The 60948-nt window shown below is 43.7% G+C and overlaps 9 non-coding genes and 2 pseudogenes across 9 annotated transcripts; all 11 read left to right on the plus strand.

The window, feature by feature from the left end:
* Positions 1 to 26099: 26099 nt before the first annotated feature.
* LOC141180257 (U2 spliceosomal RNA) lies at positions 26100 to 26290 on the plus strand. Its single transcript, XR_012256020.1, has one exon. It is a non-coding gene; the product is annotated as a U2 spliceosomal RNA (small nuclear RNA).
* A 1115-nt stretch (positions 26291 to 27405) lies between these two features.
* On the plus strand, positions 27406 to 27483 carry LOC141180000 (U2 spliceosomal RNA; annotated as a pseudogene).
* Positions 27484 to 33047: 5564 nt separating this feature from the next.
* On the plus strand, positions 33048 to 33240 carry LOC141179707 (U2 spliceosomal RNA). Its single transcript, XR_012255695.1, has one exon. It is a non-coding gene; the product is annotated as a U2 spliceosomal RNA (small nuclear RNA).
* A 1115-nt stretch (positions 33241 to 34355) lies between these two features.
* On the plus strand, positions 34356 to 34546 carry LOC141180269 (U2 spliceosomal RNA). The gene has a single exon (XR_012256031.1). It is a non-coding gene; the product is annotated as a U2 spliceosomal RNA (small nuclear RNA).
* A 6382-nt stretch (positions 34547 to 40928) lies between these two features.
* On the plus strand, positions 40929 to 41119 carry LOC141179807 (U2 spliceosomal RNA). The gene has a single exon (XR_012255772.1). It is a non-coding gene; the product is annotated as a U2 spliceosomal RNA (small nuclear RNA).
* A 1112-nt stretch (positions 41120 to 42231) lies between these two features.
* LOC141180281 (U2 spliceosomal RNA) lies at positions 42232 to 42422 on the plus strand. Its single transcript, XR_012256042.1, has one exon. It is a non-coding gene; the product is annotated as a U2 spliceosomal RNA (small nuclear RNA).
* Positions 42423 to 43537: 1115 nt separating this feature from the next.
* On the plus strand, positions 43538 to 43728 carry LOC141180293 (U2 spliceosomal RNA). Its single transcript, XR_012256053.1, has one exon. It is a non-coding gene; the product is annotated as a U2 spliceosomal RNA (small nuclear RNA).
* Positions 43729 to 44843: 1115 nt separating this feature from the next.
* LOC141179529 (U2 spliceosomal RNA) lies at positions 44844 to 45034 on the plus strand. The gene has a single exon (XR_012255536.1). It is a non-coding gene; the product is annotated as a U2 spliceosomal RNA (small nuclear RNA).
* A 1118-nt stretch (positions 45035 to 46152) lies between these two features.
* On the plus strand, positions 46153 to 46343 carry LOC141179230 (U2 spliceosomal RNA). The gene has a single exon (XR_012255265.1). It is a non-coding gene; the product is annotated as a U2 spliceosomal RNA (small nuclear RNA).
* A 6144-nt stretch (positions 46344 to 52487) lies between these two features.
* On the plus strand, positions 52488 to 52687 carry LOC141179820 (U2 spliceosomal RNA). Its single transcript, XR_012255778.1, has one exon. It is a non-coding gene; the product is annotated as a U2 spliceosomal RNA (small nuclear RNA).
* Positions 52688 to 58785: 6098 nt separating this feature from the next.
* Positions 58786 to 58993, plus strand: LOC141179903 (U2 spliceosomal RNA; annotated as a pseudogene).
* The last annotated feature ends 1955 nt before the right edge of the window (positions 58994 to 60948 follow it).

Consider the following 60948-nt stretch of genomic DNA (forward strand, 5'->3'; position numbering starts at 1 on the left):
ATGAACAGTGACAGTGCACTCCCTTGCTGGCTCTAAAGAGAAGTGATGAGCCAGCAAGAGAGTGCGCTGTCAGTGGAAATTGTAAGGACACCACGCAGCAAGCAGGGACTAACCCAGACTCCGAAACAGAGGTCACTGATGGTGCTTCGTTTAAATGTGAGGAAAGCAGCATCAGTGATCGCATCCTTTTCCCCTTGATGACGTCCCATGTGAGTATCCCAAAATGCACTGGAATTCTCAACAAAACATCATTGGATGAGAAAAAACAAACAAGAAGTTAGAGTAGAGAGGAAACGGTAGGGAATTTTTAATTGAACTGTACTAGATAAGTGATTGGATTGAATTAAATAGACATTTAGTATGAAATTTACCTTCTGTTTTAGGCCGCCCCTTTAATTCTGCTCAATATTAATTTTATCGCTTTATAAAAAGAAGGTGATTATATGATTACGTTTACACGAGCGATGTCATGATTGTCATCCAGAAAGGCAGACTATTTTTATCATCTGTATTGTGATCCATTTTTATATATCAGAAGTGAATAAAATGTACAAAAACAAATACAGTTTCGTATGATTGTAATCGAAATGTATCTGTAAAAATCAGATGCCATACAGATGATTAGTATGTAATTCAATTTTTTTTTTGCAAACTCTGACTTCAATAAGTGAGTGTTATCCGATACACAGAAGAAACTGGTGTGTGCTGTGATCTTTTTCACACGGATATTTGGTCTGTGTTAGGCCACGGCCCCACTATCAGTATTCAGTCAGTATTTTTTCTCAGGAGTGGGTGATAAATGCAGAACTGGTGACTTGTTTCTATTATATCTTCTATTATTCTCTGATTGTTCCTCACCTGGTTTTGGCTCCCACTCCTGAGAAAAAAATTCTGCCAAATACTGATAGTGGGGCCGTGGACTTAAACTGTAATCTGAATAGCTCAATTGCAAAGCATTGCTACTAGTCCTGTCCGTGTGAAGTCAGGTTTATTTTATTTTTTTCACGAAAAGCACTAGGACCGAAAATACCGTTGTGTGAACACACCCTGATAATACTTGCTACAATAAAGTTTATCATAGCAAGCATTGGCAATTGATCAATCAATACATAAATTGGGAGCATGTGGAAAAAAAAAGTTGTTTGCCCACCCCTGTTCCACATGCATAGATCCACATCACATGTGGGGCAGGAGGTAACAGGCAGGTGGGGGGGATCTTTATTAAAGTCTATGGCTGTGATAAGTCACAGATCACAGCAGGGAGCATTGTGAGGAGCTTAACACTTACCTCACCTGCACAGGACATAGAACACAGCGCAATAACTCAAAAACTCAGTGTAAAGGGTGAGGTAAGGGTTAACCCTCACTCAAAGGTGGAGAGGCAGCAGAGTATGTGGGGTGCAGTTTGGGGAGCACATAGAATATCCCAGGTGAGGAGGGGCACTTCACTGTTGGAGTCATTCACTAGGAATGCAAATGTTCTGTCCGATCAGTCTGAGCTGCCAGGGGAAGACTCAATAAGCTGCAGATAATTAGCTGCTCTCACTGAGTGTAAACTGCGGTCTGAGAAAGGAGGCAGTGCTGTGCTGTGAACTGATCAGCACAGTAGACACAATGGCAGCTCCTAGCTGTTATTTTACACCATGGGGCTCAACTTAGATGTCACTTGCCCACTATGTGCAGCAGATGGGTGTAGTAGTCCAAGTTTCCCTCTTCTTGAACACTCCTGACCTGAAGACATTACAGTAGCTCTGCTCTGCAAGCAAGGAACTGAGCATCCCCACATCCACCAATGAGAAGATGGCATCCACAGGGGGGCGGAGCTACAATCAGAATGCTGAGTCTGAGTAAGATAATAGCTCAGGCTTTCTCCTGCGTCTGGCTGACTGTGTCAGCGGGCCACACAGAAGCGGTCAAAGGGCCGGATGTGGCCCGCGGGCCGCAGTTTGCCCAGGTCTGCCATACACCAAAGACAACTGCTTAACAGACAATGCCATACACCAAAGACAACTGCTTAACAGGCAATGCCATACACAAAAGACAACTGCTTAACAGACAACGCCATACACCAAAGACAACTGCTTAACAGGCAATGCCATACACCAAAGACAACTGCATAACAGGCAATGCCATACACCAAAGACAACTGCATAACAGGCAATGCCATAAACCAAAGACAACTGCTTAACAGACACAGCCATACACCAAAGACAACTGCTTAACAGACAATGCCATACACCAAAGACAACTGCATAACAGGCAATGCCATACACCAAAGACAACTGCTTAACAGACAACGCCATACACCAAAGACAACTGCTTAACAGACAATGCTATACACCAAAGACAACTGCTTAACAGACAATGCCATACACCAAAGACAACTGCTTAACAGACAATGCCATACACCAAAGACAACTGCTTAACAGACAATGCCATACACCAAAGACAACTGCATAACAGACAATGCCATACTCTAAAGACAACTGCTTAACAGACAACGCCATACACCAAAGAAAACTGCTTAACCGACAATGCCATACACCAAAGACAACTGCTTAATAGACAATGCCATACAGCAAAGACAACTGCTTAACAGGCAATGCCATACACCAAAGACAACTGCTTAACAGGCAATGACATACACCAAAGACAACTGCTTAACAGACAATGCCATACACCAAAGACAACTGCTTAACAGACACTGCCATACACCAAAGACAACTGCTTAACAGGCAATGCCATACACCAAAGACAACTGCTTAACAGGCAATGCCATAAACCAAAGACAACTGCTTAACAGACACAGCCATACACCAAAGACAACTGCTTAACAGACAATGCCATACACCAAAGACAACTGCATAACAGGCAATGCCATACACCAAAGACAACTGCTTAACAGACAACGCCATACACCAAAGACAACTGCTTAACAGACAATGCTATACACCAAAGACAACTGCTTAACAGACAATGCCATACACCAAAGACAACTGCTTAACAGACAATGCCATACACCAAAGACAACTGCTTAACAGACAATGCCATACACCAAAGACAACTGCATAACAGACAATGCCATACTCTAAAGACAACTGCTTAACAGACAACGCCATACACCAAAGAAAACTGCTTAACCGACAATGCCATACACCAAAGACAACTGCTTAATAGACAATGCCATACAGCAAAGACAACTGCTTAACAGGCAATGCCATACACCAAAGACAACTGCTTAACAGGCAATGACATACACCAAAGACAACTGCTTAACAGACAATGCCATACACCAAAGACAACTGCTTAACAGACACTGCCATACACCAAAGACAACTGCTTAACAGGCAATGCCATACACCAAAGACAACTGCTTAACAGGCAAAGGCATACACCAAAGACAACTGCTTAACAGGCAATGCCATACACCAAAGACAACTGCTTAACAGACAATGCCATACACCAGAGAAAAATGCTTAACAGACAATGCCATACACCAAAGAAAACTGCTTAACAGACAATGTAATACACCAAAGACAACTGCTTAACAGACAAAGCCATACACCAAAGACAACTGCTTAACAGACAATGCCATACACCAAAGACAACTGCTTAACAGGCAATGCCATACACCAAAGACAACTTCTTAACAGGCAATGCCTTACACCAAAGATAACTGCTTAACAGGCAATGCCATACACCAAAGACAACTGCTTAACAGACAACGCCATACACCAAAGACAACTGCTTAACAGACAATGCTATACACCAAAGACAACTGCTTAACAGACAATGCCATACACCAAAGACAACTGCTTAACAGACAACGCCATACACCAAAGACAACTGCTTAACAGACAATGCTATACACCAAAGACAACTGCTTAACAGACAATGCCATACACCAAAGACAACTGCTTAACAGACAATGCCATACACCAAAGACAACTGCTTAACAGACAATGCCATACACCAAAGACAACTGCATAACAGACAATGCCATACTCTAAAGACAACTGCTTAACAGACAACGCCATACACCAAAGAAAACTGCTTAACCGACAATGCCATACACCAAAGACAACTGCTTAATAGACAATGCCATACAGCAAAGACAACTGCTTAACAGGCAATGCCATACACCAAAGACAACTGCTTAACAGGCAATGACATACACCAAAGACAACTGCTTAACAGACAATGCCATACACCAAAGACAACTGCTTAACAGACAATGCCATACACCAAAGACAACTGCTTAACAGACAATGCAATACACCAAAGACAACTGCTTAACAGACAAAGCCATACACCAAAGACAACTGCTTAACAGACAATGCCATACACCAAAGACAACTGCTTAACAGGCAATGCCATACACCAAAGACAACTTCTTAACAGGCAATGCCTTACACCAAAGATAACTGCTTAACAGGCAATGCCATACACCAAAGACAACTGCTTAACAGACAATGCCATACACCAAAGACAACTGCTTAACAGACAACGCCTTACACCAAAGACAACTGCTTATCAGACAATGCCATACACCAAAGACAACTGCTTAACAGGCAATGCTATACACCGAAGACAACTGCTTAACAGGCAATGCCATACACCAAAGACAACTGCTTAACAGACAATGCCATACAAGAAAGACAACTGCTTAACAGACAATGCCATACACCACAGACAACTGCTTAACAGACAATGCCATACACCAAAGACAACTGCTTAACAGGCAATTCCTTACACCAAAGAGAACTGCTTAACAGACAATGCCATACACCAAAGACAACTGCTTAACAGGCAATGCCATACACCGAAGACAACTGCTTAACAGGCAATGCCATACACCAAAGACAACTGCTTAACAGACAATGCCATACAAGAAAGACAACTGCTTAACAGACAATGCCATACACCACAGACAACTGCTTAACAGACAATGCCATACACCAAAGACAACTGCTTAACAGGCAATTCCTTACACCAAAGAGAACTGCTTAACAGACAATGCCATACACCAAAGACAACTGCTTAACAGGCAATGCCATACACCAAAGACAACTGCTTAACAGGCAATGCCATACACCAAAGACAACTGCTTAACAGACAATGCCATACACCAAAGACAACAGCTTAACAGACAAAGCCATACACCAAAGACAACTGCTTAACAGGCAATGCCATACACCAAAGAAAACTGCTTAACAGACAACGCCATACACCAAAGACAACTGCTTAACAGACAATGCCATACACCAAAGACAACTGCTTAACAGACAACTCCATACACCAAAGACAACTGCTTAACAGGCAACACCATACACCAAAGACAGCTGCTTAACAGACAATGCCATACACCAAAGACAACTGCTTAACAGGCAATGCCATACACTAAAGACAATTGCATAACAGACAATGCCATACACCAAACACAACTGCCTAATAGACACTGCCATACACCAAAGACAACTGCTTAAAAGGCAATGCCATACACCAAAGACAGCTGCTTAACAGACAATGCCATACACCAAAGAAAACTGCTTAAAAGACAATGCCATACACCAAAGACAACTGCTTATCAGACAATGAAATACACCGAAGACAACTGCTTAACAATGCCATACACCAAAGACAACTGCTTAACAGGCAATGCCATACACCAAAGACAACTGCTTAACAAGCAATTCCATACACCAAAGACAACTGCTTAACAGACACTGCCATACACCAAAGACAACTGCTTAACGGGCAATGCCATACACCAAAGACAACTGCTTAACAGACAATGCCATACACCAAAGACAACTGCTTAACAGACAGTGCCATACAAAAAGACAACTGCTTAACAGACAATGCCATACACCAAAGACAACTGCTTAACAGACAATGCCATACACCAAAGACAACTGCTTAACAGGCAATGCCATACACCAAAGACAACTGCTTAACAGACAACGCCATACACCAAAGACAACTGCTTAACAGGCAATGCCATACACCAAAGACAACTGCTTAACAGACAATGCCATACACCAAAGACAACTGCTTAACAGACAATGCTATACACCACAGACAACTGCTTAACAAACTATGCCATACACCAGGGGTGGGCAATTAATTTTCCCAAGGGGCCACATGAGAAACTGGCACTGCTTTTGAGGGCCGAACCAGTCGGCTGAACTTAAAGGGGTGGTCCGAAACCAAAGGTGAATTTCATACTAAACATTTATCTAAATAATGTAATTTTCTAATCTCCTTTTTTTATATACTTCAATTGAAAATTCCCTAATATACCCTCTCCAGTCTTACTTCCAGTCTTTTTTTTTTAACCTCCAATGGCATTTTGTTTGGAATACTCACACAGGACGTCATAAGGTGGTAGAAGCTGTGGTCACTTCCGCAGCTTCTGCCCCCTCCATGAAATGAAGTGGCATCAATTATGTCTGTTTCAGAGGTTGGGCTAGTCCCTGCTCTACTGATAATGCATCGGTTATAAATTATGACCTATGGACAGTATGAGCTCCCGGCACTATATTCCTTTGAATGAACAGTGACAGTGCACTCCCTTGCTGGCTCTAAAGAGAAGTGATGAGCCAGCAAGAGAGTGCGCTGTCAGTGGAAATTGTAAGGACACCACGCAGCAAGCAGGGACTAACCCAGACTCCGAAACAGAGGTCACTGATGGTGCTTCGTTTAAATGTGAGGAAAGCAGCATCAGTGATCGCATCCTTTTCCCCTTGATGACGTCCCATGTGAGTATCCCAAAATGCACTGGAATTCTCAACAAAACATCATTGGATGAGAAAAAACAAACAAGAAGTTAGAGTAGAGAGGAAACGGTAGGGAATTTTTAATTGAACTGTACTAGATAAGTGATTGGATTGAATTAAATAGACATTTAGTATGAAATTTACCTTCTGTTTTAGGCCGCCCCTTTAATTCTGCTCAATATTAATTTTATCGCTTTATAAAAAGAAGGTGATTATATGATTACGTTTACACGAGCGATGTCATGATTGTCATCCAGAAAGGCAGACTATTTTTATCATCTGTATTGTGATCCATTTTTATATATCAGAAGTGAATAAAATGTACAAAAACAAATACAGTTTCGTATGATTGTAATCGAAATGTATCTGTAAAAATCAGATGCCATACAGATGATTAATATGTAATTCAATTTTTTTTTTGCAAACTCTGACTTCAATAAGTGAGTGTTACCCGATACACAGAAGAAACTGGTGTGTGCTGTGATCTTTTTCACACGGATATTTGGTCTGTGTTAGGCCACGGCCCCACTATCAGTATTCAGTCAGTATTTTTTCTCAGGAGTGGGTGATAAATGCAGAACTGGTGACTTGTTTCTATTATATCTTCTATTATTCTCTGATTGTTACTGACCTGGTTTTGGCTCCCACTCCTGAGAAAAAAATTCTGCCAAATACTGATAGTGGGGCCGTGGACTTAAACTGTAATCTGAATAGCTCAATTGCAAAGCATTGCTACTAGTCCTGTCCGTGTGAAGTCAGGTTTATTTTATTTTTTTCACGAAAAGCACTAGGACCGAAAATACCGTTGTGTGAACACACCCTGATAATACTTGCTACAATAAAGTTTATCATAGCAAGCATTGGCAATTGATCAATCAATACATAAATTGGGAGCATGTGGAAAAAAAAAGTTGTTTGCCCACCCCTGTTCCACATGCATAGATCCACATCACATGTGGGGCAGGAGGTAACAGGCAGGTGGGGGGGATCTTTATTAAAGTCTATGGCTGTGATAAGTCACAGATCACAGCAGGGAGCATTGTGAGGAGCTTAACACTTACCTCACCTGCACAGGACATAGAACACAGCGCAATAACTCAAAAACTCAGTGTAAAGGGTGAGGTAAGGGTTAACCCTCACTCAAAGGTGGAGAGGCAGCAGAGTATGTGGGGTGCAGTTTGGGGAGCACATAGAATATCCCAGGTGAGGAGGGGCACTTCACTGTTGGAGTCATTCACTAGGAATGCAAATGTTCTGTCCGATCAGTCTGAGCTGCCAGGGGAAGACTCAATAAGCTGCAGATAATTAGCTGCTCTCACTGAGTGTAAACTGCGGTCTGAGAAAGGAGGCAGTGCTGTGCTGTGAACTCATCAGCACAGTAGACACAATGGCAGCTCCTAGCTGTTATTTTACACCATGGGGCTCAACTTAGATGTCACTTGCCCACTATGTGCAGCAGATGGGTGTAGTAGTCCAAGTTTCCCTCTTCTTGAACACTCCTGACCTGAAGACATTACAGTAGCTCTGCTCTGCAAGCAAGGAACTGAGCATCCCCACATCCACCAATGAGAAGATGGCATCCACAGGGGGGCGGAGCTACAATCAGAATGCTGAGTCTGAGTAAGATAATAGCTCAGGCTTTCTCCTGCGTCTGGCTGACTGTGTCAGCGGGCCACACAGAAGCGGTCAAAGGGCCGGATGTGGCCCGCGGGCCGCAGTTTGCCCAGGTCTGCCATACACCAAAGACAACTGCTTAACAGACAATGCCATACACCAAAGACAACTGCTTAACAGACAATGCCATACACCAAAGACAACTGCTTAACAGACAATGCCATACACAAAACACAACTGCTTAACAGACAACGCCGTACACCAAAGACAACTGCTTAACAGGCAATGCCATACACAAAAGACAACTGCTTAACAGACAATGCCATACACCAAAGACAACTGCTTAACAGACAACGCCTTACACCAAAGAGAACTGCTTAACAGACAATGCCATACACCAAAGACAACTGCTTAACAGGCAATTCCATACACCAAAGAAAACTGCTTAACAGACAATGCCATACACCAAAGACAACTGCTTAACAGACAACGCCTTACACCAAAGAGAACTGCTTAACAGACAATGCCATACACCAAAGACAACTGCTTAACAGGCAATGCCATACACCAAAGACAACTGCTTAACAGACAATGCCATACACCAAAGACAACTGCTTAACAGACAATGCCATACACCAAAGACAACTGCTTAACAGACAATGCCATACACCAAAGACAACTGCTTAACAGACAATGCCATACACCAAAGACAACTGCTTAACAGACAACGCCGTACACCAAAGACAACTGCTTAACAGGCTATGCCATACACCAAAGACAACTGCTTAACAGACAATGCCTTACACCAAAGACAACTGCTTAACAGACACTGCCATACACCAAAGACAACTGCTTAACAGACAACGCCATGCACCAAAGACAACTGCTTAACAGGCAATGCCATACACAAAAGACAACTGCTTAACAGACAATGCCATACACAAAAGACAACTGCTTAACAGACAACGCCGTACACCAAAGACAACTGCTTAACAGGCAATGCCATACACCAAAGACAACTGCTTAACAGGCAATGCCATACACAAAAGACAACTGCTTAACAGACAATGCCATACACCAAAGACAACTGCTTAACAGACAACGCCTTACACCAAAGAGAACTGCTTAACAGACAATGCCATACACCAAAGACAACTGCTTAACAGGCAATGCCATACACCAAAGAAAACTGCTTAACAGACAATGCCATACACCAAAGACAACTGCTTAACAGACAACGCCTTACACCAAAGAGAACTGCTTAACAGACAATGCCATACACCAAAGACAACTGCTTAACAGGCAATGCCATACACCAAAGACAACTGCTTAACAGACAACGCCATGCACCAAAGACAACTGCTTAACAGGCAATGCCATACACAAAAGACAACTGCTTAACAGACAATGCCATACACAAAAGACAACTGCTTAACAGACAACGCCGTACACCAAAGACAACTGCTTAACAGGCAATGCCATACACCAAAGACAACTGCTTAACAGGCAATGCCATACACAAAAGACAACTGCTTAACAGACAATGCAATACACCAAAGACAACTGCTTAACAGACAACGCCTTACACCAAAGAGAACTGCTTAACAAACAATGCCATACACCAAAGACAACTGCTTAACAGGCAATGCCATACACCAAAGAAAACTGCTTAACAGACAATGCCATACACCAAAGACAACTGCTTAACAGACAACGCCTTACACCAAAGAGAACTGCTTAACAGACAATGCCATACACCAAAGACAACTGCTTAACAGGCAATGCCATACACCAAAGACAACTGCTTAACAGACAAAGCCACACAACAAAGACAACTGCTTAACAGGCAATGCCATACACCAAAGAAAACTGCTTAACAGACAACGCCATACACAAAAGACAACTGCTTAACAGACAATGCCATACACCAAATACAACTGCTTAACAGACAACGCCACACACCTAAGACAACTGCTTAACAGGCAACGCCTTACACCAAAGACAACTGCTTAACAGGCAATGCCATACACCAAAGACAACTGCTTAACAGGCAATGCCATACACCAAAGACAACTGCATAATAGACACTGCCATACACCAAAGACAACTGCTTAAAAGGCAATGCCATACACCAAAGACAACTGCTTAACAGACAATGCCATACACCAAAGACAACTGCTTAACAGACAATGCCATACACCAAAGACAACTGCTTAACAGACAATGCCATACACCAAAGACAACTGCTTAACAGGCAATGCCATACACCAAAGACAACTGCTTAACAGACACTGCCATACTCCAAAGACAACTGCTTAACAGGCAATGCCATACACCAAAGACAACTGCTTAACAGACAATGCCATACACCAAAGACAACTGCTTAACAGACAATGCCATACACCAAAGACAACTGCTTAAAAGGCAATGCCATACACCAAAGACAACTGCTTAACAGACACTGCCATACACCAAAGACAACTGCTTAACAGACAATGCCATACACCAAAGACAACTGCTTAACAGGCAATGCCATACACCAAAGACAACTGCTTAACAGACAACGCCATACACCAAAGACAACTGCTTAACTGGCAATGCCATACACCAAAGACAACTGCTTAACAGACAACCCCATACACCAAAGACAACTGCTTAACAGGCAACGCCATACACCAAAGACAACTGCTTAACAGACAATGCCGTACACCAAAGACTACTGCTTAACAGGCAATGCCATACACTAAAGACAACTGCTTAACAGACAATGCCACACACCAAAGAAAACTGCATAACAGACAATGCCATACACCAAAGACAACTGCTTAACAGACAATGCCATACACCAAAGACAACTGCTTAACAGGCAATGCCATACACCAAAGACAACTGATTAACAGGCAATGCCATACACCAAAGACAACTGATTAACAGACACTGCCATACACCAAAGACAACTGCTTAACAGACAATGCCATACACCAAAGACAACTGCTTAACAGACAATGCCATACACCAAAGACAACTGCTTAACAGGCAATGCCATACACCAAAGACAACTGATTAACAGACACTGCCATACACCAAAGACAACTGCTTAACAGACAATGCCATACACCAAAGACAACTGCTTAACAGGCAATGCCATACACCAAAGACAACTGCTTAACAGACAACGCCATACACCAAAGACAACTGCTTAACTGGCAATGCCATACACCAAAGACAACTGCTTAACAGACAACCCCATACACCAAAGACAACTGCTTAACAGGCAACGCCATACACCAAAGACAACTGCTTAACAGGCAATGCCATACACCAAAGACTACTGCTTAACAGGCAATGCCATACACTAAAGACAACTGCTTAACAGGCAATGCCATACACCAAAGAAAACTGCCTAATAGACACTGCCATACACCAAAGACAACTGCTTAAAAGGCAATGCCATACACCAAAGACAACTGCTTAACAGACAATGCCATACACCAAAGAAAACTGCTTAACAGACAATGCCATACACCAAAGACAACTTCTTAACAGACACTGCCATACACCAAAGACTACTACTTAACAGACACTGCCATACACCAAAGACAACTGCTTAACAGAGAATGCCATACACCAAAGACAACTGCTTAACAGGCAATGCCATACACCAAAGACAACTGCTTAACAGACACTGCCATACACCAAAGACAACTGCTTAACAGGCAATGCCATACACCAAAGACAGCTGCTTAACAGACAACGCCATACACCAAAGACAACTGCTTAACAGAAAATGCCAAACACCAAAGACAACTGCTTAACAGACACTGCCATACACCAAAGACAACTGCTTAACAGGCAATACCATACACCAAAGACAACTGCTTAACAGACAACGCCATACACCAAAGACAACTGCTTAACAGGCAACGCCATACACCAAAGACAACTGCTTAACAGGCAATGTCATACACCAAAGACAACTGCTTAACAGGCAATGCCATGCACCAAAGACAACTGCTTAACAGGCAATGTCATACACCAAAGACAACTGCTTAACAGGCAATGCCATACACCAAAGACAACTGCTTAACAGACACTACCTGACACCAAAGACTACTGCTTAACAGGCAATGCCATACACCAAAGACAACTGCTTAACAGGCAATGCGATACAACAAACACAACTGCTTAACAAAAAAAGCCATTTACCAAAGACAACTGCTTAACAGGCAATGCCATACACCAAAGACTACTGCTTAACAGACAACACCATACACCAAAGACAAATGCATAACAGGCAATGCCATACACCAAAGACAACTGCTTAACAGGCAATGCCATACACTAAAGACAACTGCTTAACAGACAGTGCCATACACCAAAGACAACTGCTTAACAGACAATGCCATACACCAAAGACAACTGCTTAACAGGCAATGCCATACACCAAAGACAACTGCTTAACAGACAATGCCATACACCAAAGACAACTGCTTAACAGACAATGCCATACACCAAAGACAACTGCTTAACAGACAATGCCATACACCAAAGACAACTGCTTAACAGACAATGCCATACACCAAAGACAACTGCTTAACAGGCAATGCCATACACCAAAGACAACTGTTTAACAGACAATGCCATACACCAAAGGCAACTGCTTAACATGCAATGCCATACACCAAAGACAACTCCTTAACATGCAATGCCATGCACCAAAGACAACTGCTTAACAGACAATGCCATACACCAAAGACAACTGATTAACAGACAATGCCATACACCAAAGACAACTGCTTAACAGACAATGCCATACACCAAAGACAACTGCTTAACAGACAATGCCATACACCAAAGACAACTGCTTAACAGGCAATGCCATACACCAAAGACAATTGCTTAACAGACAAAGCCATACACCAAAGACAACTGCTTAACAGACAATGCCATACACCAAAGACAACTGCTTAACAGGCAATGCCATACACCAAAGAAACTGCTTAACAGGCAACACCATACACCAAAGACAACTGCTAAACAGGCAATGCCATACACCAAAGACAACTGCTTAACAGACAATGCCATACACCAAAGACAACTGCTTAACAGGTAATGCCACACACCAAAGACAACTGCTTAGCAGGCAATGCCATACACCAAAGACAACTGCTTAACAGACAATGCCATACACCAAGGACAACTGCTTAACAGACAATGCCATACACCAAAGACAACTGCTTAAAAGACAATGCCATACACCAAAGACAACTCCTTAAAAGACAATGCCATACACCAAAGACAACTGCTTAACAGACAATGCCATACACCAAAGACAACTGCTTAACAGGCAATGCCATACACCAAAGACAACTGCTTAACAGGCAATGCCATACAACAAAGACAACTGCTTAACAGACAATGCTATACACCACAGACAACTGCTTAACAGACTATGCCATACACCAAAGACAACTGCTTAACAGAAAATGCCATACCCCAAAGACAACTGCTTAACAGACAATGCCATACACCAAAGACAACTGCTTAACAGACAATGCCATACACCAAAGACAACTGCGTAATAGACACTGCCAAACACCGAAGACAACTGCTTAAAAGGCAATGCCATACACCAAAGTCAACTGCTTATCAGACACTGAAATACACCAAAGACAACTGCTTAACAGACAATGCCATACACCAAAGACAACTGCTTAACAGACAGTGCCATACACCAAAGACAACTGCTTAACAGGCAATGCCATACACCAAAGACAACTGCTTAACAGATAATGCCATACACTAAGGACAACTGCTTAACAAGCAATGCCATACACCAAAGACAGCTGCTTAACAGACAGTGCCATACACCAAAGACAACTGCTTAACAGACAATGCAATACACCAAAGACAACTGCTTAACAGGCAATGCCATACACCAAAGACAACTGCTTAACAGATAATGCCATACACTAAGGACAACTGCTTAACAAGCAATGCCATACACCAAAGACAGCTGCTTAACAGACAGTGCCATACACCAAAGACAACTGCTTAACAGACAATGCAATACACCAAAGACAACTGCTTAACAGACAAAGCCATACACCAAAGACTACTACTTAACAGGTAATGCCATACACCAAAGGCAACTGCTTTACAGGCAATGCCATACACCAAATACAACTGCTTAACAGGCAGTTCCATACACTAAAGACAACTTCTTGACAGGCAATGCCATACACCAAAGACAACTGCTTAACAGACAATGCCATACACCAAAGAAAACTGCTTAACAGGCAACACCATAAACCAAAGACAACTGCTTAACAGACACTGCCATACACCAAAGACAACTGCTTAACAGGCAACGCCATACACCAAAGACAACTGCTTAGCAGACAATGCCATACACCAAAGACAACTGCTTAACAGACAATGCCATACACCAAAGACAACTGCTTAACAGGCAATGCCATACACCAAAGACAAATGCTTAACAGGCAATGCCATACACTAAAGACAACTGCTTAACAGATAATGCCATACACCAAAGACAACTGTGTAACAGACTTTGCCATACACTAAAGACAACTGCTTAACAGACAATGCCATACACCAACGACAACTTCTTAACAGGCAATGCCATACACCAAAGACAACTGCTTAACAGTCAATGCCATACACCAAAGACAACTGCTTAACAGGCAATGCCATACACCAAAGACAACTGCTTGACAGGCAATGCCATACACCAAAGACAACTGCTTAACAGACAATGCCATACACCAAAGAAAACTGCTTAACAGGCAACACCATACACCAAAGATAACTGCTTAACAGGCAATGCTATACACCAAAGACAACTGCTTAACAGACAATGCCAAACACCAAAGACAACTGCTTAACAGACACAGCCTTACACCAAAGACAACTGTTTAACAGGCAATATCATACACCAAAGACAACTGCTTAACAGAAAAAGCCATATACCAAAGACAACTGCTTAACAGGCAATGCCATACACCAAAGACAACTGTTTAACAGACAACGCCATACACCAAAGACAACTGCTTAACAGACACTGCCATACACCAAAGACAACTGCTTAACAGACACTGCCATACACCAAAGACAACTGCTTAACAGGCAGTGCCATACACTAAAGACAGCTGCTTAACAGACAATGCCATACACCAAAGATAACTGCTTAACAGACAACGCCTTACACCAAAGACAACTGCTTAACAGGCAATGTCATACAGCAAAGCCAACTGCTTAAGAGGCAATGCCATACACCAAAGACAACTGCTTAACAGACAATGCCATACACCAAAGACAACTGCTTAACAGGCAATGCAATACACCAAAGACAACTGCTTAACAGGCAATGCTATACACCAAAGACAACTGCTTAACAGACACTACCAGACACCAAAGACTACTACTTAACAGGCAATGCCATACACCAAAGACAACTGCTTAACAGGCAATGTCATACACCAAAGACAACTGCTTAACAGACAATGCCAAACACCAAAGACAACTGCTTAACAGACAATGCCATACACCAAAGACAACTGCTTAACAGACAATGCCAAACACCAAAGACAACTGCTTAGCAGACAATGCCATACACCAAAGACAACTGCTTAACAGACAATGCCATACACCAAAGACAACTGCTTAACAGGCAATGCCATACACCAAAGACAAATGCTTAACAGGCAATGCCATACACTAAAGACAACTGCTTAACAGATAATGCCATACACCAAAGACAACTGTGTAACAGACTTTGCCATACACTAAAGACAACTGCTTAACAGACAATGCCATACACCAACGACAACTTCTTAACAGGCAATGCCATACACCAAAGACAACTGCTTAACAGTCAATGCCATACACCAAAGACAACTGCTTAACAGGCAATGCCATACACCAAAGACAACTGCTTGACAGGCAATGCCATACACCAAAGACAACTGCTTAACAGACAATGCCATACACCAAAGAAAACTGCTTAACAGGCAACACCATACACCAAAGATAACTGCTTAACAGGCAATGCTATACAACAAAGACAACTGCTTAACAGACAATGCCAAACACCAAAGACAACTGCTTAACAGACACAGCCTTACACCAAAGACAACTGTTTAACAGGCAATATCATACACCAAAGACAACTGCTTAACAGAAAAAGCCATATACCAAAGACAACTGCTTAACAGGCAATGCCATACACCAAAGACAACTGCTTAACAGACAACGCCATACACCAAAGACAACTGCTTAACAGACACTGCCATACACCAAAGACAACTGCTTAACAGACACTGCCATACACCAAAGACAACTGCTTAACAGGCAGTGCCATACACTAAAGACAGCTGCTTAACAGACAATGCCATACACCAAAGATAACTGCTTAACAGACAACGCCTTACACCAAAGACAACTGCTTAACAGGCAATGTCATACAGCAAAGCCAACTGCTTAAGAGGCAATGCCATACACCAAAGACAACTGCTTAACAGACAATGCCATACACCAAAGACAACTGCTTAACAGGCAATGCAATACACCAAAGACAACTGCTTAACAGGCAATGCTATACACCAAAGACAACTGCTTAACAGACACTACCAGACACCAAAGACTACTACTTAACAGGCAATGCCATACACCAAAGACAACTGCTTAACAGGCAATGTCATACACCAAAGACAACTGCTTAACAGACAATGCCAAACACCAAAGACAACTGCTTAACAGACAATGCCATACACCAAAGACAACTGCTTAACAGACAACGCCTTACACCAAAGACAACTGTTTAACAGGCATTGTCATACACCGAAGACATCTGCTTAACAGGCAATGCAATACACCAAAGACAACTGCTTAACAGAAAAAGCCATATACCAAAGACAACTGCTTAACAGACACTACCAGACACCAAAGACTACTACTTAACAGGCAATGCCATACACCAAAGGCAACTGCTTTACAGGCAATGCCATACACCAAATACAACTGCTTAACAGGCAGTGCCATACACTAAAGACAACTTCTTGACAGGCTATGCCATACACCAAAGACAACTGCTTAACCGACAATGCCATACACCAAAGAAAACTGCTTAACAGGCAACACCATAAACCAAAGACAACTGCTTAACAGACACTGCCATACACCAAAGACAACTGCTTAACAGGCAACGCCATACACCAAAGACAACTGCTTAGCAGACAATGCCATACACCAAAGACAACTGCTTAACAGACAATGCCATACACCAAAGACAACTGCTTAACAGTGTTAGGATCATTCAGCCATGGAGGGTCCTTGTTGGAGTCGGGGTATCCCCGTAACAAGAAATACACAGACACGTAGTGTATAATCAAGTACTGGGAAGCCCCTGAGCGCGTCTCCCTCTATGGGTGCTGTCCCTTTATTTATAATAATAATCATTTTTTTTTTTTTTTTTTTTTTTTGTCAGACATGCGCAGTAAAATGCCTTTGTTTCACAGGCAGCGAAATGATGATTCATAACAGTGGAATGTTGATAAGAAAGTTTCATAAACAAAAAGTGATAATTAGTAGAAGGTTGCTGAGACAGCTAAAACAAGTTACAATCTAGTTTCTGGGCGTCAGTCCAAATGTCCAGATAAGGGAAGAATAACTTCATCTGTGTCTTACATCGTAGTCTTGCGTGAAGTACAACTCCCATCATCCTCTCAGTCCCCCCTTTGATTCTTCCTTATGGACTTTTGGTAGAAGACCTCGTCCGGGAGTTCTTTTCTTTCATATTCTTGAGTCCGTGTTACAAAGCTTATTTATGCATATTAAAATAATTTTTAATCCTATTTTAAACACTACATATATGACTACTATAATTAGCACAATCTGTAATATACCTTGCAGAATTCCAGCCACCCAACCTCCAATACCCTTAAACCAGTTCTTTGGGTTGAGAAAGGAGAAGGTGTCTGACCACCAGCTATCTTTATTTTGGTCATTGTGTCTGTCATATTCGTCCCACATCTGCATCAACATTGGATACACAAAGAAAGTGCTGAATATTTTATTAGGAATTCCCATTTGGACCACATGTGGCCTACCTGAAGGTCTAGGCGAGTTGTCGGCTGCTCTTTTGTATAGTGTGTGTTTAGGTACTGCTTGCATATCTACCTGCTGATTCTGAACTATAAATGTGGCCGGTGTTAAGCGTCCTAGAGTACATGTACCTTTTATTCCTACTGGGAGCCATTTGTATGCTCCATTTCCACAAATCCAGAAGGTTCCTTCAGGCAGATCCCATATTGCAGAGTGTTGGAGCACCAACCTATGTACCAAATCTAAAAATTTAGATACATTCTGAAGTATACACCAAGGGGGTTTTTGACCTAATGGACTACAGTATCCTGCATCTGGATTTTCACAAGTCGGTGTACCTGGGTCATATGCACTTGACTCATTACATAATATATTACCTGGTATCTTTGAACATGTATCATTGTTTCCATCGGGGAATAATTGTGAATATTTCCAACCATTATTGTGTATGTATTTTTCTACTATATCAGGTTTAAAAGGTTGAGAAGAAGATACTGTGCTACTAAAACTGAGTTGTATATTTTCTGTAGGAATTAACCCTAAGTCTGTTAGTCCCGTCTTATTTCTAGGAACCCATACACCTCCTTTAAACGCTAAATATTGTAAGTTGTTTATTTTTCCAGTCATATTACCTTGCCACCAGGGAAATCCCACCCACCCCACAACTGGGATGGCAACAGTGGTGTTCCATAATCTAGAATTAACGGTTTGGTTATTTGCTAATTTGTCTGAGCAATTAGTCCATGTAAACACTTCCTCAGGGGTCATGGGTACGGCCAGGAAGGGTATGCTCGTGGCTGATATTGGAGAATGCGTACAAATCCAACAGTCTGCTATTTTCTGTCCGCCATCGAGCAACCCGTTTACCAATGTCTCATGATGTTTTATAAATTTATTATCTGTAGGTTTTGGGGAACTTAGTTTATCCCACAGGTCTCCCTGATCTATCGTTATAGCTAACACAAGTACAATCACCACTATTTCTTTTTGCAATGGCTTGCATGTACCCATGCTGATTTTCCTTCCAATTTTACTGCAGTTGGAGTTGTCAATAACACCTGATATGGACCCTCAAATCTGGGTTCTAGCGTTCTTCTGTTATGTCTTTTTACGTAGACTTCGTCTCCTGGTTGCAGCTTGTGCGTTCCCTCAATGGAATCTGGATCTGGAATGGAAGAGAACACTAAAGAGTGTATTTTAGACACATGCTTACATAAATTTTGTACATAAGCAGTTAAGCTTTCAGTTTCTAACATTAAAGTCTGTGGGAAATACAATCCTGTATTGGCAACTCTACCAAACAATATTTCATGGGGGGTGAGTTTGCTCTTTCCCTGGGGGGTGTTTCTGACTGAATACAATGCTATTGGGAGACACTCAGTCCATGGTTTCTGTGTTTCTGCCATGGCTTTCTGTATTTTTAACTTAAGTGTTCCATTCATTCTCTCAACCTTACCAGAACTCTGTGGGTGGTAAGGGGTGTGTAGTTCACTTTTTATACACAACATTTTCATTACATTCTGAAAGATCTCTCCAGTAAAATGTGTACCTCTATCCGACTCGATCACTTCTGGGATACCATAACGGGGTACCAGTTCATGTGCTATTTTTACTGCAGTGACTTTAGCCGTGGCTGTATGAACTGGATAAGCCTCTGGCCACCCCGAAAACATGTCCACACATACCAGTACATACTCATAATGTCCATGCTTAGGCATCTGGATGTAATCGATCTGAAGTCTCTGGAACGGATATAGTGGTCTTACATGGTGCTTCTGGGGGGTCTTAACAGTCTGTCCTGGATTGTGGGCTAAACAGATTTCACAAGAACCACATTTTGCTCGAGCTACCTGGCCGAACCCTGGGGCTAACCACTTCTGTCTGACCCTCTGTATCATACCGTTTGCAGACACATGTGTAGGTCCGTGGGCTTCACTGACCACAACAGGGTACCACGCTCGGGGGAGACAAAGCTCATCTCCTTTTCTCCATAGTCCTTCTTTTTCTTCTGCCCCCTGTTTCTGCCACTCTTCTTTTTCTTCTCTACTCACCTGTTGGTGGGCTTCTTTGAGCCGTGTAATTAAGTCAAATTCTGATACTGCACTAATAGTGTGGTCAGTTGTCAGAGGTTTTACTGCAGCTCGCTTAGCAGCCTTGTCGGCTCGGTCATTACCCCTAGCTATCTCGGTGTCGAGTCTTACATGTGCAGGTACTTTTATTACTGCTACTTGTTTGGTTGAGGCAGCTGATTCTAGGATTTGTCTAATCATTTGTCCATGTTTTACTGGTTGACCTGAAGCTGTCATGTAACCTCTAGCTCTCCATATACATCCAAAATCATGTACAATACCATATGCATATCAGTAAAAATATTAGCGGTTTTTTCTTTTGCTAACTGTAATGCTCGTATTAGAGCTAATAGTTCAGCTTCCTGGGCTGAACAGCTGGCCTGCATTGGCTCAGCTTCAATAACATCATGATCTGATACAATGGCATAACCTGTGTGAAAGTTACCAGTTTCATCTGCATACCTACTACCATCTATATACATATGTAGGTCTGGATTGTCAAGAGGGGTGTCCTGTACATTAGGTAGCCCTTGTGTTTCTTGTTCTATACACTGTAAGCAATCATGTATTATATTGTCTTGTTCGTGGTATTGTAAAAAATTTTCATCTTCGTCTTCCTGACCTCCTTCCACTCCCCCCTTTGTCTCTAGTGGTAACAGAGTGGCTAAATTTAGAGACAATATGCGGCGAAAAGTGAGGTTTGGTGGCATTAGTAAGGAGCATTGTAATCTAAGATGTCTAGCCATTGAAATGTGTTTTGGCAATACCTGATTCAGTATGCCATGTACATCATGTGTAGTTTGTACTATTAAGGCATGGTCTAGTACTATTTCTGAGGCTTTTTCTACCAAAAGAGAGACAGCTGCTACTACTCTGACACATGATGGTGCAGCTTTGGTAACATTATCTAATTGAGCAGAATAGTATGCGACAGGTCTTTGTTTATTTTCATGTTTCTGTGTTAGTACTCCTGTAGCATGATTAGACATTTCCGCAGCCATTAATTGGAATGGTTTGGCGTAGTCTGGGATTCCCAAGGCCGGGGCTGACATGAGACCTTTCTTGAGGTCTTGAAAGGCTATGAGCGCTGATTCAGTTAACTGAAAAGGCTCGATTTTTAAACAATCATATAGAGGTTGCATAAGCTGACTAGCATGTATAACCCATTGTCTGCAGTGTGATACTATTCCCAAAAATGCTCTTAATGTTTTGTAGTTCTTGGGAGGAACAAGATCTCTAATGATTTTTAGTCTGTCGGCGGTGAGGTGCCGAATACCTTGTGAAATGCAGTGTCCTAGAAATACTACCGTAGTCATACAAAGTTGTACTTTTTTCTTGTTAACTTTACAGCCCATGTCTGCTAGAAATATTAACAATCTTATTGTGTTGCTGTTTGCGGACTCTTGAGCAGGGGCACATAACAATAGGTCATCAACATATTGAAGAATTACAACCTCATCCGTAGGTTTGAAATTTTGAAGAACTGATCTCATAGCTTCTGAGTACAAGGTAGGTGAATGTATCATACCCTGTGGTAATCTTGTCCATGCTAATTGTCTATTCTTAAATGTAAATGCAAACAGTTTGTAACAGTCTGGGTGTAATGGTACTGAAAAAAATGCATTTGATAAGTCTATGACAGAAAATACTCGTGCTGTTGCTGGGATCTGTGATAGCAACGTGTGTGGATTTGGCACAACAGGAGTAATAGGTTCCAAAATTTTATTTATCTCTCTTAAATCATGTACCATCCGGTACCTAGCAGCTGACCCCTCAGTAGATTTCTTTTTTACGGGGTACAACGGTGTATTGGCTGGTGACTTTACTTCTATCAGTACTCCAGTTTTTAGATAATCTTTTATCTGTTCTCCTATGGCGTGTTCTTGTTGGGCACTAATAGGATACTGTCTCAATTGGGGTAGTGTCACACCTGGAACAGGAGTGACTTTTACTGGAGCTATTGGCATTAGTCCTACATCGGTGTCATGTTGTGCCCATAATTTTTCTGGTACCTCAGAAAGATCTAAAATAATTTGGGTAGGGGCAGGATCTTTCTCATCCTCTAAGGCTTGGACTTTTACAATGTTTTCTAGAGACTCTTGGTCATCAGGCACCAAAATTTGGACTCTACCATCCTCCAAAAATTGGATATTCATTTCTGTCTGCTTTAATAGGTCTGTACCTAGAAGACAAGTAGGTGCCCCTTTGACAAAAAGAAATTTAGATAAAAATATTTTAGATCCTATCTTTGTTTCAAGGGGAATACTATATGGGAGTGGCCTGATTCCTCCATCATACCCTTCGGTATAGGTTACATCATCTGATAAACAATCAGCATTTGGTAAGGCGTCTTCATTGAGGACGGAGGAAGTTGCTCCGGTATCTATTAGAAAAGGGCATTGTTTTCCTGCTACTTTTACCTGAATTATTGGGCGCCTTCCAGTCAAAGTGGTTTGCATCACGTCTAGTCACTCGCTTGCTGCAGGAGCAGAAGCCTGTACTGTCTTTTCTTGTGATTCTCTTGGGACATAGGTACCATCTTCTATATCCCTGGCTTTTTTCCTGCATTCTCTAATCCAATGTCCTGGTTTCTTACAGTAGTGACATGGATTAGTTTTCTTATCCAAATTCCCTTTGTCATAGGTCTGATTTGATCTGTTGTTTTTATTGACCAGACTATTATTTGCTGCTACTCTGATGGGTTTGGATGCTGCCTCACGCATATCCATTTCTATCCCTAATAGTTTTTGTCTGACTATCTGGGGATCATCTAGGGTTCTCCAATCAGGAGTTGCAGCCTTGAACTTTTCCCTAAGTTTTGGGTTAAGATTCTCTATAAAAGTTTTTGTCATCAGTCGAATGACTCCTTCATTGGTAAGGTCCATTCCCTCGTCTCTGTAACTGTTTTCTACCGCTAAGTAGTATTCATCTACAGGCTGTCCTGACTTCTGGGAGACAGTTCCTGAAGTCCCTCTCATTCGTTGTTTAGTTCTCATAAACTCCATAAGTCTGATCATAAAATTCTGTCCTGACAGTGCGGTATTTGGATCCTCACCATCTACTGGTTGAGGTCTATGAGGTTCTATAACTGTCATCAATTCCTGATACAACCCTGGTGTCATTTTCATTCTACATAATTCTGTTCCATCTGACCATGTTCCATTATGGGTGTGTATTATCTGCTGTATGTACGTAGCAAATCTTAGTGGGCATTGTATTGGATCTGGTGCATTCTGAAGTAGGGACATTCCCTCAGCGGGGGTCCATGGAAAATATTGTCTAGTCTGATGGTATCTAGTTACTCTACGCGGTGGATTGCCACCATCTTCTTCTCTGTATGGTCGACTGAGGATACGCACTGGTGCCAACATATCATGTGGTCGTGGTGCTCCACATCCTGCACATGTGTCTCTCCAGTCTGGATTCTGGAGTCCACAGTTTGTACATGTCCATCCACCCGGACCCCGAAGATCAGGATACGGTGTGGGTTCTGACCTGGGCTGATATGGTGATGCCAATGGGTTCATTTGTTTACTGTTTTCTGTTTGTACAATGGGACCCTGTCTGACTGGAGTTCTCCATAATCCATTGTCTTTATTAAAAGTCCAATGGTCTGTCTCTGCTGTTTTTGATAGTTCGACCATGGCCTCTACTTGTTCCTGCCATCCTTTGTCTCTTATCACTCCTGCTTTTCTAACCCGAATGTCCTCCCATAGTTTCCTGTTAAACCTGTCATGCCTTGCTACCTGAAAAGTTTTGCAAACTTTCCCTAAATTCTTAGTTGCTTCTACACCACACCTTTCTTTCGCGATCGTATAGACATCTTGTTCATCATTTGTGGTCTTAGTCTGTTTGTTGCCCATTTTTCCTGACTATTCATACCTTAGGAGGCTTTTTGGGTTAGATAAAATATATTCTATATTTTACCTTTCCTCGTTACCTATTCTGTCCTAAGGAGCCAGTATCTGAAACGGTTTCTCTGGACCGTTTTGTCTGAAGTGTAGAGTAATTCTAACACACATATATATGGCAACAAGGGCAAGACCAACAATACATAAAATGAACCATACAGTCTCCATTATATATCGTGTCCCTGGAGTATTATCATTACTTCCATGGGCTCATTCTGTCAATCTCTTATCCGTCAAAAAGGAGGACAAAGGTTCGGGAGTTAAGCGTGAGCGAAGGTTTCCCCGAAAGGACACAACCTTATGACTCAGTTAGGCAATCTCCGTAATACTTATGTCATCTACCTTAGTGCGGCTTATGAGGCTATTCCCGACATCCACATCTCTTTCATACCATCCGTTTCATAACCTTCTCTGACCTCTCCTTCGGCAGATCCTACAGTATATACATGAATGACCCGAGCTATAGGTATCCTTCTCTACTAGTTCCTCAATCCCAACACAAGATATGCATGAAATTTACGGACTATCGCAGAGCAGATGTAAGAGAACTAACAGTGTCTCTTACCTGGCCAGGTTTGTCATCTGCTGTTCCGATGTCCCAATCTCAGCGGTTACTCGTGCCGGTCGATGAACTTGAAGGAATACGCAGACCTCGGGTCCCTGTTTCGGGCGCCAGGAATTGTTAGGATCATTCAGCCATGGAGGGTCCTTGTTGGAGTCGGGGTATCCCCGTAACAAGAAATACACAGACACGTAGTGTATAATCAAGTACTGGGAAGCCCCTGAGCGCGTCTCCCTCTATGGGTGCTGTCCCTTTATTTATAATAATAATCATTTTTTTTTTTTTTTTGTCAGACATGCGCAGTAAAATGCCTTTGTTTCACAAGCAGTGAAGTGATGATTCATAACAGTGGAATGTTGATAAGAAAGTTTCATAAACAGAAAAGTGATAATTAGTAGAAGGTTGCTGAGACAGCTAAAACAAGTTACAATCTAGTTTCTGGGCGTCAGTCCAAATGTCCAGATAGGGGAAGAATAACTTCATCTGTGTCTTACATCGTAGTCTTGGGTGTAGAATAACTCCTATCATCCTCTCAGCGGTCTCTGTGAGCTTCTCAGCGACATTCAGCCAGCCAGGTATCCTGCCTGCAGTAGATGGAATGTGGCAATGGAACGCTGGCTGCGCGTGTCATAATAGGCTCTGAGCCTTTATATACCTGTGCACAGCAGCAGCCACCTTCAGTCTGCTGCTGGACAGCCAGCAGCAGCAGCAGCAGGAGAGGTATGTAATCAGGAGCCCTCCTGCTAAGGGTAGACAGCTGCTCGTTCCACCCCACCCCTCGCCTTAATTGGTTCTCCTCCCTTCCAACGGTGTTGAGGCGGGTGGGAACAGCAGGGGGTGAAGGTGCTGTGTTTAAAGAGGTGGAGTTATGCAGATCTAAAACGCGTGGATTGCAGCAGCAGCAAGCCGAAAAGTGCAGGCATGTAAGGGATCTAGAGGTTGACAACATGTCTTCTTAACGGGAGTCCAGGAGCTCATCTCCACAAATGGACTTTTCAGGATCCTTGGGTGGCTCCGTAGTTTGAAACCAATTCTGGTTATCGCTTCTCGGCCTTTTGGCTAAGATCAAGTGTAGTATCTGTTCTTATCAGTTTAATATCTGATACGTCCCCTATCTGGGGACCATATATTAAATGGATTTTTAGAACAGGGAGATGGAAAAAGAGCTTGCTCTGTCCACTCCACGCATTGACCTGGTATTGCAGTATCTCCAGGACCGGTGCACCCCTTCTTTAATGCAGTTTCTAAAATCAGAAAGAATTGAATTCAATGTTTTTTGTTCATTTTGCTTGTTTGTCGGATTTTGGGATGGACTCTTTGGCTTTGCTTTTCTTCTCCTCATTGGATTTTTCATGTTCAAAGTTGCAGAAGCCAGATTACAAGCTCATTTTGGTTCAACTTCAGCAACTGTGCATTGCATTGCCATGTAATGTGATGCAATGCTATATTTCTAGCTCTCCCTTTTTACTTCCTTTTGGATAAACAGACATATTAGGCAAGCATTTTGGAGCTTTCACCTAAATAACTACAGGTGGTGAGATAAGCTGCACAATATAATTGACCTTTCAGTATATTGTTGCACACACACCATCTATTTAGCAAATGCCCTTGTTATCAACAGCAGCCTTTTAAACTCACCTGAGCTAACAGGTATGTGCACTGGTTACTCTGCTGCGCTTAAAATTTCTTTTTTGGTTTGCTACAATGCCTTTTCTGAAACGTTGTCTCCTTCTGCTGGAACACTGACTTCTTTCATTTAATGCCTGCAGACTATAAAAGAGAACCCAACCCAAAAAGTTTGGTTGATTAGTCTGTGGCATTCTGTTAAACTGTTGCTTATGGCGGTCTCTGTGAGCTTCTCAGCGACATTCAGCCAGCCAGGTATCCTGCCTGCAGTAGATGGAATGTGGCAATGGAACGCTGGCTGCGCGTGTCATAATAGGCTCTGAGCCTTTATATACCTGTGCACAGCAGCAGCCACCTTCAGTCTGCTGCTGGACAGCCAGCAGCAGCAGCAGCAGGAGAGGTATGTAATCAGGAGCCCTCCTGCTAAGGGTAGACAGCTGCTCGTTCCACCCCACCCCCCGCCTTAATTGGTTCTCCTCCCTTCCAACGGTGTTGAGGCGGGTGGGAACAGCAGGGGGTGAAGGTGCTGTGTTTAAAGAGGTGGAGTTATGCAGATCTAAAACGCGTGGATTGCAGCAGCAGCAAGCCGAAAAGTGCAGGCATGTAAGGGATCTAGAGGTTGACAACATGTCTTCTTAACGGGAGTCCAGGAGCTCATCTCCACAAATGGACTTTTCAGGATCCTTGGGTGGCTCCGTAGTTTGAAACCAATTCTGGTTATCGCTTCTCGGCCTTTTGGCTAAGATCAAGCGTAGTATCTGTTCTTATAAGAACACAAGAGCTACGATCTACACTTGACGAGAGCGATCGAACTCGGAAGGAGAAGAGCTTCGGAGCCCAGCTGACATCGGAGAAGGAAGGCGGATATCGGTGGGAGGAAGAAGCTCTAAAGAATCCAGAAGAAGACGAAGACTCGGAGAAGAATCGGGCTGTCCTGTGGAATCTTCGAGGAAGAAAATCATCGAGACAAAGACCTTTCGGGGAATTTGTCCAGAACACGACGGGAGAAGAATCTGCATAGCTCCACCCATTCCGGGAAAAGTTCCAGATCCAGCTCCAAGAAGTAACTGCAGGAGGAAAGCCATGGCAAGCGCTGCGAGGAAGGCCGAAAAGAAGAGCCTGGAGCAGGGGACAGCCAGGAGGGCCCAGCCAGGAGCCGATTCTGACCCCAAGGACTCTGCCTCCACGACTGGCCAGCAGAAGGGACCCCAGAAGCCCCGCCACGAAGCTCCAGCCCTGGAGCCATGGATGCGGCAGACGGTGGCCCTGAAGCTGAAGGAAGTGGATGGGAGGGTGCCGGACATGTCCTCGGACGTGTTCTGCCAGAAGATGCTGCTGGATCGAGGCTTCTCCAGGTCGGACACCCTCAGCATCCAGACCTTCTTGACGGGGATCTTCTTCGTCACCTTCGCCACTGTGAACACCTGCAGGAGGTTCTGGGAAATGGTAAGCGCAAAAGGACCAGATAATTCTTTCTCTGCCTTTACAGGTAGCTGCCCTATCCAGAGGGACGAAAGGAGGATCACGGTCTCCATGCGCAACCCGCACACCCCAGGCCAAGACATCTGTACCTTCCTGAGACGCTTCTGTTTGGTTGTGAAGGAACCTTCTCACATCCTGAATGGACTCGGCTTCTGGACAGGTAAGTGGTCGGTGACCGTTAGACTTCACAGGGACCTGGCGTACTCAGACGGACTTCGGCACCTGCCCCCGACATTCTCCCTGGGCAACTCCTACGGCCTCATCTATTACCCGGACATGCCGCGGAACTGCAGGAGATGCGGCAAGAACGGCCACGAGATGAAGGACTGCAAGGAGGATGCCTGCAGGATTTGTCGAGTGACGGGACACAGCTCGAAGGACTGCCCGAAGAAGACGTCCTGCAACCTGTGTGGGCTGGCGGCTCATCTGTACAAGGATTGCCCCAAGCGTGAGAGATCCTGGGCATCGGTGGTTGCGACGACCCCAGCTACGGAGGACAAGGCCCCGATGACCAGGCCTGTGAAGGTCAAGGACGCGACGACCAAGGCCCCAGCGGCCAAGGCCGAGACGACCAAGGCCAAAGCGGTCAAGGAGTCGGTGGCCAAAGCCCCAGCGACGGTCCCAGCAGCTCCGAAGCAGAAGAAAAAGTCAAAGGAGGGTAAGAGTTCTGTCACCCCTCTCTCGATCCCTCCCCCTGCCACCCCCGTCCAATCCCCCCCCACCCCGGCCACCCCTGCTGAGGATTCCACTTCCTCTTCCTCCTTCCCCTACTCCTCAGCAGGTGTCCTTTCCCCTGCCCCGGCAGCCACTCTCCCTCCCCAGACCATGGTAGCGGTGGAATTAACCTTTCCTCCACCCGCCGCTATCTATTCCGAGGAGGATTTTCCCCTTCTTGTCTCCCCAGTTCCAACCCGGCGAAAGAGGAAGGTGGAGGACAGCCCTGCTACTGAATCCTCCAAAAAGAAGATTCTGGATTTCGTAGGCGAAAAGGAGGATACCCTCCCTGAGCCAGAAGAGATGGAGCACATGGTTGAGACCCTGGTGGCCGAGCCAGAAGAGGAGGAACTGGTGGTCGCCGAGATCGAGGCCGCGCTGCTTGACCAGATGGAGGAAGAGGGCCTGCTGGTGATCCCGTCACCAGCAGTCAACACCGACGAGGGACCACCCGACCGGAGTGGTAACTAAGGTGTATTGCCTGCGCTAACTTTTTCTTTTTTCCCTACATGATGGCTAATATTAACTTATTTTCCATTAATGTCAGGAGCATCAAGGACAAGTTCAGACGTCAGACTATTTATGCCTTCCTTACTTCCCAGTTGTGTGATGTTTATATGTTGCAGGAATGTTCCCTTCCCTCCTCTAGGTCCTTCAAACATCTGGCCAGGGAGTGGTCCCACGGTCCATCCTACTGGTCCGGTGGGGGTGACTGCAAGTCTGCGGGGGTCGCAATTCTGATCAGGGGGGGCGCATTCACGCTTGAGTCCGTCCAGGAGCTCATCTGCGGCAGGGCTCTTGTTGTAGATGGCAACTGGGCGGGAGAACCTGTCAGGTTCATCAACGTGTATGCGTCCCCACTGAAGAATGAGCGTTTGGAGCTTTTCCAGACCCTGCGGCTTCAGCTTGCCACCACCAGGACCTTAGTGATGGCCGGGGATTTCAACTGCCCCATCGAGGAGGATGGTCGTAGTTCTGGCACATCTGCCAAGTTGGACATCACGTCCAAGCTGCTCATCGAGATGGTAACCGAGGCCTCTCTTCAGGACGTGGTGGGCTCCATGGGGAGAGGCTCCACGAACTATTCGTGGAGCCGACCCGATGGCTCACTCCGCTCCAGGATTGACTTTGTGTTCACCTCTCGGGCAGTCAGGCAGAGTAGGCACTCGATGGTCTCCTGCTTCTTCTCCGACCACAGAGCCATTCACTTACAAGGTGTCCTCGGCGACGGTTTTCCGTCCGGCCCCGGCTCCTGGAAGCTGAATTGTGCTCTGCTGGCTCAGGATGAAGTCGTGGAGGAGCTGAGAGCAGCCTACGCAATGTGGCAGTCCTACAAGGGTAGCTTCCAAACAGTCTCTGATTGGTGGGAATATGTTAAACTTGAGTTTCGCTGTTTCTTTCAGGCCAAGGGTCGACAACAGGCGTGTGAGAAGAGGAGGGACTTCAGAGGGCTGCAGCGCGAGCTGCGGTCGCTGCAGGACCTTCTTAACTGCGGCTGGGACGTGAGGGAGGAGCTGGAGGAGACCAAGAAGAGCCTGAAAAGGCACTTTGAGGAGGAGTCCAAGCGAATCGTCTTCCGTTCCAAAGTGGAGAATCTGGAGAAGGGTGAGAAATGTAACTCATTCTTTTTCAGGAAACTTCATGCCGGTCACACGCCCCTGAACGAGCTGCGAGACGAGAGCGGAAACATGCGACGTGGGAAGGAGGACGTGATGAGGGTCGTCAGCGACTTCTACAGCGAACTCTACTCCCACAAGACTACCGACCCCGACGCTGCTGATAAGTTCCTGTCAGGTATCACTAACCATCTTGATCCTGCAGGCACGGCAGCCTTGGACAAACCTCTGATGGTGGGCGAATTGCTCTCTGCCGCTAAATCCTTTAGGACCGGCAGGACCCCGGGCAGTGATGGTCTTCCAGTGGAGCTCTATGTAGCGCTGGGAGACCTCATCTGTCCGGACCTGTTGGACCTGTACGAGGAGATGGTGGTGGAGGGTAGAATGCCTCCATCTTTGAGGGAAGGAATGGTCACGATCCTGTACAAGCGGAAGGGAGAGAGGTGCGACCTGAGGAATTGGCGTCCCATCACTCTGCTCAACGTGGACTACAAGATCCTGGCCAAGACGATGGCGACACGACTTAAGACGGTCATCGGACGGATCATCCACCCGGACCAGACCTGCGGCATCCCTGGACGTCGCATCGCAGACAGCCTCGCTCTCGTGCGGGACACGGTCGAGTACATCAAGGTCCGCCGCGCACACGCGGCCCTGGTCTCCTTGGATCAGGAGAAGGCCTTCGACCGGGTTTCCCACGAGATCATGGGCCGAGCTCTGCACCGGTTAGGTTTGGGTAACATGTTTTGTTCGTATGTCCGTCTGATGTATTTTGATATCCACAGCTCGGTGTTGGTGAACGGCTGGAAGACTGACCCCTTCCCTGTCCTCTCTGGGGTCAGACAAGGCTGCCCTCTATCACCTCTTCTTTTTGTTTGTGTTATAGAACTCTTCGCAGAGGCTATCCGGCAGAATGGAGAGATCAGAGGGATCACCGCACCGGGTCCGGGACGACACGAGGTCAAGTGCTCGCTCTACATGGACGACGTCACCGTCTTCTGCGCTGATCGTGGTTCAGTCGACGCCCTCGTCCAGACGTGTGAGAGGTTCGGCCGGGCTTCAGGGGCCAAAGTCAACTGCAGGAAGTCGGAAGCCATGCTCTTCGGGGATTGGCAGCCGGCCTCCTCTGCCCCCTTCCCCTTCAACATTCAACCGGATTTCCTCAAGGTGCTGGGAGTCTGGTTCGGGAAGGAAGGAGCGGCCCTCAAGTCCTGGCAAGAACGCTTGGCCAAGGTGAAGCAACGGATCGGACTCTGGAGCCTCAGACACCTCACTTGTGAGGGTAAGGCACTCGTCCTGCGTAATGAGGTCCTGCCCGTCTTGCAGTACACGGCGCAGGCCTGGCCCCCACACGTCACTGTGTGCAGGGCCATTACCAAGACAGTGTTTCACTTTGTCTGGGGATCCAAGATGGACAGAGTCAGGCGGGCCGTCATGTACAAGGAGCCTTGCAAGGGTGGGAAGGGCGTTCCAGATATCCCCACCCTCCTGCGATCCTCTTTTGTGTGTGATTGTGTCCGCCGGACTTTGCAAGTCAAGAATGGCTCCGCGGGCAGGTCCATGTCTCGCTTCTTCCTGCTTCCTCTTTGGAGGCGACTCGGCTGGGACAAGTGGGACAGCTCCTTCCCCTACAACTGGACGACGCCATGGTTCTACGGAGACGTCGTTCGATTTGTGGGGGAGCATCAACTGGAGGGACTCAAGCCCGACTTGTGGAAGCCCAAAACTATCCACAAGCTAATCAGAGCCAAGGATGACGTGGAGAACATCACAGGACTTCACCAGGACACGCTGGAGACTGTGTGGACAAATGTGTCGTCTGACAGGCTGACCAACGGGCACAAGGACTTGTCGTGGATGGCGATTCAGGGCGGACTGCCCGTCCGGTCATTCATGCATGCCCGGAACCTGTGTAAGACCCGGTACTGCCCAAGGTGCCCCTTCGTGGAGGAAACATCTTTGCACACTTTTTGGGACTGCGGATTTGCACAGCGCCTATTGACTGCACTTGAGGACGACCTGAGGAACTCTGTCCCCAGGGCGAGCCTATCGCACCATTCTGTGCTTTACGGACTCTTCCCTGGGGTTCATACCGTCGGAGCCATCCAGGAGGCTTGGCGCCTTATGAACTGCTTCAAGGATGCCGTTTGGGTCGCCAGGAACCGGCTCATCTTGAGGAGGGAGAGGATGTCCATCCAGGACTGCCGCAGGCTGATCCACAGCCTGCTCAGAGACTATTCCATCATGGACGGTCCGGAGGACGAGGACGAGGACTAAACCCCTCCTCCCCCTCTCCCCTTATGTGTCTTGTCTTTCAATAAAGCTTCGGGCCTGTGATTTTCCCCTCCCCATCCCCTTTTTCCCAATCCCCATCCCTTATCACGGTTCGTCGTACTGTATTGATTGACATGCTTTTTCTTTCAGATTGAGTGTTTTGTGTAGCATAGGGGTGTGATGTGTCTAGTTAGTGCGTCGTATCCTCATGCTATGTAAATATGATGTAGAATTCTGTGTGTACTGGGCTGCGGCACTGTACACTGTCTATTAACTTATTTTTTGTGCTAATAAAAGATATATTCAATCAAAAAATCTGTTCTTATCAGTTTAATATCTGATACGTCCCCTATCTGGGGACCATATATTAAATGGATTTTTAGAACAGGGAGATGGAAAAAGAGCTTGCTCTGTCCACTCCACGCATTGACCTGGTATTGCAGTATCTCCAGGACCGGTGCACCCCTTCTTTAATGCAGTTTCTAAAATCAGAAAGAATTGAATTCAATGTTTTTTGTTCATTTTGCTTGTTTGTCGGATTTTGGGATGGACTCTTTGGCTTTGCTTTTCTTCTCCTCATTGGATTTTTCATGTTCAAAGTTGCAGAAGCCAGATTACAAGCTCATTTTGGTTCAACTTCAGCAACTGTGCATTGCATTGCCATGTAATGTGATGCAATGCTATCTTTCTAGCTCTCCCTTTTTACTTCCTTTTGGATAAACAGACATATTAGGCAAGCATTTTGGAGCTTTCACCTAAATAACTACAGGTGGTGAGATAAGCTGCACAATATAATTGACCTTTCAGTATATTGTTGCACACACACCATCTATTTAGCAAATGCCCTTGTTATCAACAGCAGCCTTTTAAACTCACCTGAGCTAACAGGTATGTGCGCTGGTTACTCTGCTGCGCTTAAAATTTCTTTTTTGGTTTGCTACAATGCCTTTTCTGAAACGTTGTCTCCTTCTGCTGGAACACTGACTTCTTTCATTTAATGCCTGCAGACTATAAAAGAGAACCCAACCCAAAAAGTTTGGTTGATTAGTCTGTGGCATTCTGTTAAACTGTTGCTTATGGCGGTCTCTGTGAGCTTCTCAGCGACATTCAGCCAGCCAGGTATCCTGCCTGCAGTAGATGGAATGTGGCAATGGAACGCTGGCTGCGCGTGTCATAATAGGCTCTGAGCCTTTATATACCTGTGCACAGCAGCAGCCACCTTCAGTCTGCTGCTGGACAGCCAGCAGCAGCAGCAGCAGGAGAGGTATGTAATCAGGAGCCCTCCTGCTAAGGGTAGACAGCTGCTCGTTCCACCCCACCCCCCGCCTTAATTGGTTCTCCTCCCTTCCAACGGTGTTGAGGCGGGTGGGAACAGCAGGGGGTGAAGGTGCTGTGTTTAAAGAGGTGGAGTTATGCAGATCTAAAACGCGTGGATTGCAGCAGCAGCAAGCCGAAAAGTGCAGGCATGTAAGGGATCTAGAGGTTGACAACATGTCTTCTTAACGGGAGTCCAGGAGCTCATCTCCACAAATGGACTTTTCAGGATCCTTGGGTGGCTCCGTAGTTTGAAACCAATTCTGGTTATCGCTTCTCGGCCTTTTGGCTAAGATCAAGTGTAGTATCTGTTCTTATCAGTTTAATATCTGATACGTCCCCTATCTGGGGACCATATATTAAATGGATTTTTAGAACAGGGAGATGGAAAAAGAGCTTGCTCTGTCCACTCCACGCATTGACCTGGTATTGCAGTATCTCCAGGACCGGTGCACCCCTTCTTTAATGCAGTTTCTAAAATCAGAAAGAATTGAATTCAATGTTTTTTGTTCATTTTGCTTGTTTGTCGGATTTTGGGATGGACTCTTTGGCTTTGCTTTTCTTCTCCTCATTGGATTTTTCATGTTCAAAGTTGCAGAAGCCAGATTACAAGCTCATTTTGGTTCAACTTCAGCAACTGTGCATTGCATTGCCATGTAATGTGATGCAATGCTATCTTTCTAGCTCTCCCTTTTTACTTCCTTTTGGATAAACAGACATATTAGGCAAGCATTTTGGAGCTTTCACCTAAATAACTACAGGTGGTGAGATAAGCTGCACAATATAATTGACCTTTCAGTATATTGTTGCACACACACCATCTATTTAGCAAATGCCCTTGTTATCAACAGCAGCCTTTTAAACTCACCTGAGCTAACAGGTATGTGCGCTGGTTACTCTGCTGCGCTTAAAATTTCTTTTTTGGTTTGCTACAATGCCTTTTCTGAAACGTTGTCTCCTTCTGCTGGAACACTGACTTCTTTCATTTAATGCCTGCAGACTATAAAAGAGAACCCAACCCAAAAAGTTTGGTTGATTAGTCTGTGGCATTCTGTTAAACTGTTGCTTATGGCGGTCTCTGTGAGCTTCTCAGCGACATTCAGCCAGCCAGGTATCCTGCCTGCAGTAGATGGAATGTGGCAATGGAACGCTGGCTGCGCGTGTCATAATAGGCTCTGAGCCTTTATATACCTGTGCACAGCAGCAGCCACCTTCAGTCTGCTGCTGGACAGCCAGCAGCAGCAGCAGGAGAGGTATGTAATCAGGAGCCCTCCTGCTAAGGGTAGACAGCTGCTCGTTCCACCCCACCCCCCGCCTTAATTGGTTCTCCTCCCTTCCAACGGTGTTGAGGCGGGTGGGAACAGCAGGGGGTGAAGGTGCTGTGTTTAAAGAGGTGGAGTTATGCAGATCTAAAACGCGTGGATTGCAGCAGCAGCAAGCCGAAAAGTGCAGGCATGTAAGGGATCTAGAGGTTGACAACATGTCTTCTTAACGGGAGTCCAGGAGCTCATCTCCACAAATGGACTTTTCAGGATCCTTGGGTGGCTCCGTAGTTTGAAACCAATTCTGGTTATCGCTTCTCGGCCTTTTGGCTAAGATCAAGTGCTTTATTGCAGGAGATTGTGGTTGAAGGGCACTCGGGTACCCCTCTCCTTGGCCTGGCAGGATCGTCCACTTTGGTGGACTTAACCTGCTTGCTGCTATTAGGGAGAGGGCTTAGTCCCAGGGTAACGAGTTGCGATCCCCCAGCTTCCAGGTGTTTTTCGCTGCAAGAACACTGGGAGCGCAGATTGCAAGCGGCTGCAATTTGCAACCTTGTTGCGTTTTTCCATGGAGGTTGACCCTAACCTCGTGCCTCTTTATGCAAGGCTAAAAAACTCTATCCGAGTTCACTTCACGGCGGGTGGCTCGGATATGAGGAAATTAGGGTATGTAGTCCAGGACGTGCTCAGGAACCTTCTTGGCGTACAAAGGAATGAAATTCTCTCCATCCAGGATTATCCCAGAAGAGGTGACTATGACATCACATTCACCGGAGAAGGTATTTTTAGAGATGTACTAGAAAAGTTAAAAAAAGTTGAAAATAGTCCTGTTTTGAAAGGGATACACATTGTTGAGCACGTCCTGGATGAGGTAAGACTGGTTATTGTAAAAATATTTTCGCCCTTTGTTTCTGCTCCAGAAGTAATGTCATTTCTAGCAATTTATTTTAAAAGTGTTAAATGTATTGGGAAGATATTAAACGAATATAACATATGGACATCTAAGTGGAAATTCCTTGTGAAGTGTACAAGAGATCCAAATACACCAGGTGGTATACGGCTCCCCCCTGCCCGTTTCAAAATTGGGCAAACAAATGGGGATTTCTTCTTTTCTGGGATGCCAGTATATTGCAGAAATTGTGGGCGCTATGGTCATTCAAAAGAAAACTGTCATGTATCATGTAGAAATTGTGCTAGTGAAGAACATGAGACAAAAGAATGCCCTAAGGAAAAGAAATGCAGTTTTTGCCAGACTCCAGGTCACTTTTATTTTTCTTGCCCTCACAGATTTCGGGAAGATGAGCAAAAGGGGAAGTCCAAGACGTCCGACCAAGGACCAAAAGATCAGACCACCCCTCAGGAGGAGGAACAACAACCTGGAGCCTCTGGAGACAATAAGGGCGTACCAAATAGTGAAGTGTCTCCAGAGTCTATGACAGGTAAAATACCAAATCCCAAAACCTGGCTGCAGGACCTGCGGGAGTCCAAAAGGAGGGCTGAGAAGGAGCAGAAGGGCACTACTGGTAAGGTCAAAAGGGACCGGCAAAAGGCCGACACAGAAGCCCATGCCCAGTCTGGGTCTCCTAGTGCTGAGGGCGCTGAGTGGATAAAGGTGGGTCCTAAGAAAAAGAAAAAGGGTGGTTCGGAGGAGGCAGCAGGAGGTGAACAGATGGACACTTCTCCAGAAGGGGACGTGGACGCTGGACCCTCAGGGGTTTCGGTCTCCGCTGCTACAGGTGGGGACCGGGATCTTGCTGCCTCTGAAGAGTCAGAGGCTCTGCCTTGTGCGCAACCTCCTCCTATAGGACGACCTTCTACAGGTCAAACAGGGGCGGCGGAACCCCTCGGGGACCCACCTGATGAGGAACCGCATGGCCAGCCAATGGAGACCCAGCGGGTTCTGCCAGCCAGCCCTCCGAGCTATGCCAGTGTAGCGTCGGGTTTATATAAATGTGGTAATCTTTCCTCCTCCACGGAGACTCTCGTGACGATACTATCAGATGAGGAGGGAGGCGCAAGCCCAGTGGTCTGATCAGGTTCATCGGACAGGTAAATCCGTTGCTCTTAGTTACCTAAGTAAAATTTCTACATTTTCTAATGATGGCTGAACTCAAAGGTATTTCCCTCAACGTGAGAGGCATAAAATCTAACACGAGAAGATCTGCTCTTTTTAATTTTTTTACGTGTTTTACTGCATCTGTATTTTTTCTGCAAGAATGTAATATCCCACATGAAATGTCATATCAAAAATATAAAGATGAGTGGAAGTGTGGGCCATCTGTCTGGTCCGGATCGAATGCTGCAGGATCAGCGGGTGTAGCCATACTTTTTAAAGGGAACGTTTTAATTGATTTTATTCAGGAAATTTTACCAGGTCGTATTTTATTAGTGAAAGCTTTTATTGATGGTATTAGATGGCAGTTTTTAAATTTTTATGGATCCCCAGAGAAAAATGAAAGAGCCGAAATGCTTGATCTTTTACCATTATTTATTAATAACTCTGAACCTTTTATCTTAGCAGGGGATTTTAATTGTGTTTTAAAAGGTGAAAACCGGCGCTCCAGCTCTGTAAGCAGGAACTACGATAAAACCTCAGGTATGCTACATGATATAGTCAAAGATGCTAAATTGATAGACATATATAAAGAGTGTCATAGTGACAGCACAGAGGACGCCGGTTTCACTTGGAGCAATGCTAATTGTAGCTCTAGGATTGATTTTATTTTTGGTTCAGATAAAACAATACCTGCCAAATGTGAAGTTTTAACTAATATATTTTCAGACCATAAACTTTTATCCTTTACCATAAAAGTAAATGACAACAAAAAATGTGGTAAGAAAAGCTGGAAAATGAACGTATCCCTTTTAACCGACCCGCAGATTTTATCAGATTTTATTGAGTTTTATAGGAAATGTAGAAAAGGGAAAAAAACAAATGAGACTATGAGTGTATGGTGGGATAGAATGAAAGTAAAAATAAAAGACTTTTTTATTAAAAAGAGTATATGTAGAGCCAAAGAAAAATATGAAGAATATAGAATTTTAAATACCCGCCTACAAACATTATTTAAGCTCAGAGACAATGGGATAGATGTACAAGTTGATATTTCAAACTTAAAAGAAGAGATTTCAAAATGGCTAGAACAAAAAGGAAAAGAGATCATTTTTCGTTCTAGAGTACAACATATAGAAGAAAATGAAAAGTGTTCCAGATATTTTTTTAGGAAAAATAAAAAAGAAAAAGTGATAATTGACCATATAGATGGTGAGAATAATATAAAAAATATGCTGGGTAAAGTTGAGGTTTTTTTTTCTAATCTTTTTAATGGAAAAAATATAGATAATAAATTAATGGATGATTCGCTGCAAGGACTAACAGCTGTTTTAGATCCCGCATCCCACGAGTTTTTATCCCCTTTTGGAACAAGAAGTGTTAAAAACTATTAAAAGTTTTAAAACTGGAAAGGTCCCTGGTCCTGATGGCATCCCAATAGAATTTTATGTATGTTTTTATGATATTTTAAAAGATGATTTGTTTTATTTGTTTACTGAGGTTTTTAATAATAAGGTTTTATTAAATTCCTGGAAGAAAGGTGAAGTCTCCCTCCTATACAAAAAAGGCGATAAATCAAAATTAGAAAACTGGAGACCAATAACACTTTTAAATTGTGACTATAAAATAATGGCTAAAATTTGTGCAAATCGTCTAAAAGAAGTCATCAGCAAAGTTATTCATTCTAATCAAGTGTGTGGGGTGCCGGGGCGCAGTATATGGGACAATCTGAATTTAGTGAAAGACTGTATTGAGGATGTGAAAGACAGAAAGGGGAAAATGGCGATTTTATCTATTGATTTTGAAAAAGCATTTGACCGTGTCTCACACTTTTATCTTTTTAAAGTTTTAGAGAAAATGGGCATACCAGAAGGGTTTTTACTATCGCTTAAAGCATTTTACAAGGATTGTACAAGTAAGATTTTAGTGAATGGTTTTAAGACACAAGAGGTATTTTTACGGTCAGGGGTGAAACAGGGATGCCCTCTGTCCCCCCTACTGTTTATCTGTGCACTGGAACCAATGTTATGTGCAATACGCCAAAATAAACAGATATGCGGTGTCCCTCTGCCTGGAAGCGGTGGTTTGGAGGCCAAGGTTGTAGGCTACATGGATGACGTGGCGGTCTTGTGTACAGATGCACCATCACTTACGGCCACTCTCCATCAAGTGCAATCCTTTTGCCTAGCTTCTGGTTTTAAAATCAATTTTAATAAGTGTAACATTTTAAGTGTTGGGGGGATGATTTTACGTGATGTACCAATTAATGTCTCCGAATCCATTTCCATTTTAGGTATATCATTCACTGAAAATAATGATGGTTATAATAGTTGGGAAACAGTTATACAGAAAGTAAATACGAAAATATGTATGTGGAACATGAGGAGACTTACAATGGAGGGTAAAGTATTGGTTTTAAAGATGGTGATTTTACCTCTTTTATTGTATCTTAGCATGGTTTTCCCCCCGCCTGTTAATGTTTTAAAAAAGATAACCAAAACCTGTTTTACCTTCTTTTGGAACTCAAAAATGGAAAAGCTGAAAAGAGAAATCGTGATGAAATCAAAAGTAAAAGGTGGTAAAGATTTTCCAGATTTTAATAGGTTTCTTTTAATCCATCTGTTCGTTTACTGTTTTAATGCCCTTTTTAAGAATCACTATTCGTCCTTTTTTATGCGTTTTAATACAGGATTTTTTATGAGAAAGTTTGGATGGTATGAAGTTAATATATCTGTGCCCCATGCTTTTAATTTGTCGACGCATTATGAGATTTTAAAGAAAATAGTGTCCGATTTTAATTTAGGGACTAAGAAAATAGAGGAATTAAGAAATAGTAAGAAACTAATTAAAGAAATACGTAAAAGTGAGGAAATATGTAATGTTGACAGATATGATGATGACAAATCTATGTCTATCTGGAAAATGATTAACGTTTTTTATCTTTTTAATGAACAGAGAGATCTGGCTTGGAGTTGCATGCACCGCTGTCTTCCTTGCCGGGCATTCCAATACAGAAGAGGATTTGTGAGGTCTGCCATCTGCCCAAGAGCCGGATGCCAAGACGAGGAAACGGTGGAACATCTATTATGGACATGTAATTTTGCAAAGGATTTCTGGAGAAGACTGCTCCCCCTACTGGAAAGGGTGGCAGACCTCAAGGACTTTACATATAAAACTGTGCTATACGGATTTATGGAATGCCCCACAATGGACCAGTACACAATGGCTTGGAAGACAGTGAACTGCGCTAAGTCATCTCTCTGGAAAGCGCGCAACATTGCTATTTTTAAACAAGATGTTTTATCAGTGAATGATGTTTTAAGTTTATGTTTATGTGAAATGTATACTTATTATTTAATTGACAAAAAGAAGAATGTACATATTTCCAAAAAATGGCTTGTTGACCAATGGAACCTAATTATTTAAAATCTTTGTATTTTTTTGTTTTGTAAATTTCAGTTGTCTTTTAACGTTTGGTATTTGTGTAATTATGCTTGTAATTTGTTAAAGTTTTAATAAACGGTTTTATCCCTCTGCAGGGGATAGCCAAATTAAAAAAAAAAAATCTGTTCTTATCAGTTTAATATCTGATACGTCCCCTATCTGGGGACCATATATTAAATGGATTTTTAGAACAGGGAGATGGAAAAAGAGCTTGCTCTGTCCACTCCACGCATTGACCTGGTATTGCAGTATCTCCAGGACCGGTGCACCCCTTCTTTAACGCAGTTTCTAAAATCAGAAAGAATTGAATTCAATGTTTTTTGTTCATTTTGCTTGTTTGTCGGATTTTGGGATGGACTCTTTGGCTTTGCTTTTCTTCTCCTCATTGGATTTTTCATGTTCAAAGTTGCACAAGCCAGATTACAAGCTCATTTTGGTTCAACTTCAGCAACTGTGCATTGCATTGCCATGTATTGTGATGCAATGCTATCTTTCTAGCTCTCCCTTTTTACTTCCTTTTGGATAAACAGACATATTAGGCAAGCATTTTGGAGCTTTCACCTAAATAACTACAGGTGGTGAGATAAGCTGCACAATATAATTGACCTTTCAGTATATTGTTGCACACACACCATCTATTTAGCAAATGCCCTTGTTATCAACAGCAGCCTTTTAAACTCACCTGAGCTAACAGGTATGTGCGCTGGTTACTCTGCTGCGCTTAAAATTTCTTTTTTGGTTTGCTACAATGCCTTTTCTGAAACGTTGTCTCCTTCTGCTGGAACACTGACTTCTTTCATTTAATGCCTGCAGACTATAAAAGAGAACCCAACCCAAAAAGTTTGGTTGATTAGTCTGTGGCATTCTGTTAAACTGTTGCTTATGGCGGTCTCTGTGAGCTTCTCAGCGACATTCAGCCAGCCAGGTATCCTGCCTGCAGTAGATGGAATGTGGCAATGGAACGCTGGCTGCGCGTGTCATAATAGGCTCTGAGCCTTTATATACCTGTGCACAGCAGCAGCCACCTTCAGTCTGCTGCTGGACAGCCAGCAGCAGCAGCAGGAGAGGTATGTAATCAGGAGCCCTCCTGCTAAGGGTAGACAGCTGCTCGTTCCACCCCACCCCCCGCCTTAATTGGTTCTCCTCCCTTCCAACGGTGTTGAGGCGGGTGGGAACAGCAGGGGGTGAAGGTGCTGTGTTTAAAGAGGTGGAGTTATGCAGATCTAAAACGCGTGGATTGCAGCAGCAGCAAGCCGAAAAGTGCAGGCATGTAAGGGATCTAGAGGTTGACAACATGTCTTCTTAACGGGAGTCCAGGAGCTCATCTCCACAAATGGACTTTTCAGGATCCTTGGGTGGCTCCGTAGTTTGAAACCAATTCTGGTTATCGCTTCTCGGCCTTTTGGCTAAGATCAAGTGTAGTATCTGTTCTTATCAGTTTAATATCTGATACGTCCCCTATCTGGGGACCATATATTAAATGGATTTTTAGAACAGGGAGATGGAAAAAGAGCTTGCTCTGTCCACTCCACGCATTGACCTGGTATTGCAGTATCTCCAGGACCGGTGCACCCCTTCTTTAATGCAGTTTCTAAAATCAGAAAGAATTGAATTCAATGTATTTTGTTCATTTTGCTTGTTTGTCGGATTTTGGGATGGACTCTTTGGCTTTGGTTTTCTTCTCCTCATTGGATTTTTCATGTTCAAAGTTGCAGAAGCCAGATTACAAGCTCATTTTGGTTCAACTTCAGCAACTGTGCATTGCATTGCCATGTAATGTGATGCAATGCTATCTTTCTAGCTCTCCCTTTTTACTTCCTTTTGGATAAACAGACATATTAGGCAAGCATTTTGGAGCTTTCACCTAAATAACTACAGGTGGTGAGATAAGCTGCCCAATATAATTGACCTTTCAGTATATTGTTGCACACACACCATCTATTTAGCAAATGCCCTTGTTATCAACAGCAGCCTTTTAAACTCACCTGAGCTAACAGGTATGTGCGCTGGTTACTCTGCTGCGCTTAAAATTTCTTTTTTGGTTTGCTACAATGCCTTTTCTGAAACGTTGTCTCCTTCTGCTGGAACACTGACTTCTTTCATTTAATGCCTGCAGACTATAAAAGAGAACCAAACCCAAAAAGTTTGGTTGATTAGTCTGTGGCATTCTGTTAAACTGTTGCTTATGGCGGTCTCTGTGAGCTTCTCAGCGACATTCAGCCAGCCAGGTATCCTGCCTGCAGTAGATGGAATGTGGCAATGGAACGCTGGCTGCGCGTGTCATAATAGGCTCTGAGCCTTTATATACCTGTGCACAGCAGCAGCCACCTTCAGTCTGCTGCTGGACAGCCAGCAGCAGCAGCAGCAGGAGAGGTATGTAATCAGGAGCCCTCCTGCTAAGGGTAGACAGCTGCTCGTTCCACCCCACCCCCCGCCTTAATTGGTTCTCCTCCCTTCCAACGGTGTTGAGGCGGGTGGGAACAGCAGGGGGTGAAGGTGCTGTGTTTAAAGAGGTGGAGTTATGCAGATCTAAAACGCGTGGATTGCAGCAGCAGCAAGCCGAAAAGTGCAGGCATGTAAGGGATCTAGAGGTTGACAACATGTCTTCTTAACGGGAGTCCAGGAGCTCATCTCCACAAATGGACTTTTCAGGATCCTTGGGTGGCTCCGTAGTTTGAAACCAATTCTGGTTATCGCTTCTCGGCCTTTTGGCTAAGATCAAGTGTAGTATCTGTTCTTATCAGTTTAATATCTGATACGTCCCCTATCTGGGGACCATATATTAAATGGATTTTTAGAACAGGGAGATGGAAAAAGAGCTTGCTCTGTCCACTCCACGCATTGACCTGGTATTGCAGTATCTCCAGGACCGGTGCACCCCTTCTTTAATGCAGTTTCTAAAATCAGAAAGAATTGAATTCAATGTTTTTTGTTCATTTTGCTTGTTTGTCGGATTTTGGGATGGACTCTTTGGCTTTGGTTTTCTTCTCCTCATTGGATTTTTCATGTTCAAAGTTGCAGAAGCCAGATTACAAGCTCATTTTGGTTCAACTTCAGCAACTGTGCATTGCATTGCCATGTAATGTGATGCAATGCTATCTTTCTAGCTCTCCCTTTTTACTTCCTTTTGGATAAACAGACATATTAGGCAAGCATTTTGGAGCTTTCACCTAAATAACTACAGGTGGTGAGATAAGCTGCACAATATAATTGACCTTTCAGTATATTGTTGCACACACACCATCTATTTAGCAAATGCCCTTGTTATCAACAGCAGCCTTTTAAACTCACCTGAGCTAACAGGTATGTGCGCTGGTTACTCTGCTGCGCTTAAAATTTCTTTTTTGGTTTGCTACAATGCCTTTTCTGAAACGTTGTCTCCTTCTGCTGGAACACTGACTTCTTTCATTTAATGCCTGCAGACTATAAAAGAGAACCCAACCCAAAAAGTTTGGTTGATTAGTCTGTGGCATTCTGTTAAACTGTTGCTTATGGCGGTCTCTGTGAGCTTCTCAGCGACATTCAGCCAGCCAGGTATCCTGCCTGCAGTAGATGGAATGTGGCAATGGAACGCTGGCTGCGCGTGTCATAATAGGCTCTGAGCCTTTATATACCTGTGCACAGCAGCAGCCACCTTCAGTCTGCTGCTGGACAGCCAGCAGCAGCAGCAGCAGGAGAGGTATGTAATCAGGAGCCCTCCTGCTAAGGGTAGACAGCTGCTCGTTCCACCCCACCCCCCGCCTTAATTGGTTCTCCTCCCTTCCAACGGTGTTGAGGCGGGTGGGAACAGCAGGGGGTGAAGGTGCTGTGTTTAAAGAGGTGGAGTTATGCAGATCTAAAACGCGTGGATTGCAGCAGCAGCAAGCCGAAAAGTGCAGGCATGTAAGGGATCTAGAGGTTGACAACATGTCTTCTTAACGGGAGTCCAGGAGCTCATCTCCACAAATGGACTTTTCAGGATCCTTGGGTGGCTCCGTAGTTTGAAACCAATTCTGGTTATCGCTTCTCGGCCTTTTGGCTAAGATCAAGTGTAGCATCTGTTCTTATCAGTTTAATATCTGATACGTCCCCTATCTGGGGACCATATATTAAATGGATTTTTAGAACAGGGAGATGGAAAAAGAGCTTGCTCTGTCCACTCCACGCATTGACCTGGTATTGCAGTATCTCCAGGACCGGTGCACCCCTTCTTTAATGCAGTTTCTAAAATCAGAAAGAATTGAATTCAATGTTTTTTGTTCATTTTGCTTGTTTGTCGGATTTTGGGATGGACTCTTTGGCTTTGCTTTTCTTCTCCTCATTGGATTTTTCATGTTCAAAGTTGCAGAAGCCAGATTACAAGCTCATTTTGGTTCAACTTCAGCAACTGTGCATTGCATTGCCATGTAATGTGATGCAATGCTATCTTTCTAGCTCTCCCTTTTTACTTCCTTTTGGATAAACAGACATATTAGGCAAGCATTTTGGAGCTTTCACCTAAATAACTACAGGTGGTGAGATAAGCTGCACAATATAATTGACCTTTCAGTATATTGTTGCACACACACCATCTATTTAGCAAATGCCCTTGTTATCAACAGCAGCCTTTTAAACTCACCTGAGCTAACAGGTATGTGCGCTGGTTACTCTGCTGCGCTTAAAATTTCTTTTTTGGTTTGCTACAATGCCTTTTCTGAAACGTTGTCTCCTTCTGCTGGAACACTGACTTCTTTCATTTAATGCCTGCAGACTATAAAAGAGAACCCAACCCAAAAAGTTTGGTTGATTAGTCTGTGGCATTCTGTTAAACTGTTGCTTATGGCGGTCTCTGTGAGCTTCTCAGCGACATTCAGCCAGCCAGGTATCCTGCCTGCAGTAGATGGAATGTGGCAATGGAACGCTGGCTGCGCGTGTCATAATAGGCTCTGAGCCTTTATATACCTGTGCACAGCAGCAGCCACCTTCAGTCTGCTGCTGGACAGCCAGCAGCAGCAGCAGCAGCAGGAGAGGTATGTAATCAGGAGCCCTCCTGCTAAGGGTAGACAGCTGCTCGTTCCACCCCACCCCCCGCCTTAATTGGTTCTCCTCCCTTCCAACGGTGTTGAGGCGGGTGGGAACAGCAGGGGGTGAAGGTGCTGTGTTTAAAGAGGTGGAGTTATGCAGATCTAAAACGCGTGGATTGCAGCAGCAGCAAGCCGAAAAGTGCAGGCATGTAAGGGATCTAGAGGTTGACAACATGTCTTCTTAACGGGAGTCCAGGAGCTCATCTCCACAAATGGACTTTTCAGGATCCTTGGGTGGCTCCGTAGTTTGAAACCAATTCTGGTTATCGCTTCTCGGCCTTTTGGCTAAGATCAAGTGTAGTATCTGTTCTTATCAGTTTAATATCTGATACGTCCCCTATCTGGGGACCATATATTAAATGGATTTTTAGAACAGGGAGATGGAAAAAGAGCTTGCTCTGTCCACTCCACGCATTGACCTGGTATTGCAGTATCTCCAGGATCGGTGCACCCCTTCTTTAATGCAGTTTCTAAAATCAGAAAGAATTGAATTCAATGTTTTTTGTTCATTTTGCTTGTTTGTCGGATTTTGGGATGGACTCTTTGGCTTTGCTTTTCTTCTCCTCATTGGATTTTTCATGTTCAAAGTTGCAGAAGCCAGATTACAAGCTCATTTTGGTTCAACTTCAGCAACTGTGCATTGCATTGCCATGTAATGTGATGCAATGCTATCTTTCTAGCTCTCCCTTTTTACTTCCTTTTGGATAAACAGACATATTAGGCAAGCATTTTGGAGCTTTCACCTAAATAACTACAGGTGGTGAGATAAGCTGCACAATATAATTGACCTTTCAGTATATTGTTGCACACACACCATCTATTTAGCAAATGCCCTTGTTATCAACAGCAGCCTTTTAAACTCACCTGAGCTAACAGGTATGTGCGCTGGTTACTCTGCTGCGCTTAAAATTTCTTTTTTGGTTTGCTACAATGCCTTTTCTGAAACGTTGTCTCCTTCTGCTGGAACACTGACTTCTTTCATTTAATGCCTGCAGACTATAAAAGAGAACCCAACCCAAAAAGTTTGGTTGATTAGTCTGTGGCATTCTGTTAAACTGTTGCTTATGGCGGTCTCTGTGAGCTTCTCAGCGACATTCAGCCAGCCAGGTATCCTGCCTGCAGTAGATGGAATGTGGCAATGGAACGCTGGCTGCGCGTGTCATAATAGGCTCTGAGCCTTTATATACCTGTGCACAGCAGCAGCCACCTTCAGTCTGCTGCTGGACAGCCAGCAGCAGCAGCAGCAGGAGAGGTATGTAATCAGGAGCCCTCCTGCTAAGGGTAGACAGCTGCTCGTTCCACCCCACCCCCCGCCTTAATTGGTTCTCCTCCCTTCCAACGGTGTTGAGGCGGGTGGGAACAGCAGGGGGTGAAGGTGCTGTGTTTAAAGAGGTGGAGTTATGCAGATCTAAAACGCGTGGATTGCAGCAGCAGCAAGCCGAAAAGTGCAGGCATGTAAGGGATCTAGAGGTTGACAACATGTCTTCTTAACGGGAGTCCAGGAGCTCATCTCCACAAATGGACTTTTCAGGATCCTTGGGTGGCTCCGTAGTTTGAAACCAATTCTGGTTATCGCTTCTCGGCCTTTTGGCTCAGATCGGGGTGTTTGCCTCGGTCTGGGCTGAGGGGTGCGTATTTTCGGCTCGTGTGGTGGAGAAAGCGATCCGTGCCTTGGGCATTACAATGGCGGCTGTAAAGAATACCGTGCGATTGGAGGTTATTGAGGACCACAGACATAACATCGGCTTGGAATTTATTGTCCGGAATATAGTGATGGAATTGACGGGATTTAAACTGGAGAAGATTTTTTGTATCCAGGAGTTTCCTAAAGCTGGTAATTATGACATTTCTTTCTACTTGGAAGCAGACTGTTTGACTTTCTTTCAGCGTTTAAAAGAGAAAAGACATCATGAGTATTTACAATTTATAATCCCTAAGCCTTTGTTTTCTAATATTGAAAGGCCCATTACTGTACACATGTATAACCCGTTTGTGGAGATCCCTTTGATTAGAGCTTTCTTATCACGGTATTGCTCAGTAATAAGGGGGGGAATCATGCAAAAGAATATTTTTGCTGTTTTCAATGGGAATGTGAAATTTTGGGCTCGTTTCAAATCTGACCCTGAGGGTATTGGTGGAACCATGCACCCACCTGCAAATTTCTCCATTGGAGGAAATAGAGGATTCCTACATTATCCTGGTCAGCCCTCTTTTTGTAGGAAATGTTTTTGTTATGGCCATATAGCTGCGGAATGTACCTCTGATGTAACTTGTAGGAATTGTAAAAAATCAGGGCATGAAGCCTTTGAATGTCCCTATCCTGCAATATGTGACTTATGTGGTGAAAATGGCCACACTTGTAGATCATGTCCTAATGTTAGCCGTCAGGTTTTTTTGGCGCGTCTTAATACTGAGAGACGTAGGACATGGGGGGAGAGACAGGGGGCTCCTCAGGCACAGGAGGGCCCTACTGAAATCCCTCGTGTTGTTCCTGAAACTACTACAATGGTGGAGGAAGTGGTGGATTTTATTCCCACTGTGGCTGAGGTGCATGATATCACTGTAGAGGGAAATCTTGGAGACCAGGTGCAGCCTGACGTGGGTGTGGCACCACCTGTAGAGTTGCCTTCTGGGTCAGGGGCTGAGACGGCTCTCAGTGAGGTAATTGAGGAGGTGGAAAGCTCTGAGGAGATGTCTGCCCCAAGTTCCGTTGACATACAGTGGTCAGTTTCTCCAGAGGAAATAGAGGCTGCCAGGATGCCTTCAGCTGAAAATGCTGCCATCGTTTGTAAAGCCTTGGCCAAACAGAAGAAGACTGGTAAAACTGTAAAGAGGTTACAAAAGAAGAAATTTGAGTCTTTTGAGTCTCACAACCCTTTTTCCGTCCTATCTGACTCTGGGGAGGACTCACATTTGAATGAACCTTATAAGGCCACTCCCATATCACCTAGTGAAGGTTTCTTAGAGGAAAAGGATGTGGCAGGCTTGGAGAGCCTATTTGAATTTTCTGAGGTGGCCTGAGACATGTTGATTTCCTTTTCTGGTCTTCCCGGTCTCCATAACCTGCATTGACACCTATGGTCCTGCGGCTGAAAATAATCTCCCAGAATGTACGTATGTTTGCATCAGCGACAAAGCGTGCCACTGTTCTGGACTATTTGGCATCTAAGGGCTGTGACATTATATGTGTTCAAGAATGTGGTTTATCTAAATTTCCTAAACAAAATGAGTGGCTGTATGGGGAGGCAGTGTGGTCCTTTTCTAATACTAACAGAAATGATGGCATTGGAATCCTTATCCAAAACAGAGACATTCGCTTAAAACAGAAAACTATTATTCTGGAAGGAAGATGTGCTTGTATCACTCTATCATACCTTGGTTGGGACTTTAAACTAATTTGCATATATGCAAATGTGGATAAAAATGAGCGCTTATCACTCTTCAAAAAATTGACTTTTTTTTTGCATGGCAAGTTGCCTGTTTTTGTTATTGGTGACTTTAACTGTATTTTTTCAAAAGAAGCAAGGGCAGGTTCATGGCAATCTAAAGTGGATGTTACAGGTAATCTATGGAACCAAATGACTAAAGGCTTCTCCCTTAGGGATGCTGTGTCGGAGAAGCCGGGACCTTTTACATATCATTCAGATGATGGCCATGCCGAGTCTAGACTGGACTATTTTTTTGTTTCCTCACCGGCAGTTAAATGTGTTAAGTATTCCCAAGAGAAAGTTTGCTTCTCTGATCATGAGTGTTTGCTTGGGGTGTTTGAGGTGGATGGTTTTTTCTATGGCAAAGGGAGGTGGCGGATGAATGTGAGTGTTCTGGATGACAAGCAAGTTTTCAGGTGTTTTTCAAAAAAATACCATGGTTGGGTGAGGAGGAAAAGGGATTTTTGCAATATCTTGGAATGGTGGGTGTGGGTCAAGGTTAGAATTAGGGATTTTTTCAGGAAAATTGGCTATATTAAGGCTAAAAAGAAGAGATTATTATATACACAAATAAATAGGAGGATTTCCTTTTTGCATGAATGTAGAGCTATGGGTATAGATGTTAAAAGTGAGTTGGTTAAAATGAAGAACGAAATGGGTGATTGGATGTTTGGACGAGGAAAGGAAATCATATTCCGGTCGAGAGTGAAGTTTAGGGAACAGAATGAGAAATGTACGCGCTTCTTTTTTAAGAAAATGTGTGGTGGTAAACGGGATATGCATGTGTTAGTGAATGATAAGGGTGATGAGGTACATGGTGAGGGAGTGATCAAGGAAGTGGTTAATTTTTATAAAGGCTTGTATGGGGAGAAAAAGTGTGATTTGGGGAACGAGAATGAGTTTTTGCAGGTACTTGGAAATTTTGTTACAGAAAGTGAAAGTCAGGCTTTGATGGATGATTTAACAGAGAAAGAATTGTTGGGTGTGATCTCCAAGTCTCCGAAGAACAAATCCCCTGGGCAGGATGGAATCCCATGTGATTTTTATGCAAAATATTGGGACGTTGTTTCTCAGGATCTGTTTGAAGTCATGAAATCCTTGTTTGCCGGAGTGAGTATGCCTGAGTGTATGAAGGGAGGTTTGGTTGTGTTATTGTTTAAAAAAGGTGATAGAAAGAGGCTAGCCAACTGGAGACCAATTACGCTGCTTAATGCTGATTATAAGATTTTTGCGAAAATTTTGGCTTGTCGTATGAGAGAAGTGATAGCATCTGTGATTGAGGAGGAACAAGTGTGTGCGGTGCCTGAACGGAGGATACAAGAGAACATCTGTCTGGTGAGGGATGTGCTAGAGGATTGTAAGAGTAGAAAGAAAGGTGTGATTGTATGTGCGCTTGACTTTGAAAAGGCCTTTGATTGTGTGGCTCACGTGTTTTTGTTCAATGTGTTGTTGAAAATGGGCTTTCCAGAACGTTTGGTTAGATTGATTATGGGAATGTATGAGGGTGCTAGAAGTGTGGTACAGGTGAATGTTTTTTTATCTGAGTCTTTTGAAATATTGTCAGGGGTGAGGCAGGGGTGCCCACTTTCTCCAATCATGTTTATTTGTGTGATGGAGCCCCTTCTCCAGCTTATTAGAAGGGATACAGTTTTTAAGGGGTTTTTGATCCCTGGCTGTGATGGTAAGGCAATTAAAGTGATTTGTTATATGGATGATGTGTGTGTGTTGTGTGATTCTGAGAGTGATGTCGCAAGGGTTAAATGGTTAGTCCAATGTTTTTGTGTGGCCTCTGCTTTCAAAATAAATTGGGAAAAAAGTAAGGTTAAGGGATTTTTTAGTAGTAAAAAAGTGTGTGATGCAGATATGGAATGTGTGGAAGGGGGGATTAAAGTGTTGGGGGTGTGTCTGGATGAGAGTTTAAAAGGGGACAAGAGTTGGGAGGATCTGGGTGGTAAAATTGCAAGGAAATTGGAATTATGGCGTCTGCGTGATCTGTCCTTTACTGGGAAAATTTTAATCATTAAAAGTATCATTCTCCCTATGCTTATTTATGTAGCTTTGATTTTTCCCCCACCTGTTGGAGTTTTGAAGAAGATTAATAGATTACTTTTTGTGTTCCTTTGGGGCAGTAATATAGAGAAGGCCAAGAGGGAATTTCTTCATAGGTGTAAAAGGAATGGTGGCCTAGGATTCCCTAACATCGAGACTTTTATTGGTCTGAATTGTATTAGTTTTTTTGCAGGACTTTTATTAAAGCAATCCAAGGCTGCATGTATGTGTAGATACCTTGGAGGCTCCGTCTTCCATCGGTTAAAATGGATGAATTATGATAACTGTAAACCTACTGCTTATGTATGCCCTTATTGGTACCTACAATTGGAATGTTTTATCAAAAAATTTCATCTTGAGAAAGTTCAGATGGTGGTTTTTCTGAAGAATAAAAGCATGGTGAAAAGGATGTGTGTGGATAATAGGATGTGTGAAATTAATGGGTTAAGGTCAGCTGAGGCGGAGGATGTCTGGTGTAAGCTGGTCAAACATGATATGTCTAACAAACAGAAAGATTTAGTTTGGATGTCTTTGCATGGGATTTTACCTGTGAGGAGTGTACAAAAAAGGAAAGGGTTGGCGGTGTCTGAAAGGTGTCCGAGAGAGCGGTGTGGGTGTAATGAAGAGGTCCATCATGTTCTATGGTCATGTAGGTTTGCGAAGGATGTTTGGTCTAAATTGGGTGGGTTATGTATGGAATTGACTGGGGTGAAACGTTTGAATTTTGAAATTGTCATGTTTGGGTTATGCATGTTAAACCGTGAAAAGGATAGGATTTTGTGGCTGTTTTTGGCTTGTGTGAAGGAGGTTTTGTGGAATTGCCGGAACTTGTATGTGTTTAAAAATGAGCGTTTTGAGGTGGATGATTGTGTTAAAATGGTCCTTGAGAAGTTATATTTCTATTATAAGTGTGATATGAAAGGTGGGATGGATGCAGAGGGAGTATGGAAATTCCGGAAATGGAAACATATAATTAGTCTGTAATTTTGTTTTTTTCTGATGTGTATATTGCATTTTTTCAATTTAACTGGATAATAAAAGAAACCATCATGATGAGTTTTAAACGATAAATGATTGTGGAATGGTTGTTTTTTTCAGATGAGGAGACGACCTTTTATTCTGCATTATTGTTTTAAACCTGAATGGTTTTGTAAAAAAAAAAAAAAAAAATCTGTTCTTATCAGTTTAATATCTGATACGTCCCCTATCTGGGGACCATATATTAAATGGATTTTTAGAACAGGGAGATGGAAAAAGAGCTTGCTCTGTCCACTCCACGCATTGACCTGGTATTGCAGTATCTCCGGGACCGGTGCACCCCTTCTTTAATGCAGTTTCTAAAATCAGAAAGAATTGAATTCAATGTTTTTTGTTCATTTTGCTTGTTTGTCGGATTTTGGGATGGACTCTTTGGCTTTGCTTTTCTTCTCCTCATTGGATTTTTCATGTTCAAAGTTGCAGAAGCCAGATGACAAACTCATTTTGGTTCAACTTCAGCAACTGTGCATTGCATTGCCATGTAATGTAATGCAATGCTATCTATCTAGCTCTCCCTCTTTACTTCCTTTTGGATAAACAGACATATTAGGCAAGCATTTTGGAGCTTTCACCTAAATAACTACAGGTGGTGAGATAAGCTGCACAATATAATTGACCTTTCAGTATATTGTTGCACACACACCATCTATTTAGCAAATGCCCTTGTTATCAACAGCAGCCTTTTAAACTCACCTGAGCTAACAGGTATGTGCGCTGGTTACTCTGCTGCGCTTAAAATTTCTTTTTTGGTTTGCTACAATGCCTTTTCTGAAACGTTGTCTCCCTCTGCTGGAACACTGACTTCTTTCATTTAATGCCTGCAGACTATAAAAGAGAACCCAACCCAAAAAGTTTGGTTGATTAGTCTGTGGCATTCTGTTAAACTGTTGCTTATGGCGGTCTCTGTGAGCTTCTCAGTGACATTCAGCCAGCCAGGTATCCTGCCTGCAGTAGATGGAATGTGGCAATGGAACGCTGGCTGCGCGTGTCATAATAGGCTCTGAGCCTTTATATACCTGCGCACAGCAGCAGCCACCTTCAGTCTGCTGCTGGACAGCCAGCAGCAGCAGGAGAGGTAAGTAATCAGCAGCCCTCCTGCTAAGGGTAGACAGCTGCTCGTTCCACCCCACCCCCCCGCATTAATTGGTTCTCCTCCCTTCCAACGGTGTTGAGGCGGGTGTGAACAGCAGGGGGTGAGGGTGCTGTGTTTAAAGAGGTGGAGTTATGCAGATCTAAAACGCGTGGATTGCAGCAGCAGCAAGCCGAAAAGTGCAGGCATGTAAGGGATCTAGAGGTTGACAACATGTCTTCTTAACGGGAGTCCAGGAGCTCATCTCCACAAATGTACTTTTCAGGATCCTTGGGTGGCTCCGTAGTTCGAAACCAATTCTGGTTATCGCTTCTCGGCCTTTTGGCTAAGACCAAGTTTCTTGTGTGGGGTCCTTGAGTGTTTTCCCTTGGCCTTCCGGCATCGCCATCTTGATGGCTTAAGCCGGTTGCTGCTTTAGGGGGAGAACGAGGAGGAACGAGAGAGTGATCATAATGGGCGTGAAGATACGCTATGCTGGGACCGATGACAATCGGGTTCGCAATGCATTCCGCATTGAAGTTGATGCTGCTGTCAGAGAGCGTTTCAATCTGTCGTATATGGTGCACGAGGTGATCTTCAAAATCCTGGAAGTGACAAGAGAAAACATCGTCTGCCTGCAGGAATCCCGGAAAGAAGGACGGTATGTCTTGGTGCTGCAATCTATGGCGGCTTGCCGGAACCTGTATAAGAAGTTGAGGGAGCAGGAGAAGAATCCAACCTTGTATGGTTTGACTTTTACAGTCTTGTACTCCAAAGGTGATGTTCCCCTAGTCATATTTATGTATAATCCCTTTATGCACGAACATGACATTGCGACTTTTCTTAAGAGGCATTGTGACTTTGTGAGCAACAGTCACAAAATCATGAACGAGGAGAACTTATGGACTGGCAAATACAGATATTTTGTCAGATTTGGGGAAAGTTCTTCGGAGCCTGGAGGTGTTCATTACCCTCCCCAAAGTTTCTCTATCGGGAGAGATAGGGGTATTCTCTTCTTTCCTGAGGCCCCAGTTATTTGCAGGAAATGTAAGAAGTACGGACACTTACAAGAGGTTTGTACTGCTGTGCCTGTTTGCTCCAAGTGCAACCAAAGTGGGCATGTTGCTAAGGACTGTACCAATCCAATTGTTTGCAATGCTTGTGGTATGGAGGGGCATGCCTTTAAGGATTGTACTCGTCGTGCGAACGAGGGCAAGGCAAGGGCATACTCTGAGGTGGTCTCGAACTCTCCGAGGCCTAAGAGTGTGGCACCTGAGGCCGCAGTTTCTTCCAGGGTGAAGGTAGTGGAACAGCGTGTGGAGACTGCTCCAGTGAGGGCGTCTGCTGACCTACTGGTGGAGCCCGGGAGACTGGAAGAGGTTCTGGCAGCTGAGATGGACATTTCTTCCTATCAGGGGGGTTTCATTGACTCCTTTTGTGAAGAACGTGAGGGAGCCTTGGAAATCCCAGGGGACCCAGCTCTCAGTTGGAGCAGTGAAAGTATGGATGAAGAGGGAGCTGGAGGTCAAGGAGACTTCACTGAGACTGGGGTGAGGTCTTCTAAGGAACCGGACCGCGCTAAGAATAAAAGGGCCCGGTTGTCTGAACCATCAAGTAGCCAATGCGTGGCAAGTCCGGTGAGTGAGCGGGATTACCCAGTGGTTTCTCTTTCTCCTGCGTCAACGGCTTACCTGGAGGAGAATTTGGAGTCCACTATCTTTCAGCTAAGTGGGAGTTCGCCGGATGACAAAGGATAAGGAAGGCATGTTTTTTTGCTGAGACTGGTGTTTCTGGTTTTTGAGCCAAAGAATGGTCTCTAAACCAAATTGGGACATTGCGTCCCTTAATGTAAGACTTTTAAAGTCTAGAGTTAGAAGATCTGTGATTCTGGACTTCTTACATAACCATTCTTTTGATATTATGTGTCTACAGGAGTGTGGTATAGAAGAACCCCTGGAAGACGCTGATTGGCCATATGGCCAGCATATCTGGTCTGGCTCTAGTGGGAATAAAAATGATGGAGTTGGGATAGTATTAAATAATAGAAATTTTGTTTTTGAATATTATAAGGTAATAGAGGTGGGTCGTTGCATCTCTGCAGTTGTGTGTGGGAGGGGGTGGAAAGTTAAAATTATAAATATTTATGGTCCTACAAAAAAAGAAGACAGGTTAAGTTTATTAGATAAATTATGTTTAGAATTACCTGGTAGGATCCCTGTGATAGTAACAGGTGATTTTAACTGTGTAACTGAGGGGAAAGTTGATGCCTCAGGAAAAAAATTGGCAAACATTATTTCTGATTTTTTCTTTTTTGATGCTGCTGAGGTTTATTTGGGGAAGCCACCACCACCAACCTATAAAGCTGACAGGGGTGGGATAACATCTAGGATTGATAGGATGTTTTTTTCTAAAAATATAATATGTGATGGTTTTTCTCAATTTTCAGTTCCTTTTTCGGACCATGTGTGCCTGAAAGGTGAGTTTAGAGGGGATTTAAGGCGGGTGCATGGGAGAGGTGTGTGGAAATTGAATGTGAGTTTGCTTGAGGATGAGAGAATTGTGAATGATTTTAAGAAAAAATATAGTTGGTGTAAATCTCAAAAGAGTAAGTTTGAAAGTGTGTTGGTGTGGTGGGATTGGATGAAGTATGAAGTGCAAAAGTTTTTTCGTCGATGGGGCTATAAAAAGGCTGCCATGGTTAGGAGTCAATATAAAGATTTAATGATGAGGGTGGAATGGCTGGAGAAAATGAGGATGTGTGGTGTGGATGTGGATGATTTGTTAAGAAGTGCAAGAGAGGATTTGAAGAGGACTTTGGAGAGGAAGGGAAGGGAAATAATTTTTAGGTCAAAGGTGGTCCATCTTGATAAAGATGAAAAGTGTTCAAGATATTTCTTTAAAAAAATAAATGGTAAGAAGGAGGGTATGGAGGAGATTTTTGATGTGGATGGTGTTTGTGTGAGTGGGGAGGATGTAATGAAGGAAGTGGTCACGTTTTATGCTGAGTTGTTTGGCAGGAAGTGGGTGGATGAGAGTTTGAAAGAAGAAGTGCTTAAGACTTTGGATTGTAAGGTGGATGAGGATGGATGTTCTGGTCTATGTGAGGCAGTGATTGAGGAGGAAGATAAGAAAGCGGTGTTTGGTGCAAGGAAAAATGTGACGCCTGGGAAGGATGGTTTGCCTGTGGAGCTATATGTTATGATGTGGGAAGTGATGGGTATGGATTTAGTGGAAGAGTGTCAGTTTATGTGGGAGAATGGGATGCTTGCGGGTTCAATGAAGGAGGGAGTGGTGGTCTTAATCCATAAGAAAGGGGATAAAAGGTGTTGAGTAATTGGAGGCCAATTACGCTTCTGAACGCCGATTACAAGGTATTCAGTAAAATTTTGGCGTGTCGGATGCGTGTGGTTGTAGCTGATGTGATTGGTAAAGATCAAGTGTGTGCAGTGCCTGGTAGATGTATGACGGATAATCTGTGTCTTTTAAGAGATGTGTTGTGGGATTGTAAAGTAAGAAAGCAGAAGTGTATGGTGATGGCTGTTGACTTTGAAAAGGCGTTTGATCGCGTGTCTCATGTGTTTCTATTTGAGGTTTTGCGTAGAATGGGTTTTCCGGAGAAATTTGTGCGTGCCGTGAGAGGATTGTATGGGGAGGTGGTGAGTGAATTTCTGGTGAATGGGTTTTTGAGTGAGAAAGTGTGTATTAGGTCTGGTGTGAGGCAAGGTTGTCCCATGTCACCGGTATTATTTGTGTGTATGATTGAGCCACTGCTGTGTATGATTCGGAAAGAGAAAGTGGTGCGTGGTTTGTTAGTGCCAGGGAGTGGTGGAATGACTGTGAAAGTCTTAGGATATATGGATGATGTAGTAGTGGTGAGTGAGAGTGTGGCCTCTATGGAGAGAGTAAAATTGTTGTTGAATTTTTTTTGTGGCGCGTCAGCGTTTCGTGTGAATTGGAACAAATGCATGTTTAAATGTTTTGGTGACAATAGGATTAAGATGGATGGTGTGGCTGGTGTGGATGGTGCAATTAAAGTGTTGGGAGTTTTTTTTAATGATGATTTGAAAGGTTATGAGAGTTGGGATGAATGTGGTGAGCGGATTGTGCGGAAGATGAATTTTTGGAAGTTACGTTCTTTGTCTTTGGTAGGGAAGGTTCTTATTATTAAGGCTGTTATTCTCCCTATTTTGCTTTATGTTTCTTGTATTTTTCCAGTGCCCTATAGGAAAATTAAAAAAGTGGAGAAACTATTTTTTGTGTTTTTTTGGGGCAGTAGGATGGAAAGACTTAAGAGAGAGATTTTGTTTAAGCAATATTTGTATGGGGGACTGAAGTTTCCGAATATTGAAGTGTTTCTAACATTGCATTTTATTAAGACTACGGTCATTTTGATTGGGAAGAATAATAAAGGGGCATTTATGTGTAAGTATTTGGCTGGATGGATGCTGTATGGTCTGAATTGGGTGAAGCGTGATAAGAATGTGCCTGTTGCTTTTAAGTGTCCTGAGTGGTATGGTTTGATTGAGAAGTTTGTGAGGAAGAATGATTTGTTAGAAGTTGCAATGAAAGACTTTATGTTGGTTAAGAAGGTGATGGGGAAGATGTGTGTGAATGAGTGTGAGAGTAATGTGGTGGGATTGCGTTCTATGGAAGTTGCGCGGGTATGGAAGAAGTTAAGCATTCAAGGTGTGTCGAATAGACAGCGAGATATAGTATGGATGGGCCTTCATAATATTTTGCCAGTGAGGGATTTTCAGAAGAAAAGAGATCTCATAAGATCTGCAGTATGTCCAAGGGATGGTTGTGGAGCGAATGACACGGTGAGGCACCTTATGTGGGATTGTAATTTTGCGTATGATGTGTGGAGAGGTGTGGGTGGACTGTGTAAAGGGGTTGCTGGTGTGAAGTTTATTGATTGGAGAGTGACTATGTTTGGTTTTGGTGCTAGTCGTCGTGGCCTAGAAAGGATGATGTGGTTTATTATGGTGTGTGTGCAGGAGAGCTTGTGGGATGTGAGAAATTTGTGTGTGTTTAAAAGAGTAAATTTAACAGTAAATGATTGTATTAGGTTGATCTTAGCAAGACTATATGTAATCTATTTGTGGGATACAAGAGAAGGTGGTGGTGGTGGAACAGATTCTGAAGGTGTGTGGAAATACCTTAAGTGGCAGGATATGGTTAAATACCGTTGATATTTTTTCTGGAAATTTCTCTGGCATAGGATTACTTGTTTGTATTTTTGTTGAATAATACTTTAATAAAGAAGCCACAATGATGTTTATGAAGTGGCAGTATAACTTATGACGAAGTCTGGTTAACTGTTTGCTTATATCTAAACCTGAGTGGTTTTAAAAAAAAAAAAAAAAAAATCTGTTCTTATCAGTTTAATATCTGATACGTCCCCTATCTGGGGACCATATATTAAATGGATTTTTAGAACAGGGAGATGGTAAAAGAGCTTGCTCTGTCCACTCCACGCATTGACCTGGTATTGCAGCATTTCCAGGACCAGTGCACTCATTCTTTAATGCAGTTTCTAAAATCAGAAAGAATTGAATTCAATGCTTTTTGTTGCTTTTGCTTGTTTGTCGGATTTTGGGATGGACTCTTTGGCTTTGCTTTTCTTCTCCTCATTGGATTTTTCATGTTCAAAGTTGCAGAAGCCAGATTACAAGCTCATTTTGGTTCAACTTCAGCAACTGTTCATTGCATTGCCATGTAATGTGATGCAATGCTATCTTTCTAGCTCTCCCTCTTTACTTCCTTTTGGATAAACAGACATATTAGGCAAGCATTTTGGAGCTTTCACCTAAATAACTACAGGTGGTGAGATAAGCTGCACAATATAATTGACCTTTCAGTATATTGTTGCACACACACCATCTATTTAGCAAATGCCCTTGTTATCAACAGCAGCCTTTTAAACTCACCTGAGCTAACAGGTATGTGCGCTGGTTACTCTGCTGCACTTAAAATTTCTTTTTTGGTTTGCTACAATGCCTTTTCTGAAACGTTGTCTCCCTCTGCTGGAACACTGACTTCTTTCATTTAATGCCTGCAGACTATAAAAGAGAACCCAACCCCAAAAGTTTGGTTGATTAGTCTGTGGCATTCTGTTAAACTGTTGCTTATGGCGGTCTCTGTGAGCTTCTCAGTGACATTCAGCCAGCCAGGTATCCTGCCTGCAGTAGATGGAATGTGGCAATGGAACGCTGGCTGCGCGTGTCATAATAGGCTCTGAGCCTTTATATACCTGCGCACAGCAGCAGCCACCTTCAGTCTGCTGCTGGACAGCCAGCAGCAGCAGGAGAGGTAAGTAATCAGCAGCCCTCCTGCTAAGGGTAGACAGCTGCTCGTTCCACCCCACCCCCCGCCTTAATTGGTTCTCCTCCCTTCCAACGGTGTTGAGGCGGGTGGGAACAGCAGGGGGTGAGGGTGCTGTGTTTAAAGAGGTGGAGTTATGCAGATCTAAAACGCGTGGATTGCAGCAGCAGCAAGCCGAAAAGTGCAGGCATGTAAGGGATCTAGAGGTTGACAACATGTCTTCTTAACGGGAGTCCAGGAGCTCATCTCCACAAATGGACTTTTCAGGATCCTTGGGTGGCTCCGTAGTTCGAAACCAATTCTGGTTATCGCTTCTCTGCCTTTTGGCTAAGACCAAGTTTCTTCTGTGGGGTCGTGAGTGTTTTCCCTTGGCCTTCCGGCATCGCCATCTTGATGGCTTAAGCCGGTTGCTGCTTTAGGGGGAGAACGAGGAGGAACGAGAGAGTGATCATAATGGGCGTGAAGATACGCTATGCTGGGACCGATGACAATCGGGTTTGCAATGCATTCCGCATTGAAGTTGATGCTGCTGTCAGAGAGCGTTTCAATCTGTCGTATATGGTGCACGAGGTGATCTTCAAAATCCTGGAAGTGACAAGAGAAAACATCGTCTGCCTGCAGGAATCCCGGAAAGAAGGACGGTATGTCTTGGTGCTGCAATCTATGGCGGCTTGCCGGAACCTGTATAAGAAGTTGAGGGAGCAGGAGAAGAATCCAACCTTGTATGGTTTGACTTTTACAGTCTTGTACTCCAAAGGTGATGTTCCCCTAGTCATATTTATGTATAATCCCTTTATGCACGAACATGACATTGCGACTTTTCTTAAGAGGCATTGTGACTTTGTGAGCAACAGTCACAAAATCATGAACGAGGAGAACTTATGGACTGGCAAATACAGATATTTTGTCAGATTTGGGGAAAGTTCTTCGGAGCCTGGAGGTGTTCATTACCCTCCCCAAAGTTTCTCTATCGGGAGAGATAGGGGTATTCTCTTCTTTCCTGAGGCCCCAGTTATTTGCAGGAAATGTAAGAAGTACGGACACTTACAAGAGGTTTGTACTGCTGTGCCTGTTTGCTCCAAGTGCAACCAAAGTGGGCATGTTGCTAAGGACTGTACCAATCCAATTGTTTGCAATGCTTGTGGTATGGAGG

This window comes from Phyllobates terribilis, unplaced genomic scaffold (assembly GCF_046119375.1).
Source record: "Phyllobates terribilis strain yellow unplaced genomic scaffold, ASM4611937v1 Scaffold_30__1_contigs__length_15301838, whole genome shotgun sequence".
In the NCBI taxonomy this organism is placed as follows: Eukaryota; Metazoa; Chordata; class Amphibia; order Anura; family Dendrobatidae; genus Phyllobates; species Phyllobates terribilis.